The sequence below is a fragment of the Lycorma delicatula genome, chromosome 2 (genome assembly GCF_047948215.1).
Source record: "Lycorma delicatula isolate Av1 chromosome 2, ASM4794821v1, whole genome shotgun sequence".
NCBI classification, from domain to species: domain Eukaryota; kingdom Metazoa; phylum Arthropoda; class Insecta; order Hemiptera; family Fulgoridae; genus Lycorma; species Lycorma delicatula.
Window position 1 is genome coordinate 7,701,363 of NC_134456.1, and position 60,948 is coordinate 7,762,310.

Below are 60,948 nucleotides of genomic sequence, written 5' to 3' on the forward strand. Positions count from 1 at the left end.
ACGGTTCACAAACATTATATATAGAACATCAATGTTGTAAATGTACAAGAACTGAGATGACTGTTTGCATCAATGGTCAGGATAACATGAAAATTACTATGTTCATTAATAGCAATGGCAAATGACAACTTATTCATTCACAGTTAAGAGCAGATAATACCTTGATGATAAATAAAATCTTTCAAACCATATAAACAGACTAAATATTTATTTTGTATATCTATTTACAGATTCTAATTTAAGTTATCTGAAAAAAACTTACTAATGGACCACTAAAGGAACATCAACTACAAAAGAAAATTGAGAATCTTTTACTTTGCGAGCATATGGAAGGACTATTTTCATATCTGAGGGTTCAACAATAAACTGATTTAGTATCTGTAGTGAAAATATATTACACCACTTTAAATTAAATAAAACTAGAATTTGTTTAACTGGGCATTAATGTAAGAGATCATGAAAAGTAATAATTAGTTTAAGCTGAGTTTACAAAAAGTTAGAGCGTTAAAAAATTTCCTCCCTGAATAAAATCAATGTACCTAGCAAAATTAACACCAGTATCTTTGAAAAGTAAATTATTCTAGATTTGTGGTTCAGGGGTTATTAGTATTTAACCCCCCCCCCACAAAAAAATATGTGAGCTATCTAAATACTGAATAACAGAATTTGCATATTCATCCATAATAAATTTCAAAATTTTCAAAAAACAGTTTCCACAAATCATAAATAAATGTTTTAATTATAGAATTCAAGAACTGAAGATGTAGGATCCTATGAAAATTGATTCTTGGAATTAATATAGTAAGTTTAACCTTATTTATTGTATTTTGGTGATTTATATTTTATTTAATATTAAATTTTATTAGCACAGTGTGGTAAATACACACGTGAGCGTGCGCGTGCATGCACACACAGATGTCCATACATAGAATACATAAAAATAAATAATAATAAATAAATAAAAAACTGGTTTTCATAAAAAAATATTTTGTTATACATGGAAACTTATGAGATACCTGTATGCACTAGTCAGTTAGGATTCACTTTGTTTGCCCTTCCCTTCTAGTTGGCCAACTTTGTTCATTATTCTCAACCCCAAAGAAGCTGGGGCCTCAATGTATGTATGGCTTTAATGTATGTATGAAAACATGAATGTGCTCTACAAATTTTAAAGCAATCAGTCTGTTGGTTCTCGCACTACACTGTTGCAAACGATTAGAACTGCCAAAAACTTTTGCACCTATATATTAGGTAAATATATATAAACTAAAACTAAATACATTTGTCTACAAACATTAAAGACATATACTTTGTGATCCAAAAACTTCAAATTACCCTCATCAGGTACTTTTTCTATCAACCTTTGCTTGATCACTCATAAAAAACTTGCTATGGAAAATTTTTCAAGAGATAGAAGTTTTTTATGTTTAGCCTCTAGAACCATCGTAAAGTATTCAGAGGATGGCGTGTATGAATGTAAATGAAGTATAATTGTACAGTCTCAGGTTGACCATTCCTGAGATGTGTGGTTAATTGAAACCCAACCACCAAAGAATACCAGTATCCATAAAAAACTGCCTCTACTAGGATTTGAACCTTAAAAATTTCAACTCAAAATCAGCTGTTATGCAATGACAAGTTTACCACTAGACCAACCAGTGGGTTTCTTAAACGCATTTCGTAAGTTACCCGTTGCATCTAAAATGTAAAAATCTTAATTTTTTTTATAGCCCTTACTCATCAGTGTTTGTTGAAAATAAGAAATGCACATTCATTCTGCTGTTCCAAAACATGTTAGACTATTCACACCAACCTGTTTACTTTCAACTGGTATTATAATTTAAATCCAAAAAAAATATCACTGCCTAAATTTCAGTCAGCAGTGACACCAATTGTTACTTATTTTAAAATTTGCTCATGTATATGTGACCTCCTTTTCTAAATAAATTAATGAAAGGTAATCATATTTTAGAAAAGTGGCAAAATAATAAATTAGTATATTCTTATAAAAAAAGTAATGAAAATACAAAATAGTATAAGTGCATAAGTGAACACTTATAGCTAGTGTCCCGTTGTGGCGTATTCCTGCTAGCCTATTAAAGAGTTAGCACCGAAAGGACTTCAGTGGACGGTCTGAAGGGGAATTACGTCGGGAGGACAGGCTTTATAAGCCTAGCCTTCCGCGGTCGGCCCATGAAATGGGTTCGATAACGCTGGTTTAACAACGGATTGGAATGCAATTAAATCCGTCTTAAATTCACTAAAATAATAATAGACAAAACTTGAAAAATTAGATCCGAGATTAAAAAATAACCTTTTAAAAACAAGCCCGATTAGAATGATCCAGCAGCAAGGGACTCTGTCCAGGTTCTGCGATAAAGTAGGGAGTAATAGACTCCTGCCAACTTTGCATTCCATTCCATTCCATAAGTGAATAAATCCACTGGGGTGGTCTAGTGGTGAACGTGTCTTCCCAAATCATTTGATTTGGAAGTCGAGAGTTCCAGCGTTCAAGTCCTAGTAAGGTCAGTTATTTTTACACAGATTTGAATACTAGATCGTGGATATTGGTGTTCTTTTGTGGTTGTGTTTCAATTAACACACATCTCAGGAATGGTCGAACTGAAACAAGGCTACACAAGGCTACACTTCATTTACACTCATACATATCATCCTCTGAAGTATTATCTGAACGGTAATTACCAGAGGCTAAACAGAAAATATAAGTGAATTATACATTATTAGTAGAGACTAGTAATCAAAGCAGTTAGCGTGACTTAAAAATTATTTAAAAATAAATAAACAAGACGAATAATAACAGTCCCTTAATTAACAAATTAAAGAAATACAAAAGTAAGATAAAAAGTTGGGAAGAGTCTCAAATTCTAACTAATCACTTATGTACTAAATAACAGCACTAGTGTTGTAAATCTTAATAAATTATAATTTATTAACTTACACCAGCAATTTTCTCCCAATGTGATGGCAAAATAAATTTTATTTCAACAACCTCATTGATTATTCTGTCTATACCATCCAATCTAACTAATATCTGTAAAAGATAAAAATTTTTTTGGGTTCTGAAAACAAGTAAATCTTGGTTTACATTGTCATAAAAACAATACAATTGCGAAAGTGAAGCAAATATATTACTTTTTTTTTGTCTTCAGTCATTTGACTGGTTTGATGCAGCTCTCCAAGATTCCCTATCTAGTGCTAGTCGATTCATTTCAGTATACCCTCTACATCCTATATCCCTAACAATTTGTTTTACATATTCCAAACGTGGCCTGCCAACACAATTTTTTCCTTCTACCTGTCCTTCCAATATTAAAGCAACTATTCCAGGATGCCTTAGTATGTGGCCTATAAGTCTGTTTCTTCTTTTAACTATATTTTTCCAAATGCTTCTTTCTTCATCTATTTGCCGCAATACCTCTTCATTTGTCACTTTATCCACCCGTCTGATTTTTAACATTCTCCTATAGCACCGCATTTCAAAACCTTCTAATCTTTTCTTCTCAGATACTCCGATTGTCCAAGTTTCACTTCCATATAAAGCGACACTCCAAACATATACTTTCAAAAGTATATATTTAGTTTCAAGTATATATTACTTGAAACTGAAATTATGCTGCTCTATTCATGGTCAGCGAGACTGATGACTAATCAGTCTTTGTTAATGAATTGTTAAAATGATGTAGTGGTTAGCATGCTAGCTCCTAAATCATTTAATCTTGAGTTCAATTATAGACATGAGTGTGGTATTTTTTCACCTATAATTTCATCTTTGAAATTAAAATACATGCAAAGCATGTTCAAGGTCATGTAGTATAAAAAATGTGTACATTTAAATATAATTAAAACAATTTTAGATTAATTTCAATTTCAAGTGGATTGTGATATTTAGTTAATCATTTAGTAAGTACTAATCAACATCAATACTCCCAACATACTTCAACATAAAAATACATGAACTATAGGAATATAAAACACAAACAGTTGGAAAATGGAGTTGCAAATAAACTTGTGGAAAAAGTAAGAGAAACATAGCTACCACTACCACACGGCAGCCACACTTCACTTATATACACAAAGTATTCTTTGATCACTGGTGCTATGGGTGTGGTAACAGTTAATTCTCTGAAGTAAATTTACCCTCAGAATAAATAGAAAATATTGAAAAGTAAATTAGTTATACTATACAATGTACATTTGTAAAAAATACAAATACAGTTATTTTCCCAGTAAATATGCCCAGAAAACATACAAATGACTTCAACAAAGTTATTAAAATCTGATAATTGTTATAATATTTATAACAAAAGATAAAAAGTTTTTCTATTACATAGTTATATCATATAATCTACTCGATAGAAAAAAACTCAATTTTACAACACTAAAAAACATGATATTCTCTACATTATTCTTATTCATTACAATTTATTTGATGATAACCAATAGAAATTATGGTAAATTGTTTTCCCACTAGTGTTATTTCAAAGTTCCATAATTTCATCTACAGATTTTATAAAAAAATCTAATGTTTAGGTATATTTCATAACTTTTTACCTTTTGTCAAAGGATAAAAAAAAAATCTTTTCTGATGGTCGGTTCAATATTACAGCCATTAAAAAAAGGTGCCACCAACTCTTGCTGAAGACAGGATTTTTTTTCACTGAATTGTATATTTTATCAACATTATAAAAGTTTTATACATTACATAGTTTCACGATTTAAATTAACAATTTGCTGGTAAAATAGCTCTTCAGGTAAGAATTTTCAATTAAACTATTGAAAATCTTGGTCATTTGTTTATTTAAAGAGCACTGTTGCTTCAATTAAGTGTGCAATACATTACAAAAAGCTTAGCTTGTCTGAACAATTGCTACATCATGCAGAATTTGTCATGCGACTATTTGTTAGATCTTCATGACAGATACAGCGGATTAGAAATGATAACACCAGTGTCCTGGCACGGTTATGTGGTTATGCACATACAGAGTGAGCAACTTAATACTATACTTAACACTAGAGAATAAACACAAATGAGATATGTAACATTTTATGAATGAAATGAATATGTAAATTTAATTAAATTCTGTATTTATATTAGAAATATTTTACATATTTACAATATATTAAAAAAAGATGTTTGAAGTGAACATCCTATGCAACAATGCACTTATGTGATTTAGTGACCAAATTGATAATCACCTGATGCAAAATGATGTTGACAATGCTGTCAGTTTCTTTCTGAATTTTCACCTTCAGTTCATTGATAGTTTGGGCATTTGATTCATAAACTTCATCCTTCAAAGAGCCCAAAGGAAAGAATTGCAACTAACCATATCTCTTCTTTTTTTTTCCTGTTTAGCCTCCGGTAACTACCGTTTAGATAATTCTTCAGAGGATGAATGAGGATGATATGTATGAGTGTAAATGAATTGTAGTCTTTTACATTCTCAGTTCGACCGTTCCTGAGATGTCTGGTTAATTGAAACCCAACCACCAAAGAACACCGGTATCCACGATCCAGTATTCAAATCCGTGTAAAAATAACTGGCTTTTTACTAGGACTTGAACGCTGTAATTCTCGACTTTCCAAATCAGATGGTATATTCACGCAGTATATGAACATTTTATACTACTGAACAAAGTAGAAAAATCACAGTCCACACACTACGACAGCTTGATGCGTACTGAGTGTAGAAATGTTTTGATGCCAAGATGGCATGAAACACTAGGCACAAACGTAAGTTACTTTCTGGACTACCATATATATATATATATTAAATAAATTAACTCAATCCACCCAAGTACAGAAATAAGAAAACTCTTACTTAATTTTTTATTTATTATTTTTCTTTTCTTAATAATTTTATGATAGTACTTTTACAGGATCCTGCATCTAAATTTCTAAATCAGTATTAACATCAGAAATAGAGTGTTTATTATTTATAAGGTGATCCGAAAGGATTTTATCTATAATTTTGGAAATAATATAAGATAGAGCAGATATAAGATCAAGAAGCGACCTTTGATTGATTTTACATCTGCTTCATCTTATATTATTCCAAAATTATAGATAAAATACTTAGGATAAAAATGAATTTACATTACAGTTACAACATAAAAAATGGGTACAAATTTGTAAATAAATTAAAAAACTTAACAATTGGCAGGAACACTAGGGTGGCGAGTTATGATATATAAGTAACATTTATCCTAGTGTACTTTTTGATAAAACAATTCATATAAAAAAAATTAAATTAATAAATAATCCTGAAGACCCTGAATTTATTGATAACAGCATCACTATTATGAGGAACATATGTCAACAAAATTACTTTGAATTTAATAACAAATTTTTATAAACAGGAAAATACCTTATCTATGGGATTTCCTTTATTTGCTATTATGTCAGAGATGTACTTACAATATTTTGAGATTAAAGTTGCCTATGGCATTATTCACACTCATAAGGTTTTATTATGGACTTGTTATGTTGATGTTTTTGTCATTTAGATCCGGTTATAAATAATGAACACCTCATAATTTTGAATAAACTTAATTCATATTATTATAATTAAAAATTTACTTGAAGGTATAAACAAAACAATCAATTTTCTAGATGTTTGTATTGAAATTAACAAATATAATCCAACTGAAGTTTCAAAATACAGGAATCCTATAGCCAATAAAACCTCAATTTATACAAAATCAAATTATCCTTGTTCTCATAAAATTTACATATATACAAATATGATTAATAGAGCTTTCTATTATACGCAAAATAATAAAGGGAAATTAAACAAAGAAATAAATACTATAAAACAAACTGCAATTCAAAGTGGATGCAGTGCTTTGTTAATCGATAATATATATAAAAAACAAATATAAAAACTTAATAATACTATAATTTTGAAACCGATACATAACACAGAAGGTTGATAATGTTTACTTAAAATATTCATACACCAATAGTATTGTTGAAAATATAATCAAAGTTTATGACAAGGATAAATTTAAACCTGCATAAAAAACTAACAACAATAAGCTAACAATATTATTATTGTGGTATTTAAAAAAACAATAATAATACTGATTTATACAATTTATGTGGGGTTTATAAGACAAAATGGTAGTGATTGTGAGGATATTTATATTGGTAAAACCAATAGTGTTTAAAACCAGATTTTATGAACATTGTAGGTATTATAAAAATAAAAAATTGGGCTTTCCTAATATGGCAGATCACCTTATAAATAATAAACACTATTTCTTCTGATGTTAATACCGATTTAAGAATATTTGAAATTAAAAAAGGAAATATAAATAAAAATTTAGATATTTTGGAAAAACATTTTGTTTATATAAATATAAGCAAAGATTCAACTTGATCAACCTACATACAGATTATTAAAAGAGATATATTCATAAAAGCTGCAGTAGATAGCAGCACTTTCATAGATAATACATGAAATTTTCATGTATTCAAATAGCACAGTATTCATATTTGGCTAGCCACGTACAGGTTATTATATGCTTTTATTTTATTTTATTTTACTTAATGACTTCATATGTCTTTGCAAATGTATATGTAATTTTAATCTTTTGTGTTTAATATGTAATGGTATACACATTTTATATACGACTGATGTTGCAAGATATGAAAGTATCATCGTAAAATTATAAAGAAAATAAGGTAAGTTTTCTTATTTCTGAATTCGGGTGGATTGAGTTGATTTATATTATATATTTAGATTATTAGTGCAGAGGTGATGTGGGTCTTGAAAGGATTGATTTTAGAAAAATAATATATATATATGCTGACTTCCATGAGAGTGTCTCTGCCTTTCATCTGGAGGTCCTGGGTTCAAATTCCGGTCAGGCATGGCATTTACAAAATTGTCATTTCATTTCATCCACTAGCAATACCTAATAGTTATCTTGGAGGCTAAAAAAAGGTGAATCGTGAAGTTCTCCCTATATTTTCATAATCTATACTTCTTATGAAAATAATGGAAAAAGTTGACATAAACATATATCCTAATATGTTTTGTTTGTGAGTTACAGCTAGTGAAAGATTTTAGCTACCCTGGTTAAATGAAGTGCTTTTGTGGTTGCCAACAGAAAATACATGCTTGGCCTCCCCAGCATTTTTATTGCAGAGTTGTTTGCTATTAAGGTCTTAAATATAATTAGGCCAACACTTCGATATGTACTTGTTTGCTCAAATTCTATGAATGCGTTACAGGTGATTAGTGATGTGTACTCCAGACACCCTGTAGTCTATGAGATTCATTGTCTTATTTCACAAATGAATAGATGTAATACAAATGTGAGCTTCTGCTGGATTCCGAATCATATTGGAATTTCAGGCAATGAGTGCCCTGGTAATGTGGCAAAAGAGGCTTGTTTCCGGTCTCCTTTGACCAATTGCATTGTTTCTAACGATCTTGTCTGTACTCTGAAGAGGGTGGTTCATGATGAATGACAGAGTGAATGGGATGCTACTATTAACAATAAACTTGATTGAATTAAGAACATTTTATCACCTTGGAGCTCCTCATGCAGAAATAACAGTCAAGAAGAAGTTACTTGTCATTTGCGAACAGGGCACACTAGGTCGATCATGGGTAACTGATGACACAAACAGATGCACCCCTTTGTACTTGCTGCAGCTAACAGTGCACCACAACCTTGTGGAGTGTATGTGTTATGCGACATTACGTTGCAAGTTTAAACTAGGGAGTAACATGCAAACTATCCTAGGGGATAATTAAATTATGTTATACTTTATGATTTCATAGGGCCATTCATTTATATTCAAATATTTGAAATTACTGTGGTGTGTTTCAGCCATTTATGTCATTTTTTGTAAAGTAGATGGTAATTTTATTATTTTAATTGAGATGTATAATGTGATATATCTTTGTGATTTTATTTTGCATTAGCGTACATTACAGGCTTTTTCTTTTTAGATGTATTTTTATCATGTCTGGGTGATAACACGAAAGTGTTTTTTGCCTAGGAAAAAAATGTAAGTCATACTAAAATTTTTAGGATGTTAATTGAGGGGCAGAATTAGTCACTTTTTATAGTTTTTGACCTGAAAAATCGAATAAAATAAGCCCCAGAACTGTGTCTGCAGTAGATTTTGAGAAATCTGGGGTGAAAACTAATAAACTGGGGTAAAAACTTCAGTTTTTTATATTTGACATACAATAACTTTGTTAAATGGGTAATAAACAAAAACCAAATTCTTTTTGGTAATGAGAAAAATTTGTGAAAACAAATTATGCTGTTAAAAAATTTAAATAGACTGGAAATAAAACTGCAATCATAATTACTCAGATAATTTTTTTATAAATGATAGAAATGCAATAAATTATTTGAAAAATTATTTCAAAATTGGTAATAAAATAACAGCTGATCAACAATGCACAATACAATATTGTATTTGTGTTAAAATCATTTTGTTAGGTACATTAAGAATATCAGGTACTGTGAACTGAGCTGTCATTAGCAAAGGTTTACTATGAATTTTAGTTTTAAGTAATCAGGTTGCCATTGAGGTAATGCTGTACTTACGTACAACAGAGAAATATGCTGATAAGGTATTAATTTTGGGTGTGTGTAATAATGGTAATGCTACAGCTGCTGCAGTAATGTATGAAATACATTAAATTCCAAATCGCATGATTCCAGATCCCAAAATAATTAATTAAATTTTTCGCAATCTTCGGGAAACAGTTCACTACCTCATATTCATACCAACTACAAACAATCTGTCCAACATAATACTGTTATGAGAAATCATTACTGATATAGTCCAGGCATCAGTACATGATGTCTGGAGGATACTTAAAACAAGTTTTATCTTTATCAAAAAACACTCAGGAGTTGGTCTGCTTTGCTTGGAGTTCTGCAGCTGGTGGAATACAAATTGTCAATTCTACAATTGTTTTTTTCTTTACAAACGAGACAAATTTCACTTGAAATGGCATCAACAACTTTCACATGCAGAAGTAAATTCTTATGAAATGACAGAAAGAAGGTTTCAACACTGATTTAGCATCAGTGTATGGTTTGGTCTTCTTCGCAATCAGCTGTTTGGACCGTTCATTTTACCTAGCCACTTAAATGCTTAGGTCTGCTTGCACTTTCTTCAAGAATTGCCACAGCTGCTTGAAGATTCCAGAACAATGGTGCGTCTCCCCACTTCTCTTGCACTGTTTCCACTCACTTAAATCATCATTTCCCTGAGAAATGGATGGTTGTGGAGGTCCACATTCCTGGACACCATGATCATCTGATCTAAAACCTTTAGATTTTTGCATGTGAAATGAATGGAAAATATTGTAAACAAAACTAATAAAATACATTCTCATGGGAAATTAATTAATTGCCTGCATTGTGGATGTGGCTGAGCAACTTAAGGACAACCCTGAAGAACTAAAAAGAGCAACAGAAGCGTGACAAGAAATGTGTTGAAAATAGCGGGCTCATTTTTTAACTTTTATTATAAACTGGTACATACAATGCACTTTGGTCTAGTGTACAGTTTCTAAATAAAATTTGAATTTTTCTAACTTTTCTTTGTTTTATTCAACCTATCTTGCACAATTTTGTCCAGAATTAAATTCTATATAAGTTTTGTATTTATTATCCATTTAACAAAGTTATTGTATGTTAAAACATAAAAAAAACAGGGTATTTTTACCTAATTTATTGGTTTTCACCCCAGATTTCTCAAAAAATAGTGCAGAGACAGTTCTGGAACCTATTTAATTCAATTTTTCAGGTCAAAAACCATAAGAAATCATTAATTGTCTCTTAATTAATATCCTAAAAATTTCAGTACAATCTCATTTCACTGTGGTAGTTGAAATCCGAGTGAAATCTTTCACTAGCCGTAACTCATAAATGGAGCATTTTAGGACTATGTTTACATGAACCCATTATTTTCACAAGTACAATAGGTTATGAAAGTCCCGGAAGGACTTTGTGGTTCACCACTATATACATTTGTTTATAAAAATAGTTTCAAGAATTCAGGAAATGATCCCCCAAATTAAACTAAATTCAATTAATTCTAATTCAACTAATTCCCCAAATTAAATTAATTCTAAGTCAACATAAATCGCAAATGTTTAGTTTACCAGCTATCCACCATTTTGTATTTTTAACATAAATTTATTTTTCAGGAATGGTTAATTGTATGGAGCTGAAATTTCATATGCTGCTAGGGTACCTAGAAATTTAATTGCATAAAAACAGAACACCATGTAAACCTTTTAATTATTATCTTTATTCAGTGCAATAGCCATCATAAAGATTCAACGCTATAACATCAAACACTCATTGTGGTGAAAAATCAAGCCCTATATATTTCAATGTGTCGATACGGAACAATTTAAGGATGGCCGAACAGTTTGGAGGAAGCATTTTGAATTATAATAGCTGAGATGCTTCGCGACATTTTGAGGATAATGTGGAGATGCATAGCTCTTATGTTCAGCATGATGATATCCTAGCGTAGATCCAGTGAATAAGTAATTCATAACTACAAATGTACAAAAATATTCAAAATATATATGAAGTTCATTTGCACGTTTGTCTAGCAGTATGGGGACTTCTCAGACATACTCTACAGTATGCCGTTACTAATCTTGCAGCTGTAATCAGAAAGATATTTTCTGAATATATTTACAAGAAGTCCTTTTGTCCATAAAAATCACAAATTTCCAGACAGAAGAATTTAACAAGGGTCTGGATTTTCACAATGAAATACTTTGAGGTTTCCTCAGCAGTAAAAACCATATGCTGAAAAAAATATGTACTGTTTGTTTAAAATAATTTATTTTTAATGATGTATTTAGTACATTTATAATATTTATTTTTTTATTAACAATATATATAACTCATTATCTAGTTGGTATTCACATTATTAATCATATTTTGACACACTTAAAATTATATTTTACATAATAAAGAATTTTATTTATAATCATAAGCTAATAAAATAATTTATTACTTTTCGTAAATGTATAACTAACGGGCAGGAATTGCAATTATTAAAGGTACACAGAGATAAATTAGATTGGTAAGTAAACGGGTACGCATAGTTATTGTAAGTACATCAAATATATAGTTAAAAAAATTTTGAAAACTACAATGCAGTTATAAAATAAAAATTATTATAAAATTATGGTTAACAATTTTCATAAAATCATTTAAATGCTTTAAAGTAAATGCATTATTATTTTCTTAATTTATATATTTTAAAATTTTATAATTGTAACAACAAAATAAATTATAACTGTTAAATACTGCTCAGGTTTTTCTGTAAGTTTTAAACTTTTTTCTATTCTTTAACGAGGTATAAATGTGAAATTAGTAAAATTAGTTAATTCATATTACAGTCAGCATTATATTTGATAATTTCTTAATGGTTTCAAGCCAACTAAGTGAAGAAAAATTATTTTTTGTGAACGTTAATAATTGATAAAAAACTGAAAACTTGAAAAAAGAAAACTACATAATCCTTCACATTTCATTGAATTATAGAAATTTATATCAACTATGATTATAAAATGGTAGAAAATCCTCTATATAATTGTATATTTCACTTTTTAGTAGTGTAGTACAAACAGCTACGTATTTGTAAAGTTAATTTTTTTAGCAGTACATAAGTTCCTCCGGTCTTAGTAACAAAAAGACTAATAATATGAAATTATAAAACAGCAGAATGCAAAACTAATTTCATGTAACAATTACAAGAGTAATTTATAACTGATTTTGGGAAAGCTTATAAAAAAATGTATAAATAAATTTAATTATTTAATTCATAACTAAATTATAATTTACTCTTTAAATAGTATACTTTATTTTCAATTTAAATTAATAGATAATTTATTTGGTTTTTAGAAATTTGTAATATTTCAATCGATTTTAAAATTTTCTAAGCCCATGGATCAAGTTACAAATTCATTAATATTAAAGTCGCTGCTAAATATTTTTGAATGGACCCTGCAGTACGGTTTGCTGTTGATTAGAATTGGACTGTGGCTAAAGAAAAATTTTTAATTTTTTTCTCGCTTAATGTAAAAATGATGTAGAAAAATAATGTAGAAATACATGTTCATTGCCTGTAATTAATTCAGTAAAAAAATTTACAAGAAAAATCATGAAGCACATATACCTTTCAAAGTTTTTCTAAATTGTTAATATTTCTTTGCTTTTATTATGTTTTAAAAATAAATAATGCATTATCCTGTCTGCTATGAAAAACACAAAAATCACAGGTCACTAAGAATATACATCCGTTCCATCGTAAAAGTTATGTAAAACTCAGTTCATAAAGTGAATCTTAATTTATTAACATTATTTATCTATTCTAACAAACCAAAATAATATTCTTTATTTACTATTTCTATATCTTCCTCTTGTATACAAAGATATTTTTAACATTTTTTTTCAAATCGATTTTGATTTGTCTTTTTTTATGTTTTTCTATGCGATTCTACAAAACAACATTTTTTAATATGACAAAAGTTAAAACATTCCATATAAAAAAAATATGGATATTTAATTTACTTGCAATATATTTGAATCTGTGCAAAATTGAGGAGCGCTATACTAATTTTACAAAAAATAAATAAATTAATAACTTAATTCCTTACTAAATATTATTATAATTCATTCTTAAATAATATAAAATTTCATTTTAAATTAAAATAAAGTTTAATCTATTTGGTTTTTAGAAATTTGTTATAAGATTTTCCTGTAACTAATTATAGGGAAATTGTAAAAACTGGAGGTTTATTTAGCGTTATTAGTAACGTACTTCAGTACAAAACAGTATAAGTAGACTAATCGATGAAAACACATGTCTATCAAAAATCATCTCTTTTCACGTAATGTCCATTAAAAGGAAATTTCAATCTATCTGAGCTGTATTTGAACCTGAAATAAAACAACAGCGTAACTAGTGTTAACAATGTAATAAATATTTTGAAAAAAATTTTAGACAAAAAGAAACTGAAAGTAGAAACAATTTATAAATACAGAATAAAGTGATTATAATGGGTAGATGAGGCTGCAAGGAAAAAGATAATGTAAATAAATAAGAAAGTAAATACAACTTATTTATGACAATCTAGCATCTACTATTATGATATTTATTATGTTTTCTTGATCGGGTAAATAGTATTAGTTTTAATTTTATACATGGGAATATCTCATTACGTAAGCTAAGTGCTTGTGTTTGGGAATAAGTTGTGGAAATCTTACTTAATCTTATGGTAAACATGACCCAAAACTTTTAATTGGAGTAAGTCATTAAAAAGACATTTATTGGTTTTTTTTTCGAAAGTAAAACTTCACAATGACAATATTATTTTATATTTCTGGGTTAATAGGCTACTCTTTTTTGTAGTAATGGCAAAGAAATTGTAAGTTTTTTAAGTCATATAACACAATTCAATCTCCATCCATTCCAAATACAAGATTTGTTTAAGTGAACAATTGTTGTTGTATGTTTCTTGTAAAATAAACAATCCAGAATAATATTTTGTAGCTTATCAAAAATTCCAAGCATAACCAGGATCTTCTGAATGAAAAGCTGAGATGGAATGCTACACCGGGAAGGTAAAACAATTTACAGTTTCTTTGCCAGTTGTGAGAACCTTCTTTTGGCATTATTTATGATTTCTTATTTAATAAACCCTATTAGTTCATTATTAAGTCGATGTATTTGTTTTTTCCATCTGCATTTGTAAAACGAGTAAAAAATGATAAAATTAATCTTATAATATATTTAAATGTAAATTTGTCAAAATATGCAGGGCTGATTAGTTTCAGTTTTTAGAATTTTTTTTTGTTCTAGTTTGTCTTTGTATGAATTAGCTTTTGTAATTTTTTTTAACAGGTATGGGTACTGGGAGCATTTATTTTTTAAGGACTGCCACTCCTCAAACTTTGAAATGTATATCTTAGTACATGAAGGTAAATAAATTTGTATCAAGTGACGTTAATTATCTATGACTAGCATTAAGGTAGTTAAGTTACTTTAGTAACTAACTAAATATATATATATATGTTTTTTTTTTTTTAATTTTTATTTTATTTATTTATATTAATAACTTTGTGAATGCTATCAAAATTTAGGTATTTGCAGTTAGAAAATAAGTAATTTATTCATTTTAATTTGAAATGTAGAGATTCCATACTAAACTATTTAGTATAGAAGAAGCTATTTATGATAAAACTAGTTTTTAATATAAATTATTAATATCATGAAGAAGTGCATTTAAACTTTAATTTTATTCATGAAGATAAGTAACTCATAAAATAAATAAGAAAAAATAGCAAGATGTTCTGTAAACAAAAGCATCATCAATGTTAATATTGAATATGTCACTTTTATGAGTCATATTCAACTGGATCATGTGATTCGATAAGTCATGTCACTCGCTATTTATTTTCATGTTAAGTTTCAGTATATATAATTTTTTCAAAAGCAATTATCTTGGGGAAAAATTGAGTTTATTTAGCCTGTTGTTTTATCTATGCATGGTCTTTTAAAATTAATAAATTAATGTAATAAAAAAATACATCATTTCACGAGTAATTCCTGTTAACTTTTACATACTTATTTTTTTATTCATTTTAATTATTTAATATTGCAATAGTTGATGTTAAAATTTTCAAAAATTAAAGATAATTGTTTTCCCTTAGAAGAGAATTTAAATTAGATTTTTATATTTTATTTTAGTATTTTCACATCAAATTATAAAAAATTTATTTTTATAAAAATTTAATTAATTGTGCAACAAAGAAATTCCTCCAGGTCATGGGACATAGCAATGGGGTAATATAATCTTAAAAAGGGCTCTTTTTAAGACTTCAAAAAGTTGAAATTTAATCAAAATAATTTTTTTTAAAAACAAAATAGGAAAAAAAGATTTTTTTCAGCGTTAACATTTAGTATGCTGGACAAAACTCATCATCAAAATTGTACTCGTCAGACTGGATATTCATAAACTTTGAAAAAATCTCATTCTTTTTTTAAATAAGCATTAATCACACTTCCAACACAAAGGTATACATTTTATAACCAGTTAATATTTATCCCTAGTTTTCAAAGCTCTAAATCATGTAGAAATGTTTTTTAATACATTATCCATTGAATAACGAAAAAAATCCTTGAATTTTAATATCATATAATTGTAATAGTATATTTTTTCAACATTTTCCCAGAACCAATAATTAATTAGTGATTAATTTATATATTTATTAGTGCTTTTTTATTAAAATGAATTATTACAGTTCATACACTTTATATAATACACACAATGTATATATAATAATAATAATAATATTATATCTTATAACAGTATTTATTAATATTCTAAGACGATTATACTTATTATTGTAAGTTGCATTTTTTTTTATTAACAATTGACACAACATGAAGTATTATTTTATAATTTATAACATTATTCGTCTTCATCAACATAATCAATTTATTTATTAGGCAATTAGCATAAATATTAATTTTAAACATAATATATTATGCATATTATAATTATATAAAGAGTACAAGGAAATAACAAAGGGAGGTACAGGGCATACAGGTAAGTAGAATATGGGATATGAAATGCAAACAGTAAACACTATTAAGTTTATCTTCTAATAAAATTATATTATACACACATAGATATATATTATCTGTGAATTTAAAAAAAAATTATTTGAACATTTATACAATTGTTTTTAGAACGGTATATAACAATGGATATTGATATATATTTTATTATAAATATTGATATATATTAACAGCAAAGCCTGGTAATATTGTCATCCTATGATTAATAAAGTGATCAACAAAACGGTGAGATTTTATTTTATTTCTAAAAAAAGTCAAAGTTTAGTGATTTGAAGATGTGCACAACACTTGAAGATCAGTTTATACTTTTTATCAAGTATTTTTTAACATTTTCTTTCATTATGTGTAAGCAGTGCGACTATGAAGTGACTGAGCTAAATAAAACCACATATCAACAGTTAGCAAGACCGATTAATATACAGGTAAAAAATATGTCCCAGGACAGTGAATTTACTTCAATAGAATAATTTAAAAATAATTAAGAGTAAATCTACAGTTTACTCTAAGAGGCAGTAAGGGCAAATTGATGAATAGAAAAAGTAAAAAATTACAGATATGGTGATAGAAGACTGAAGAGTACAACTCAGATAAAAGGATAGCGATGGCAAAGGAAGCCTCCAGTAATCCAGAGGAAATTACTACGTAGTAAAAGTATGAACTTAAGAGTTCAGCAAGAGTTTAGCCAAATGCTATGTATGGAAGCGAAGCATGTTTTGCTTCCGAGAGAGAAACTGGATTAAGGCTATTTGAGATGTGGATATGGAGAAAGGAAGAAGAACAGATAAAGTAAGGAATGAGGAAATAATGAACAGGATTAAAGAAGAAAGGGAACTTATGCAGGAAGTACACAAAAGAAAAGAAAACCGGTTAGGAAATGTGGTTAGAGGAAGTGGAATCTTGACAACTGTTCAGAAAGGTCAGTAAAAGGAGGAAGAAGAGAATGATGTTTTAAGTTTTTTATATTTTTATTTTGGTTTAATTTATTTTTATTTTTTCAGTTCTATGTGATTTTTAAGATTTTATTCTTCAGGTTTTTTTTTAAATCGGTTTTTTAGTTTTTGTTATTTTAGTTATCTACTCAAAGAAAAAATAAAAATAAAAAAAATCAAACAACAAACAGGGAATGAATGACGATAGCAGTGGTGTAAGAAACCAGTCACCAGGCAGGACATAATATGATAAAATCTATCATAAATTTTTTGAATCTAGAAGAAACTTGGATAATCAACAAGCTTTGTATAGTACAAGTGATGGGGTACACTGTAGGCTTATTCTTCTTGCACTTCTTATATTTTTCACTGTAGGCTTATTTGGTGATATAAGCATAATTATCACCACCTAAAGGGCTCATATAAGAGGCCTGCAATTAATTAAAGTTCATTATTTTGGGTAATTGTACTTAAAAAAAATGAGATTTGACTATAAAATCAGGATGACTGCATTACACAGATTTTCTGAGAATACACACCTATACATATATAATATAAAAATTTCACATACATATAATTTTAAATTGTAATTTTATGTAATAAAACACCAGAAAATATTTTTATAAAAAATTATTTTTATCATTAAATTCATTTTATAAGCACACACATATAAATGTAAATATTTTATTTTAAATATTACATATTATATAAATTATTAATTATATTACAAAATATAAATGACACTAATTAATTATTTTATTACATTCAATAAAATAAAAAAAAAAGGCCAGTAAATATTTATTGCCAATATTTATTATAATAACTGGGTTTTAAAGTATCCTTTATTATAGCCATAAATAATTTATTTTCCCTTGTAAGTCTTTTCAGATTTACTTAGCATGTACTGTATTACGGTCATTCACGGCCATACTTATAATTTAAAAAATCCTAGGCTCAGAACTGAAGAGGAACAAATATAAAAAAAATTTATGAAATAATTCTCAGTTTATTAAAATTATTTTAAGAAAAAATCCTCTTACTGGGGATATAAATATAAACTTGACTTTGATTTGCAATATGAATTACAATAAAACTTTCTACTGTTCTTTACCTTTTCATTTACCAAAAATCTATACTTTCTTTTTGGAATAAACTACCATATAAATTTTTCTGATCTGGTGACTTTTTCAGTATATAAAATTTAAAAATTAAATTTGGCAATTCACAAATGAAATTAATCTATAATAGATCTAAATAGAACCATTGCAAATTCTATGTTGTTTTTTGCTAAAGCTTTTAAGTTTAAATAGGAAAGAAAAGATATAATTGTCACTTTGGTGGATGACTTCAAATTCAACTAAATATTTTATTCAGATGCCATATTTTATATTCTTCTGTATACTGTATACGTACTATCAGTTATTAGGCTTAAATCATATCTATATATAGATGAAGGATTCTTTCAAGGAAATGTATAATTTAATAAACAACTGTACAATTAATGCATTACTTGAATGCGGCCTACTAATAGCCTTCTTCTCTTTATGGCTTATGTATCCTTTCGTAAACATTCCATCCGCTTATTACGGTATTCAACCTTGCAGTCAGAATATAGATATTTGATTTTTTAGTTTTATCATTGTTCTGTAACTAATCTAAGCTGAACAGACCTTTAACCTTCATTAAAATTTCACATGTTTCCTGAATCTAGCTTTAATTTTAGAGCAATCATTATCTTATAAAATTAATTTTTGTGAATTTTTTTTAATATGTTACCAAGCATTCAACTAATAAAGCGATGCCATCCCAAGCGGTTGTAGTGAGATACTTGTTTCAGTATTAAGTTACTCCGATAGAATCTATGAATGCATACCATATTTAAATCTGCATAATGTAATTTTTTATATTCTGACAGAAATCCTGAAATTATAGTTTTTATAAAAATAATTTAAATCGTGCAGTCGTTTTTGAGATTCAAATTTAATTTTTTTATAAAACTAAAACAGCATAACATATTATCATAATTTTCATACCTTACACTAATATTAGCACTAAAATTGCATTTTATTTATATTTTTATTCAATAGAAAAATAAAATCACTTTTTGCCTAAATTTGTTTTTTCATAAATTATCATATTTCAGAGTAAGTATTTTAAAAAGCATAAGAAAAATATAATACATAAAATTATTACAATACAATATTTAAATATAATATCAAAATATTTTTGTATAAAAACCTTGTTATAAAATAATATTAATAACAAATTAAAAAGAAAAAAAATGTATTACTATTATTTGTATTTTTATTACATAACTCTCATTATTAACAATTAATCTTTAAAGTAATATCTTGAAATTTATTAAGTACCTTTAAAATTATAGACTAAATAAAACAATTTCATGACAAAAGTTGTTTATTTATTTAATTATTAATGTTTATTAAAATATAAAACTACAAAAAGTAGATGTCTATTTAAAAAAAAAGATTAAATATTCACCAATTTGAAAATTAATAATACATTTTATTTCTCTCTCAGAATTAAGTAATTTTACTTTAAAATATTACATATTTACTATTAAGGTAGAAATATACAAAAGACAATTATTATCTTGACTGAATGCAAATTTTATGGGATGGAGAAGGGCTGTATTTTTTAGGCCAATTTTCTAATTCATAATAGAAAATTCTAAGTTCATTAAGTTATCTGCTGAAATAAATAATGGAACAGAGATTAATGTGCAGAAACATACTGCACTTAATATACAGAAAAAGCTTCATTTCAAGTGAGAGCCCTGAAATAATACACTTTCTCTTTAAACTTTATTTCTCATACTTTTTTTATTATTTTAAATGGATGTTAAGTTTTCTCTTTTTTATATTAGTTATCTGATATTCATTAAATACCTTAGCGAATAGGAGCATTTAGGTGGTTAAATTAACTATTTATTTTCATTTCCATTTAAATATATATGCCAGACACCTTATTTTTTGACATAATGTATTTCTTTTATTATTTCAACTACTAATATCAATGAAAATACTATTTTTCATATGCGATATCAATAATGAACATTTTCACAGGCTATAATGCTTACTCACAAATAGAGAATTATATTTTTACTGTATGAACATTAAAATCCAATGAAATTAAATGTGCAAAGAGGTCTGTCTATTTACCACTACTAATAATAAAAAAAATATATATATATAATGAATTCAAGCAATTTTAAATAACACAATTTAAAACAAAATAAAAAGTGAAATTAAAATTAAAAAATGGGAATATATTTATAACTTTGATACACTGAATTAAAATCATTAAAACTGTACAAGTGTATAAATTGCAGGATACTGGTAAATGCATGATATCAATTCAGTTTATTATTATTATAATTTACAATTATTTATTGTTCACCTAATATATATATTATAACACTAATAATAAATACCATTTTATTATATATATATATATATAATTCATTTACATGTATATGTTCAAAAACACTTATTTTACATCTATATGTCTTAACCACTGTTAATAAAAATTTTAACAAACATTTATTTAACAACTTACATTAAAATTAATACAAAAAAAGGAAATAAAAAAAAATTATAAACAAGTAATAGTATTATTACATTATTCTACTGTTACAGAAAAACTCAAGAAATTTTACATATTATTCATTAGTGCCAAATTTTGTGACAGTAAATTTTGTTCAAATATTAATATAGTATGACTGAAATTTACTACACAGAGACAAACATGCAAACAACAAAGATAAACTATCAACTTAATGGATAATTACTCTTTGTATAATAATAATACTAATAATGATTTTGATATTTCAAAACATAAATAACAGATAAATATACGGTTACAAACTATTCAGAGTCCATTGCAAACAACCAACTAGTGTGACAACCTGCCGCTCGAAGTCACTTGCAATGGACTCTGTCCCATAGCATGTTTGCATCGTGATCAAACGCACTACTGTGTATATACTCGTGTGACCTTACAGCTGCTTGTAGTCCCTTCCAGTGGACAAGCAGCCTAAGAGATAGAGAGGCTTTCCTTCCACAAATTTCTGGATTTAAATTCCATTTATGTTTGGATTTTTCATGTATTAAAAAAAAAGTCATCCATCATTAAGTAGCTGAAAATAATCATCATCTCACGTTTGCGGAAGAAATTAAATTGAGTTTGAATGAATGTTTTTGAGTATGTCAAAAATATAAGTTTTTGACACCTAATTTTTTAGGTTTTATGCCCAAATGGTTTTTTTCTTTTACTGGTACCTTAGTGTCATAAATATGAATGATTGAGTGTATGTGAATACATATTAACAAGGATACATAAATTCAAAAATTTAATTTAATTAAATGGAATTGAAATTATGAAGTACAGTTATTAAAATCTCATTTTACATCTTGCTCGTTTTTGTTATATTAATGTCATTTATGTAGTATAATTTATTTTTAGTTAGAATCAGTTTTTTTTTTTATAATATTCATCACGTATTTTTCTTATTGCATGTTAAAATACCACAGTCCTTTTTATAAACCCATTTTCAGGTCTGCTACCTATTGTTTTTTTTCTCTTTATTATTATTAACAGTTATTTTTTTCTTTATTTATTTTTTTATTTAAAATATTTATTTATTTATTTTTCTGACCCGACCACCCTTATGATCCCCAGAAGAAGAATGGGAGAAAGAATTGGAGGCTGAGCTACAAGATTATGAGGTTGTTGCTGACGATAATAATTCAGGAAGCGGTGCCAGAGTACATCGCAGTAACAAGTCTAAACATGTTGAAGATATACCCGATGTCGAAGATGATCTTAAATAATAAATTAAAATAAAGGAAAAGACTTACTTATTTTATTATTATTATCGATATACTAGTGCGTTATTGTTATTAATATTATATATATATATATATATATATATATATATATATATAGTTAATTTAGTTATGTACATTAATTATTATTTTTTATTGATATTTTTATCGAAAGAATCACTTACACAAACATACACAATTGCATCTATACAGTAACAAACTGATTGTGGAATATTTCTTTATTGCCCTTTTTGATTTTAAGTTTGAGGTGAGTATAGGTAATTAATGACAAGTCCATTATTAAAAATGTTAATCTTGTTTGTTCTATTTTTTGTTGTCATTTAAATCAATAAATATGAATAAAGCGGTTACTTTTAAGTTTTATAAATAAAGCATTGTTAATTATTTGGTGATTCTTTAATATTATTTATTTGATTGTAATTCTATTTTTTTGTTTGTAGTAAGTTATACAGCAGTTTAGTTTATAGATTATATTATTGTTATTATAATTTATTTATATATGTAGTACTTATGTAGAAGACTGATGCTGCACCATGTTTTTCTTTTAATATTAAATATTATTAATTATATGAAAGTCTTTTTTTTTCTCTGTGGTGTTAGAGAGAGAGAGGGGGGGTTATGTAAGCAAGGAGTCCGGAGTAATATTCCCTCATCTCATGGAGTGAACAGCTGTCATACTCTTAAACATTACAGTGTTCATGCACAGATCCAATGATATAAGGAGGACAAGTAAATTTTGCATTAAAGGAGAATCCTGAAGCGCCTGGCTGATATTATAAGGTCAATTCACTGATCAAAACAAAACTATTCTATTAAAATTTATAAATCCATTTACATAGTGTTTTTGCTGTATATTTATATACTCTGATAAAGCCAATAATGGTTAGGAACAGAGGAGGTGGTGTAGCAACCGAACATGTCACAAGGCGGTTGTTCTTCTCCCTCGGGGGGGAACTGTAAATATACATCTGTATATTTACATGTTCTTGCTGGAGTTTTATAATATCTTTGTTTTATCCTAGACGTTCTGTGTTCAAAACCTTATCTGCCTTATTTTTTTTTTTTAATACATAACGTGTATCATAAGTAGAGTAACTAATTACGTGTAAATCTATAGTTACATAGAAAGCAACCTTTAGAAAACATTGTTTCCTAGATACGTTCACAAGTGTTTTATTCCCACTATATTTCAAGGAAAAAGTAAATTAGTCATAAGATAATAGAAAATTTTAATAGGATTTTTACCTACAAAGTTGTAAGGTAAAAGCCACTTATCTTCCAGAAGTACACGCTTTATAAAGCAGGATTGAACCTATCTGATCATATCCATTGACATTTAAAGAAATCAAAAGTATTTCAAAATATAAAGGGTGGGTGCAGTATGTTACTTTTTAGCTGTGTTAACTGTCTAACAAACATATTACTTTATTCTAGAAATAAACAGTATAAATTAGGTTTACGTTTCCTCGAGGATATCTCCACTTCTGCTCTGTGCAATGTAGACATCTACTGAAGAAAATACAACATTCAGTGCAGTTCACGACTAGTTTATTATCAGTGATATAAAACGTTATATCATGATCTCTTAATTTCTTGTAAATATGCTGTATTTCTTTTTGTTCGTGTGAATTTTTCTTAATCTTAACTTTTGCTTTTAAATTCAAAATAAATTATTCATATTTAATTGATATATACAAATGCATAGACATATTCAGTACCAATAAATAAAATTGTACTGTAATGTTTATTACTATATATTATATATATATATATATATATATATATATAAAATAAAAGAAATATACCATTAGCGAACTGTAGATTTAGTTCTCGAATTGCATTGAAATTTTATTCAGTTATGATTCCTTACCCTTTCTTTTTGGTTATGAAAAAATATATATTTTCATTTTCACATGGAAAGGTTCAACCTTTTTATCTGTGCATTTATTTTAAACAAAATTTTTATATCTTTTATTTGATATTATTATTCTTCATATAAATTTAATTAGTGTGATCTTTTCCAGTTTGAATATTTATCAAACTGGAATTCCAAGTATGCTCAATATTATGTGCTGAACTCGCTATGAAAATTAGTTTCAAATATTTGTAGTAGTTTGTAGTGTGAAGTTCTGTTTTTATATATGACACACAAATTGTTGTACATTGTAGTAAAATAAACTGTTACTAATTTTAAAATGTCTAAAACTGATCTTTTGTCCTCAGAATATGATAAAAATATTTTTTAACAATAATATAAATATAAACTTTAAAAACCAAAAAATAATGTCCCTCACCTATACAGTATTGGTAATTTTGTTTTTGTTCATAAATAAAGTAGTATCATTAGGTGGCATGTGAATTGGACCACATCCATAATTTAAAACAGGCATATAATTGTAGAATGCATCGAAGATGTTAAGTAGTCATAAGCAGCAAATGAATTATGATCAAACTGTTATTCTGAAGTTTATTAATTCATTCCCTTAACTGCTTGAGGAATAGACAATGAAAAATGACTACTTTTGTTGGCAATTTGTTATATTTTATCAGTTATTCTTATCGGCTAAAAAGCTAGTAGGTTTACAATACTAATAAAATCTTATAAGTTGATTTTGACAAATAATATAATGCTCTCACTCTCTGATACCAGAAAATTTACAAAAAAAAATGATTTTTTTCATTAATATCTAAAAAAAAACATACTTACAGTTGTTCAAGAAGCGTGTATCTTCCCCAAGAAATGTGTTCCCTCTTTGGAAACCATACTATTTTATGTATTTAAAAGAATCCATTATCAATATTTAAAACAAATATAATAATTGATATAACGCCTGTTTTTTAAATATAAACTGTTTTTTAATTTTTGTCTTTTTATAAAATTATTATTAGCGAAGTAAGTAATTTGATGTTTTTTTTTTTTTTTTTTTTTTTGTAGGATGTTGTTAAATAGTAAATAAATACATAACCAGGTTGAATGTTTTTTTTTTGTTTTTTTTTTTTTCATATTATATGCTTTATTTGAAATATTATATTTTTAAAAGCAGTTAAACAGAATCAATGTAAATGTGTTTGTTTATAATTATATTTGTGTTTGTAAATGTGCATAACAGTCACAAAATTTAGACTAGCTAAATTCATATCAAATGTTTCTTATCATTGATAAAACCAAATATATAAAGTTTTCTACAAATGCTACTGGCCAGTATGAATATTAGATAACAGTTAGATCAGAATTTACACATCTTGTGAGGTGGTTCATGATACTATAAGTAATTGCAGTTCTGAATTAATAATAAAAGCTACAACAGTAAAATATCTGGATGCCATGTCTGAAATAGCAAACTCGTGTCAAATTTTTAAGTAACAAAAAAGACACTTATTTTATCAGTTTTGAACAATAAAATCAGATCTTTTTGTATCATTAAATCAATGTACTACGTATAAATGGGGTAAAACACAGAAGCCCCTTTGTGAGTGTGGTGAAAATCAAACTGTCAGACACATCACAGAAGTTTGCCTTAGGACAGCGTATAAAGGGAATCCTGAAGATTTCCTGATGGCGACTCCAGAATCAGTAGCATATATTAGTTTGTTAAATCTTTGTTTGTAATTTTGACTGTAATTAGTGTTATGTTTTAGTGCCATATGCTAAATAAATAAATGTACTATGCATATGCTCATTCTTTGCTAAATTATTCCATAGAAATTTGGAATGGGGCATTTGATACTCGCTAAATAAACTTTTTACTATACAAAAATATATTCTTAAAGCAGGCTTGGTTAAGTGTAATCAATAGTCTAGCAAGTAAATTTTTAAGGAAATGGGTGTCCTAATAATAAGACTAACTTATGTAAAGAATTTAACTAACTATATTAATCTAAACAAAAAAGAAATTTTATACAAAAATTTAACATATTATTTATGATGTGATGTGTATTTCAATGTTTTGAGGGTTTACATGATTACATGTAGGAGACCAGTTTCATTGTGCATGTCACAAACTAGTACACCAGATACAAATTGAATTTACATTTTTGAGGTTAAGTAACTTTAAACTTAGGAAAATAACTGAATAGATATTGGATAAAATTTATTTCAAAATAAATTTTGTAAATTTGTCTTGATAGCGCTGCAGTTATTCAATCTATATCTATTTTGAACTCATGATTTTATTGTTGTGTGAAAATTTTTATGTTGTCTAAATTTACAATCAATATTATGTTTAATTTACAATTGTTTTACTGTGAGTGGTAACTATAAAATGATTGTAATTATATTCACTCAATAGCACCATCACTAGCATTCAAGTTCTCTTCTGCTAGTGATCCCTAATTGAAATTATTATACTTGCATAATTCAGTTTGTAAAGCGATTGATATGTATACTTTAAATATATTTATGTACTACCACTGTAAATATATTATTTTGAGGGAGTAAATATTGACTGATCGATTCATTCATTGAAATAAAAAGAATACTGCAAAAGGATTTAAATACAAAGTGTAGCCTGCGCTATACTTGGACTTCGCTAATTTTTCTTAGTATTGCAAATTGTTAAGATAAAATAAATGGATATTTACGACCTGTAGAATAGTTAATATGTTCAGAGGAAAACTTAAAATGATACTTAAAAATGATTTTTCAGTAAATAAATAACTGAAAATAAATAAATAAATAAAAATATTAAAAAAGTTAACCGCATACAAACCATTTTTAGCTGATCTTGATTGAGCATCATCAGTTATTCCAAGTTTCTTCATATTCTGTTCAACTTCTAATAAATCTTGTTTACTTGCTGTAAAAGTATCAGAAATAAATTCATGTAAAGGGCTATCAGGCACTTTACCATCACTAATATTAGTTACACTGCTATTAACGATATCATTACTGATAATATTAGATGTACCAGATGTTTTATTAGAGGTCGATTCAGAATGACTAGTGCCAGTCGCTTCTGTACTTGATCTGGAAGCAGCCGCATTCAAATTTTCCTTATTCTGTACTGATGCTTGGGTCACTACAAAACACATACACAAGACGTACATACATGAAAAATCAGTACCGAGCAAGCAGTGCATAAAATAAAAACACTAAAGAAAAAGTAACAAATAAAAGTAATAAATTAAAATATGAACCGATGAGAATAAATGATAAAATCTAATAAACAAATATAACCTAAAAAATGTACCAGGTCATGCAAAATTACAATACAAAATATATTACATTTTCTAAATCTGATTACATACTATATGATGAAAGACTATAAATGTGGTATCTAAAATGTATCAAAATTAGAGATAAGAACTAACATTTTGCTCCACCCATAAAACAACAGTTATGCTGAGTATTATGACACAATAATAAGGAAGTTTTTTTGATGCTGCTTTTTATCTGAAGGTAATATTTCACTGAAAATGCCCACTTAAAATGTGGAATGTGTAACAAAAACGTGTATCTGGCTATTCATTTTTTTGCCTCTACATTTCAAAATGAACAAAAAAAGTTCTATAAAAAAATGGTAATTTCCCCTTCGTTTTTCTTCTGCCATCCATTTTGTGTTTGCTAAAAAAAAATTTTATCTAAAGATTGGATTGAGGAATCATTTTAATATTTATCTAATTTTCAATCTTTATTTTCATCATGGCCACTATGCTCTTTTCTGACTCTACCTTGAAATGTCTCTTTTCCATTCTGACCTTGGTTTATTCTTTCTCTTTCTGTCTCTTTTTAGTCATAACCAAACCATTTGTATTATTTTTCTTCTATTTCTTTCATAATGGTCATCTTTCTGCTGTATCTAATTCATTAATTTCTGGATCTACCACTTTTTGTCCATCCCATCTCTTCTTTGGACAAAAATATGTAAACATTTGTACAGGGTAGATATGTTTAAGCAACTTTCTCTAATTAATAAATAAAAAATTATCATCTATTTTGTAATCATATTTACTAATTCTAAAATGGTGGTGATGTCAATTTTTTAATCTTCAATATCTTGATAATCATAGCTTTATAAAAGTATGTTTTATTAGCAAACATGATAAGCCTTTCATTGTATTGAGAATAAAATCTGATCTTGATATAAGTATTTCTGTAGAAAAACACAAAATAGGGGACAGAAGGAAAACAAAAGGGAAATTGTCATTTTCATTTTATTTGAACATGTAGTCAAAAATGAATATTTTTTTGTTTAGATACATACAAACTCTGTACATAGCTGGGTGTCATCTTCCTATTGATATCATTTCAAATGAGGGGTGAATTTCTTTATAAACTGCTGAGCCATCTAAGGATGTGATACCGTAATGATTACTTTGGCTGAACTGCAATATCTTATCTCAACTCTCAGGCTGGCAAAGGTACAAGAAGTAGGATGATACTTGTATTACTGTTTTCAGTTTGTTCAGAAATTATTTTTTGTTAAAAAAAAAACAACACTAGTTATACAAAAATTAAAAATCAATCTAAGATCAGTAATTATCATGAACTACATGATGAGATGTTTGTATCAAATATTATGAAACATACTTCTTCAATCTTTAAAAATAGCTTACTTAAATGAAGTTGAAGTTAGATTTGAGAAAACTTATTTGAATTCAACCATCATATGGTGCTAGTCCCACAGAAGGAGAAATGAAATGGCAATCAGAACCTGTGGCACGTTTATGTACCCCAGCCAAGTACATGCTGTGTTGGATGTGTAGAAGAGTCTCCAAGGTCTCAAAATGAGACCATGCTATAGAGGAGTAAACCCTGATAGAAAATCCCCCAAAAGACATCGGGGAAACCAGTGGAGTATTGTCAACAGTCAACATGGCATGAGTCATTGTAAAATCATCAGCTGGAAGTAAAAAACAGCCCCCAATCGGATTTCCAGATGGGGCTGCACAGACTCCTTGACAAATGAAAGCTGCAGTAACAATAGGAACGTAAAATTAGCCACATGGAACATTCACAGTCTTCCAAGCTGGTAAACTGCATAACACTGATGTAGAGAGGAAGCAATTATATAACAGACATTCTTGGACTTAGTGAGGGCGTTGGCTGCGGAAGTGTGAAGCTGGACAAAGCAGTGATTTTCTATTCCGGTTTGAATGATCCTAGTCACAGAGTGGGTGCTCCTGTTTTGATGGTTGAACACATTGGCAATGGGGTTTCGGATTACGTTCTGTTTTTGGAAAGAATCAAGTTAACTAATTTGACTTCTGAATATTATTCAAGTTTATGCACTTACTGCAGACAAGGATGGCAAGGAAATCGAGTGGTTCTATGAACAGATTGCAACATTATTAAAACTCACTAAGAGGTGAAATCACCATAGTCTTGGGTGGGCGATTGGAATGCAAAATTCAGTAGAGGTCAGCATGAAGAAATATGTTAAATGTGAGCAGACATATCCTAGCGCTGATGTGAATTCTGATTACAACCTAGTTGTTATTATGTTAAAATCACATTTTCCACAGATGGGCAAATCACCATCACCACAACTGATCAATGATCGCAAGCTACTAGAATCAGATATTCATATGCATGCTACGAAAGAAATGAAAGATTTAATGGTGGAATTGCAATCTGTAGCAGACCCAAATGTCATCTGGGAAAAGTAGAAGGAAGGGCAGTCTAGAATTCAGAATGAGGCACCTTGCCTTGCAGTGTAGTAGAAGGAATGCATAGATGACCACTGAAATATTAGAATTTACGAGTGATAAAGAATGACGAAAGGTAATGGAAATGAGTGCATGAGACTGGGCAGAATTATTTGCAGAAAGATCCATAAGATGAATAGCTGAAGATGAAGTGTCAAAAAATCAAAGAGGTGTAGACTAAACACGATTTTTTCAATGTCCATAAGAAAATGAAAGTATTCACTGGTTTGTACTGTAAAGTGGTACTAAATAACTTGAAAGACAAACATGATAATATGATACTAGAGGAGAATGACAAAAATGCTAAATGGAAAAAAATACATCAAAGAATTATTTGGTGATGCAAGGCCTGCACAGCGTATGCTGGATAATGTCAATTCTGGTCAAGAAGAAAGTCTAGATGAAGATGAAATGAAAGAAGACATGATATAAGCAATTAAAAATATGAAAAATAGTAAAGCTGTCGGACCTGAAAAAATGCACGGCACACTATTAAAACTACTGAAGGACGATCAATTGTCTATTGTGTTTTGGCCAGTTTTTCAACTCATATTATGCTCAGGGGAAATTCCAACACATTGGCTGAAATCAATGCTTATTGCATTGCCAAAAAAGAATAATGCTGTGGAGTGTGGTGACTATAGAACCATTCATCACACCTTTTTATGAAAAAAAAGTGAACCATTATCTATAAGATGCAGAATACAAAAGACAACTTTTCACACAAAATTAATAGGGTTTGTATTTACCGTCAATCTTTATGTATTCAAAAAGTAACCTCCACTCAAATGCAAATATGTTCTATCCGTATAAGTATGTTAGTTGAGATTGAAAATAAAAACGAATGTGAAAAGTCATCTTCTATTGGTGTTTTAGAATTTCTAAAAATAATGGTGTGTTAAAATCAGGACTTCATGGTGGTCGTGATAATGGAGCTGGTGACACTGGAATACCGCAGCCAATCCAACATCCTGGAACACGTGGACTGATTTAGCAACATGTGCAGGTATTCCATCCTGCTGCAACTGTACTTGTTCCATGAGATCCTTCTCTTGAAGTTGTGGTATTAATCGTGCCTTCAACATCTTAAGTTTGTGCATTCATTGGCCCATCAAAAAAATATGAACCAAGCAAATGACGAGTTGTCATTCCAGCTCATCATGACATGCGGTGGATTTCTTTCCATCTCTGTTGCATAATAGGATTTTCTTTCGCCCAAAATAACACATTTCTGGCATATGAACTGCAATAAATTGCAAATTTATCTGTAAAAAGCACCTTTCCACGGTGCACTGCAGCAGGGAATTTTTCTAATAAAGCTCAACAGGATGCAGCACGACGTTCCATGTTTGCAGTCTGACAGTCCAGTGATGAACATTGGACGAAATGGCCTAACTTTCAAGTCCTTTTTCATATGATCTTGCGTTGTTGTCTGTGGTATATGAAGTTTAGCTGACCGTTTACAAGTTGATTTCATTAGGAATTGTTCAATGGAAACTGCAACAGCAATGCGTGTTTCCAACTGCATTAACTTTTATCCACTCTGTGGTCTATCTTTAACACTGCCTATTTCAAATGCACATTTACCCAAGCCAACATTGTTGTTTTGTGATGGCGGCTTATTACCGAAACATATCGCTAATTAGCTTCATTGTTTGATTCATATGTTGTTCATGACCCTCTTACACTTATCATTAACTACTCCTCGATGCTGTAACTACTCATGTCAACCATTTTTGCACAACTGTCTTTTGCTCAGAGTGTGTGACGTAAAAAACTGTTGCCAACTGATCCCAATGAAAATACCATATGTTCTAAACAAATCTCCTAACTCATACTTTTCATTAACTTTAAGGGTACGGTGACTTCCTGACCACCTGTACATAGTTATAAATAAAGTTTTTTTTTAAATACCTCATACCATGAAAACTCCTATGTTACCATGGGATATAGGAAATTTTTACTAATGATTCTAAAATTTTAACTATTTTTTTTTTTTTAAATAACTATATTTTATTTATAATTGTGAATTTTACAAAAAATTGGTCTGCTGATGATTGAGTTAAAGCTCTGAAATCACTATAGATAGATGAGTGTTCGTACCTTTTATTCAGTGACGGCTTGCATATAGGCACTTAGGAACTGCAGCACTCCTATTTCCACTAGATATTAATTCCTTTTTTCTTTAATTCTTTTTATGTACTTGTACAATATATAATCCCTGAGCTTAATGTTAGTAGCCATTTCACAACTTATGAAAAAGATACAAAAATCTTTGTATGAAACTGTGCTTTTCACAGTTCCAGCAGTGTGGTGTTTGGTTGTTCTGCATGTGCACACATAGGAAGTTGCACACAAGGCTATAAGGGAGAGAGAGCACTGTCGCTCCCGCAGTGCTGACCCTTGCATGCTGGTGGAAGGTATTTTTTTTTCTGCATCTGTTGTGCTTAAAACCATGTACCTTATTCTTGAATGTGATATAGTGTAGAATTAAATTATTATCCTGCTTCTAGTTACTCTAATCGATTCTTTTTTTTATAGAAAACTTTAACATTTTATAGATGTTTGTTTCCTCTTAGAAAATTATGAAACAAAAGCTAAAAATTTTCTGGAGCAACATCGCCACTAATTTTAGCTATGAGCTGCCACTGCTTTTATTGTACCTAGTGGATTTAAGTATTTATTTTTTAATAATTATTTGATAAGAGGTATGTAATGTTTGAAAAAGTAAAAATATAATACAATATTATTTTTATAGCCTCCGCAAAATACAGAATTAGAGAACACTCCTACCTTTACTTTTTTATGTTCATCAAAACGTTTTCAAGCCAAAGCCCATCTTCGATGATATTTCTTATTTTAATAAATTCTTCTTTGTTTACATTTACGCATTAATTTTAGCTTTTTACATTTTATTTTGTAAAAATTGCTTGTTAATAAAATTTAAAACATTTAAAAAATTTCAAAACAATTGTTCTGAAATTTTTAAAATGTAAAAAGCTAAAATTAATGTCTAAATGAAAACAAAGAAGAATTTATTAAAATAAAAAATATCATCGAAGAAGGGCTTGGGCCTGAAAATGTTTTGATGAATTTAAAAAAATAGTTCTGTAATTCTGTACTTTGTGGAGGTTGAAAAAATATTATATTATATATAGTTATGTACAGAGAAAAAGAAATGGACTATAAAATATTTAATGTAAATAAATTAATGTATATAAAAACATATTTGTCTATGTATATATATATATATAGACAAATATGTTTAAGACAAGAATGTTTTAAATTATGTACCAACAGAGGTATTTAGTGACGTGTGGCTGGCAGCATTGTGTTCCGCATGACCTCCCCTGTAACTACATGTTCTTGGATTGTTGATATCGCATTTAGTTTTCATGTTATTGTTATTATTATTAGAGTGCAACATGTTTAAATGTTAGTAGTGATTTTTGTAATGTGCGTTTTTCAGGAGGAACTATACAACGTAAAATTTTGCGTGAAACTGGACAAAACTCACAGAAACCCTTTAAGTTTTGAAAGAAGCTTACAGAGATGATGCTCTGGGTCATATGCAATGCTACGAATGATTTTCGTAATTTAAAACTGGTTGTCAGTCAATTGAAGATAACCCTCGACCAAGAAGATCTTCAACTGATGATACATGTTCAAGAAATTAATGGTCTCTTGTGTACAAATTGCCGATTGACTGTCAGAGAACTTCAGAAAGGGTTAGCATCTCAATTGGATCATGCCATGACATTTTGACTGAAAAATTGAACATGCATAGAGTTACAAAAGTTTGTTCCTTGTTTGATGACCTAACAGCAGAAAGAACATTGAGTGAACAAATGCTGGCAACTCCTTGAACAAGCCGATGATGAAACATTCATGCAAAGGATCGTAATGGGAGACGAAAGCTGGGGTTACGGCTATGACATTGAGACAAAAGTTCAATCATCAATAAATTGCACGTTAGAAAAATCACTATTAACACTTAAACATATTGCACCCAAATAACAATAACATGAACACTAAACGAGATATCAACAATCCAAAAACAGGTGGTTACAGAGGAGATTATGTAGAAGACATTACTGTCAACTAAATGTTACTAAATTAAATATCTTTGTTGGTGCGTAAATAAAAAAGATTGGTCTATTTTTAAACAAACCTCGTGTTTATATATATATATATATACACACACACACACACACACACATACAAACACGCACAAAACTGTAAATTTTTATAAAAGATTTTATTTTATTTTTCAGGGCCTTGTAATAGCTGGTCTTGGTGACATTCAACGTCCAGCTGAAAAATTGAGTGTTTCACAGTCATCTGCATTAGCTGCAACTGGTGTTGTATGGTCAAGATACTCTCTTGTCATTATACCAAAGAACTGGAGTTTGTTCAGTGTGAATGTTTTTGTTGCTATTACTAATTTTTATCAACTTACAAGAGCCGTAAGGTAATAATTACTAATTAAGACAAATTTTATGTAAAATTAATTTTAGATTTTAGTCCATATATTTTTGGAAAACAATTGTGGATTTTTTTAGGTATGCAAGTATGAATCTTCTTTTATTGCTTTTAGTAGATATAAGTTGCAGTCGATTCCACCTTTTAATACATTTTCTCAAAACGTGCGACTATTAGGCTGTTCTTTTGAACAGAGTGAAGCAAATGGAACTATTTTAAGTGCTACTGTTTTCTCCTGTTCATTATTTTGCTACATCTGTATAAACGTTCTTAAAAAAAATTCATAAAATAAAAATGTAGTTCTAAATTATTTTGGGAGAAATATTATCATCATGGTTTGTACAGTGTCAGTAAAATAATGGTGAAGTTGCAGCCAGTTACAGTTTTGGAACAAGCATGACTTGAATTGTATGCCAAAGTAAAGAGAAATGACAAAGTTTTCGATTCGTAAACAAGTTCTATACCAGCACATATGTGCTTTGTTACAAGCTCAGTAGCTGTATGCAGCTTGTTAGTCACCATGATTACGATTCAGAATATTTGGTGTGTTTTGTGATTTGTTAAGTTTAAGTTAGCTACACTTAGATATAAACAATATTTTCATAGCCTGAAAAAAATCAGCGCATAAGTGTTCTGTAGAGTTGAGTGTTCCAAAAACAACTATTCACTTACATTTAAAAAACAACTATGTTTAATTGATTATAAAATTCAGATGTTATGAAAGGTTATCCAAAGGACAAAAATTTAAACGATTTGAATTTTCTACTGACAGGATAGGTTTTATCATGATAGGGAATTTTTAAACGAGTTTTTATTTTCAGAAATTAAGCTACATTTCATGATGAGTACATCAACAAAACTTTATTTTGTTCTACATTATAAAACCCCCTCTCTGATCTCTGAATGTCTTTAGGTATAACTCTTAAACCTTCCCTTTTAGTCTAAGGTAGGCGTCTCCAAACTACAGCCTGTGAGCACCACCAATCCAGCCCATCGACATGCCCAATAACCGGCTACAGTTTATTTTGATTACATTGTAAAATTATTTAAAAAGTATGTAAATCATACAAAATAATCAGATGTTTTTATTTAACGACCGATTAAGAAATACAATAACTAACATACATAATGAAATTGAATATTTTAAGTAATTAATGATATGAAATTTATCTCCAAAACAACAGTAAGTGACGTACATAGGTAATTCCCATAATGAAATTAAACATTACAATTATGATTATTGAGATTTAAGTAGCTGTAACTTTCCACTGACAATTGTTTGCAGTTGTGGAGTTTATTCATGGAAATTGTCAACGGTGACTTCAAATGATAATCGGTTAATTTGGGTCTATAAATATTTTTTATATATTTCATTTTGGAGAATATTTTTTCACGTATATGAGTAGTGCCGAAAGCAGAAAAAAAGACACGAGCAAATTTATGCACCTGATCAAACTGTGTGAGTGGAAGACGCTTATAAAATTCCAGCAATGATGATTTAAATATTTTTCTTTAAAAATATCGCTGCACTGCAAATCAGTCATTTCCAATTGAAGTTCTGAAAAATCTTAGTACTGTTTAAATTAAGTTTTAATTTTTTTTTGACTCTTGGGTCACTTCAAATGGATTGACCAAGTTGCTGCTTTTGGTTCAGCATTTACTTTCTTAAACAACAATTACTGAGATTTCAACTTGCATTTCAAAGATTCATATTTTTCTAACCGTAGGCTTCCTGTAAATCTGGAGTAATTCTGAGAATGTTTAGTCTCATAATGACATTTTATATTGTATTCTTTGAGAACTGATATTGTTTTTTTGCAAATTATACACATTGCCTTATTACTTGACTCGATCACAAATATTGATATCCCCATTGCTCTTTAAATGTTCTGCACTCACTCTCTATCTTTCGTTTCTTTTCCATATTTATGCAAATCCACACAAAAGAGACGTAACTTCAAATCAAAATAATGCCAATTAATACTATTAAATTACACTTTTAATTAATTAATTAAATTAAACTCCCACAATTAAACACACTGTATTTTCACTGAAAAACCATAGTCACAAAACACACTAGTCGCACTACGTATAACTTTTCAGATCGCTGCACTACTGTAGTTTTTCGACATCCTGCACTTATTTCTCTACTCCACAAAATTTCACTACTATACATTTAACATGGCCGTAAGTAGTCGTAACAATACGTAATGCACAGCACACTCATTGGCTACCTCTGCCGCAATGAAATGTCCTTGCTCATAAGTACCAATTGAAATTATGAACGGAGTGGAGTCCACCCTCGGTCCCTGTGCCATAGATATCTCACTCGCCACCTAGTCCTGAAATGAAAATTTGCACGTATTTCTAAACTATGGTAGGATGGTATCATGAGCTAGTTAGCTCTAGGCTCTCAAGGTTCCAAGGTTGTGGACGAGTCAGTATGGCCCTTAGGCTAGAATATTTTGAGACCCCTGGTCTAAGGACTAGAATGACCACCTCTCTTGTACCTCTATACTGTTCCTGAGATTGAACTGGCCTCAACTAATACACCTTCACATGATTTATAAGCACATTAAAGTGATTGTGTAATAGTTCTCATCTGTATTTGCTCCTGTTTTTTATTTTGCTATTGCATTCTTATTAAAATCTATAAATTCCAGTTTTACTTCTTCATATACCAACAGGTAATTCAGATGTATTTCATCAATTCCTATGATATAATTCTTGCTTAATTCTTTAAAACTATTTTCATACTGTATATCATGATAGTATTTTTAAACGTATCCTGCAACAAAAATAACTACTTTAATGAGAGCTGAAATAGCATTAAGCAGATAGTTCTCATGTTGAAATTGATCATAGATTGTTTTATTATAATAATTTTTGTTTTTATTATAATAATTTTAATTCTGAAGTGTTACTTCTTGTATTAAAACCTCTAAAGAAAGTTATAGAACATTTCAATTATAATAATGAAAAAAAGCAAGGTACCCTTTTGTATAATTTCTGCATTTTGTGGAGATTTTCTTCAGTAAATTTTAATACTTAATAACAATAACAGTAGGAACAACTTTCATTTCGGTATGAAATATACAGAATTCATAATGTTTTACAGATGTAACCTTCAGAGAAAAACATTTGCTTAGTGATTAGTATTGTGTTGAAAAATACTTAGATAAAACTATTTATTTATTTTTTTATAAAATTAATATAATTTTTTATTACAGATATCAGAGGTCATTAAAAATTAAAGAAGAAAACAAATTATGAAATGTAATACTTATTAGTTATTAATAAATACAAAAAAATAAATAAAATTTGCGATGCAAAAAGTTTAAAAAAATTTTGTGGGCAGAAGTTATTTTGTTGAAAGGTGTAGTGCAGTAGTGTAATTAAAATAATTTAAGTCAACCACAGAATGCTGTATAACTTATTTATTTTATTACTATTTGTTTTATATTTTATGGTTAATGCATTATGTTATGGATGGATAGATACATTTTATCTAAAATATTGTAATATTAAATAAATATTTTTATCTATATAATTGTTTTTTTTCAATTCCATTTTATTAATTTGATTTAAATTTTGTCTAATGCTTAATAAAATAGTTTTTCCTCTCGCTCTCTGTCTGTCTGTCTGTCTGTCCCTCTCTCACTTTGTGTGTGTGTGCAATCACACACACACAGATATATATATAATTTTTATAAAGTCAATACTTACAAGACCCATATTCCTCTGTACCAATATATTGTATTTTTTATAATCAAAAACCAATTTGAACAACCCAAGTACAAAATTACAAAGTAAACAAAATGACATTTACCTTATTTTTCTTTTCCTTATTCCAATAGCACTTTTGTGGGATCCTGCAACATCAGTTGTATTTATATATTATATAAAATTACATATCAAAACATAACAATTTTTTTAGAAAAAATTAAAATTGAAATTACTATCATATATAGAAAACATGAAGTCAATAGAATAATTACAAGATTTATACCATGTAACCTGACCAGCCAATGTTACCTTATGTAGTCTTAGGTTACATGGTATGAATCTTATAATTATTTTATTTTTAAAGTTAATTTTAAATTTTTATTCTTAATTAATGTCATATTTAAATGTATGTAATATTTATTTTATTGACTTAATGTTTTCTGTATATGATAATAATTTTAATTTTCATTTTTTCTAAAAAAATTGTTGTTTTGATCATAATTTTATATAATTTATATACAACTGATATGCAGGATCCTGTGAAAGAGCTATTGAAATAAAGAAAAGAAAAATAAGGTAAGTGTCATTTAATTTACTTTGTAATTCTGTACTTGACTTGTTCAAGTTGGTTTTTGATTATAAAAAATACAATATATATATCCTTTTTTTATCTTCCAAGGCAGTTTTTGGTTATTATTTATGAGAAATTATTGTCAGTGGATTACATGCTTGTAGAAATAGGAACTTGTACTATACTACCACTATTTTGGCAGGTGGTAGATATTATATATATACGAGGGCTGTCCAGAAAGTAACTTATGTTTTGAAAAGCACAAGCTTTTCAATTCCTTCTCTGTAGAAATCTGCCGCCTTAGATTTTTGGCACCCACCTTGCACGTAACTTGTGATAACCAAGCTTCCCTGATACAATTTCATGCAAGTCTGGGGGAAATGCAGCAAGAGTTCTGTAACTGTAATGCGGCGATTTTCACAAATTTTATCGTTGATTTTCATCGTCAGTTCATGAGTCACAAGGCTAGGCCGACCACTGTAGTAGTATAAAATTGTTTACTGGTTTATGTTATTTATTATAACCTGCACACACTGACATAAACCTGTTTAAATACTACTGACATTGTTTAACAAACCAATGAAATTACTGTTACTGTATTTTTTTGGCTCACGTTTAATATATTAATGTTTGTGATTACTGATGGTAATATAATTTTATAAACCAAACATATAAGGTGAATACATTTTCCAAACTGTAAACTTAAGTATGCAAGTACAGGGATGAAAGGTTTTGTGTAAAAGATGTTAAAAAAATATTTTATTCAAATTCACAATTATACATTATATTAATCACTTCTGGAAAGGATAAGTATGCTAATTCATTGATAATAAAAATAACTATTCTAATTTACCTAGAATGATGGAGAAAAGTCATGGAAAAACCTTGATCAGAATATTATCACAAAATACAAATTTTTTTGTAAAAAGTGGGTAAAATTTTTATTAATCTGTAAAACTAATAAATGTATGAAATAATTTTTAAGTAAATATGTGAAGATAAAAAGTAAAAGCAGTACAAAATGAAATCTAGGAGGAATTAATTAGTTCAGTCTGTACTACTTGCAAGTTAATAATAATAAAATAAGGATACAGAAAATTCAGTTTTTTGTAGTATTATTTAAAACACACCAAAAAAATAAAGTTAATTTTGTAAAAGAAGATTCTTTAATTTAGTTTTAAATGATTCTGCGAAAGATCATTTTGATGGGTAAGTAATTTAATAAAGATTAAAAGTGAAGCACCTAACAGGTTGAAGCAATGTGCTGCATAAAAATAATTTTGTAATCTGGTTTGACACAAATGTTTTTGTGGCAAAGAAGCATTTTCATAAAATTTGTAATTAAAATATAATTATGTGAGAAAATTAAAATTTGCTAAATTCAGTCTTCCTGATTCTTAGGTGCCTCAGAGTGATTAGAAATCCAGTATTTTGTATTCCAAAAACTGTCACATTTTTAACGAGTCCCAAGATATATTTTGGATGGGAATGTATGTAGATAATAAATATCTTATAATTATATCTTAGCACTTCATTTAAGATTTTGTTACAAATAAAAAGTCCTAGCAGAATTTATCATGTTAAAACATGCAACAAAATTTCATATTATTGTAAATGAAATAACTGCTATTATTATAAGTATGCCATAAATGCTGTATGTATATATATATATATATATATATATATTATAACTGCCAGCTTAGAATTTTCTAATCTTTTCAGATATAGTTTCAGTATTATGATACATAAAGAATGATAAAATATTTTAAGAATAACCCTTCTAAAAAAGATAAATCTGAAAAAGTGTTTCATAGAATTGTTATAGAGAAATGAAATTTCAACTGTTTGTTTACAAACTTTTAATGGTATACTAATTTCAACTGCTGTTAAGGTACGGTTAACCAGCTTCTCTAATACCATAGTAGTAGAAATTATAAACACATTAAAATAGTATAAATAAAAAATTATATATAAAACAGCTGTTTTTTTGTTATTTAGAATTGTAAATTTTAGATCTTGTTAAAACTTTTAAGTTACAGTAGAAATTTTTATTTTATTTTTGTGTAATTAATCCTGGCTTCATTTGTATTTTACAGAAATTATGTGATATAGTGTGTGATTTGGTTCTAGAAGAACCAAACATTATGCCCGTATCAACACCTGTAACTGTATGTGGTGATATTCATGGACAAGTTTGTTTATTTATTTTTTTAATAAATTGCATTACTTCATTTTAAAAACCACTTTGTTTTAGTAGAAACTTAAAAATTTATTTGTTTACTTATGTCTTGTCAGTTGGAGATGTCTTCCAAATAGTCATCTTGTGGCTTTTTTTAATTAAAAAAAAGGGTTCTTTTCCATTATTTTCTCCTCAACCTTCTAAACTCATTTCCATGAAAAATATAAACTAGCATATAAGCAAAACAATCATATAAGACATTTAAGAAACCATAATAATAATTATTAATTAACAGTTTATGTGGTATCATATAAAATAATATGCAGCGACTGATAAAATTTATATTGAGAAAACGTAACAGATCATTTAGAGCAAGATTTGCAGAACATTTTAGTTATTATAAAAACAATAAAGTTGGATTCTCTAATGTTGCTGACCATCTAATGATAAATAAACATTCCATTACTGACTTAAAAACTAATTTGAAAATGATTACAATAATAAAAAACTGAACATTTCAGAAAAATATTTACAAATACAAACGAAAATTCAGCTTGATCAATCTGCAGACAGAGTTTGATAATGATTCTCTTATCAAAGCTGCTAAAAAATAGCAGCACTTTTGTCGATGTCAGATAAAATTTATATTATATTTATGCAGTGCTGTATTTAGTGGCTGGCCATAAACATGTGTAATAAATTAAAGAATTTTTAATTTTTAAAAAATTTTAATTTTTGACTGCGTACAACAATATTTTAATGTGTGATTTTGATATTTTTACAAAATTTTAAAAGTAAAGAATTTTTAATTTTAACCAACTGATGAGGAATTCCTCAAAAGTACTATTGGTGTATAAATGAAAAAAGAAAAATAAATGAGGTAATAAATTTTATTTGATTCTGTACTGTTGTGGATTGTGCTGAATTTTGTTTTTCCTTTTAATCATTTGGTACAGAGGAAGATATGGACAATAAAAGAATGATTTTACGAAAATATTACAGTACATAAACTAAATAAATAAAAGCCTGTTATTTATTAAAAAAAATTAAATTTGATCAGAATATAAAACAAGAATATTTAGTATTGTATAGCATATATAATTTAATGTTCAAATTAAGTTGGTACTGCCATGCAAGATGTCAAATTATGCAGGTTTCAACATGTCTGTATTATCAGTGTCTCTGGTCATTCACTACTTAAAGTATGCAGTTGCCCATTAAATTGCAGAATGAAAGTTGGCTTGCCTTTTAAAATTTTTTGAGCAGCTAGTTGGAGTTTTTTGAAATCTAACCGATTCATTTTCAGAAAATTACAAAATGAACTTCCATCTTAGAGCAATCTCATTTCATTCTCATAAAATTTTATATTATATAAAATTCTTTGATTAAATTAATCCCGTAGATTTCACAGTTGCTTAAACACGTTTTTCTTTCAAATTTTTCTTAAGTCTGAACTTATAACAATATTAAATAGCAGAGACTGTACTAGCTGTGAGTGGTTCTATAGTAAGTACAGGACTGTTAGAAATATTACTGTCAGTGTAAACATGAAATATTAGTATTATGTGCAAGCAAGCAAGTTGCTTTAAATGATGTCCAAACTGTGGGATTTACATTGCTGGTGATTGTAGTCCAGTCTGTTCATAGCTTTATAAATTTACATAGTTTGCTTTTATTACCTACTTTTCAAACCTTTTTCTTTTTGATGTCATATATATATTAAGATTGAGACCTGTTATTTATAATTTTGATTTATTTTATTTTATTATTACTATAATACTTATTTTTGTTCTAGTTTTATGATTTAGAAGAATTGTTCAGGAGTGGAGGCCAAGTATCTGATACGAATTACATACTTATGGGAGATTTTGTTGATCGTGGTTATTATAGTCTCAAAACTTTTACAAGGTTATTAACTTTAAAAGCCCGATGGCCTGATAGAATTACACTACTTAGAGGAAATCATGAATCTAGACAAATTACTCAAGTTTATGGTTTTTATGGTGAGTCGATAGTATTTCCTATTTTATTTACCTGAAGGTAAATTATTTACAAATATAAGTCATTTTCTAAATATTTGGAAATATCACCTTTTCTGAACTATGTGGTTCCTTTTTCAGTAGTGTTGCAGATGATTGTTTATAGTTTAATACAAAGTGAGCAACTTGAAACACCTGCTATAGTCTAAACAATGTCATGTCATATAACATTAAAATTATGTAACAATAAAACGTAAATTAAATTAAATTTTGTATTTACATTAGCAAAAGTTAACATATTTACCATATTTTTAGAAGAAATGTACAAAGTGAGCACCCTGTGCAGCATCTTTGTGCTCGAGTGATCATACCTAGCACTTTTTGCAAAATGCTTTCTTGTTGAATGTATGCCTTCAGTTCATTGATAATGTAGTGATTTTATTTGTAAACTTTATCCTTTAAGTAACTCCAAAAAAAAGAGAAACCTGGGGAAATGGGAAACCACCACTTTTTGCTGACAGTTCATTCTTCTGTCGGTCAGAATTGTACAGTACACTACTGTAATGACAGTCCGATCAAAAAATATTAGTCCCCCCATTATACAATTACCAAAAACAGCACATCATATACCAATTTTCTTGTCATGAGGCGGACATTCAAACAACTGTGAGAATTTTCAGTCATCCAATACCTGATGCTGTGCAAAGCTGTACATATCCAGATAAATGAAACATGCCTTGTCTGAGATAAAATATAGCTTTGGCTCTATCTGTCTCTCAACATTGTTTTTGAGAAGCCTGTCACAATAATTAAAATGTTTCAACTCCTCTGTTCTCTCAAGTTGTTGGACAATACGGTTTCAAATTTAAATCATGAAAAATTTTGAAACTGGTATTCTATACCACTCTGTTGGTATAAAATTTAGCATTCAGAGATTTTTCTGCTGAATATTTGAAGTGTTTCTTGAAAGGATCCACAACGTGTATAAGCTCGTAAGCTTATACACATTGCGCTTAAGTTTATATATTGTTAAGCTTATATATCAATCTACTGCTCGATTGAATAAGGCATTTTAGAAAATGCAACTACAAAGAATGAAACTATACAGCACTGAAGGATGAACAGTTTACAATTGACAACAGCAGATGAGAGTAGTAGCATACACAACCAGTAATGACGCTAGTAGTAGCATCATTTAAGGTAAGACTCAAATAGCTGCAATTTAATCTGAATTCTTCGGTTTTAAGTTGACAAGTGCTGTACTCCTTCTGTCTTGATGATCCTACATTTGATGAAATCTGCAAAGATATAAATGGGCTTTAAAATACTTCAGTTAAAAAAAAAACTGATAAAATAAATAAACCTAATGGATCCATCATTTCCCTGAGAAATGGATCAGTCGTGGAGGTCCACCTTTCTGGCCACCAAGAATACCTTTAGATTTTTCCAACTGGGACGCGTGAAAAATATTGTATATAAGACAAAAATACATTCTCATGAGAAATTAATTGTTTGCATTACGGATGCTGCTGAGAAACTTAAGGATAGCCCTGAAGTACTATAAAGAGCTACAAAAGCAGTACAGATGGGAAGTTATGAAACTAGTGGGCTTGGTTTTGAATATTTATTATAAACTGGTAGGTACAATTTACTGTATTGTTTCTCAACTGAATTCTAATTTTTCTAAACTTTCTTTGGTTTATTCGACTTATCTTGCACAATTATGTTCAGAATTATATTCTCTAAAAGTCTTATTTAAAGGTTTTACATGTTTATTACCCATTTAACAAAGTTATTGTAGATCAAACATAATAATGGGTTTTTTAATCTAAATTATTGATTTTCATCCCAGATTTCTTAAAAACTACTGCAGATACTGTTTTGGTAGCTATTTTATTCAATTTTAAAGGTAAAAAACCCACAGAAATCACTAATTTTGCCCCTTAATTATTGTCCTATAAATTTTCAGTACCACCTCTTTCACCGGGGTTGCAGAACCCGAGCGAAATCTTTAATTAACCGTTAGTTACAAACGAAGCATTTTAGCCTTTTTTTAATAAAATGTTGTTTTTTTCATTTCAGAAGCAGAATAGGTTATGCAAATCACGGAAAAAACTTTGATATATACAATCTATATAACGTGATCTCAATTTCTAATTTTTTTTTTCTGTAGTCTCCGTGAATCACCGATGGTATTACTTCTGAAATAATATCAATACAAACTAATACAAATCATACTAATAGGCTCTGAAAGTTGTAACTCGCGACTACGAAATCAGCTGATTTGCACGTCCACCACTACCAACCCGGTTGGTATAATCTCAATTTAAAGAAAAAAAATTACATAAATAGTTGTATTTAAAGTTCTGTTACTTTTTAAGTTAACTTTTTAAAAACATATAAATTTTATACACAATAGCGATTCTACTAAAATAATGAAATAAATATCATAGATAGACAAGATGGGTATAGTTTAAAACGCGAAAACTGCCGTCTAAAATATATTGTTATGACCAACCGTTCTGTTTCTATTAGAGCTAAACAACATAATAATAGTATAAAGAAAGGCTGTTTCGATAAATCTAATTATGCTAAACACATTTTATAAAATAAACATAATTACAGCCCGGATAATTTCATTTAAATATTAGATTTTCCAACAATTTTTATAAAACCAGGAATCTCAAAAAAAAAAATTTATATAAATCGTGATTTTCTATTTAAATTAATCATTTTCAAGTTGTCTAACTCAATTAAATTCTGTACTGCCAAGAAGACCTGTTGTGTTAATATATAATTTCTTATTTACGTTTTAAGTTTTAGATTACAAAACAATCTCTCTACTGTGGATAGTCAAATGATCCAAAGCGTTTGGGATTTAATATAAACTGTTGGTAAGGTAGATTTTTGTAACAGATTATTTAACCTAACTTCCTACTTTATAAATAAATGGTTTTTCTGATCGGAACAGTATAAAATTTGTAAAACGAAATAGATGTATTTAAAGTTCATATTAATTATTTAATCAAACACATGAAATCACGTTAAGGTAAATAAATTAATTATGAATTTAGTGAAAAATTTTTAAAGCTGCAATTGTGAAAGTTTCTATCCATTTTTGTAATTATCTTTAGAAATGATTACAGCGGTATCATCTGTGAAAAGAGTTGTAATGAAGATCAAGATTTTGCGCAGATCATTAATAAACAATAAAGAAAGCAAAAAATTTTCCCCGAGGCGCACCAGCATACTCTACAGCTTGAAGCGAGGACCTAAATTTACACGTGTATTCTTGGCAAATGATAAAATTTCTACTACTTGTATACAATTTGTGAAGTACGGCTTGAAAAGCAAGTTTCGTTTCAGATACTGATTGATACCACAGCTACTAAGTTGTTTTATCGGTATAACTAAATGTTTTAGAAATATTCTAGAAAATAGAAAATGAAATTTTTTATCTTAAAGAATTTAAAACATTTTCCAGAAACTGGGAAATGGCGACGTCTTGTTAGACGCGTTTGCTAATATAAAAATTAAATTACCTTATAAATATAATAGTACACTTGCTGTTAAGCTGTCCTGTCAGTACACTGCACAGTAATATCTATCCAGAATAAACATAGTAATATAAGTATACACTTTCTTTTAATTATCATGGATTTGAGTATGATATTTTAAGTACGTTATAATACACATCTTACTCTGATCAAGTAGCATTTGGATAGGTAATGCAGAACACTGTAAGAACAGATTCTGTGTATGAAAAACAGAGTAAAAGTCCATTTATTACAATCAACTGCTCTATCTATCAATCAATTTTTTCTCTTCTTTTTTTTGTTTTTTTAAAATTTATTTCTCATTAGTAAGTTCTGAGGTATCTTGATAATATGTGATGTACTTGTTACATTTGATGAACTAGTAGATCTATGACAAATACAGCTTCATTTTGTAGTAAATTTAAAAATAAATAAGCTCTAAAAAGAGATAGAATAAGTACAGTGAAAATTATAAAGTGTAAAATGGGATTATAGTTTGCGATAGTATTATAATTTACATATAAATTTATAGTAACAATATTTTAAAAATAACAACCACTATATCCCCATTTTTTTGGTTTTGTTCACAAAAGATATTTATAGGTATGAAAAATAATAAATTTATAAGATTAGGGATTTAATGTAGTACTAAGAACAAAGTAATGCTGTATTATAACAGAATGATCTCAAAGACAAATGTTACATTTGAAGGTGTAACAAATCATGAAAGTGTATTTTCTAAATATTGCTGAGAATAGATTGGCAGTGACATGTCGATGGTAGGCTACATCAACAGCTGCTGTAAGGCGAGTTTATTTTTTTTTAGAAATTATGGTATAATAACAGAATCTTTCCCACCACTGTACCTCTCCTGAACAACATTACAAAATGCCAAATGTTTGGTTTAAAATTTAATTTTTCTTTACTAGTTAATAAGTAAACTGTGATGATTACGTTAATTTTCAAATCATTATTACCTCTTCATCTCATATGTTCTATTAAAATTATATTTTTGGGCTTAACTGTTAAAAATTCTTTAATGACAGAATGACATCATTTATTAAAATATAATTTTAAATTAAGGCAGGTACAGAAATTTTTAGTGGATAACAATGTAAATTATTTACTACCATAATTTACAGGTTACAAATAAAATTCATGCCTGAAAGTGAATTAATGATTTAAAGGTGTTTTCATTTGACGAGCTTTATTCTCTTAACACTTATTCAAAAAAAAATAAGTGATTTTTTAGTTTTAGTTTGAAAATTATAATATTCCAGCAAATTTTGTAAATTCTGTTAAAGAATATCGGTGGTTATAAATATAATTTCCCAACAGTGAAAGTGTAAATGTCACTCTTATCCCAAAAAACTTAAAAATTTTCCCTTTAAAATTAAGCAGATCGTTTGTTTCTCTCTTTGGTAGATACATTGAAACCCGCCAGGATATGCTTCATCTCTTATATGAACTAATCTAAAAGACTTGGAACTTTCGATGTTATCTAAATTAATCGCTTCATTACTAATATTGTATTGATCTTCAAGACAAATTATTTTTCATATATTGTAATTTAATTACATTCATAAGCTTCAATATAGAGCAAAACCTTTAAATATTATAATAAAATAAACAAAGATTTATAGAATCAAGAAGCGATGAGTTAATCTCAAGTTTTCGTAATCCTTTTAAATGTTTCCTCTGAACTTAAAAAACCTGTGGAATATTTGTTTTTCTTAAGAGCCCATCTAATCTTTTGTTACAACTGTCTTTCCAGACACTTAATGTACATTGATGTTACCACTTTTCTACATAAACTTTTTAAAGGTTTTTACTTTTTGCATTGCACATTTTATATATTATAATAATTAAATTAAAAACTCACCGATTTGCTGTTTCTTCACCAATCTAATTTAGTGAAAATGAAGATTCTATTTCTGATTAAATTCTGGGATAAAAGTCCTCCATATCAGTACTCCTTCTGACATTGCTGAAAAAGAAAACTTACCTGTTTAGTTATTATTGAAATAATTAACAAACAAATCTACAAGTTGTACTAGTATAATTATTTGTTTAATGACATACAGTTCACATGTAAGTCAATCCACAAATAAATTATATAAAATTTATCTTTATGCTTTCTGTTATGAAGAAATTCGGTGAATTAAATTATAAGAAATGTAAATTAATTCATCAAGATATCAAAGTCTAGTATGTTGTGCTTTCAGTATAATAATTTTCCTGGGAAATAAGTTTCATAAGCAGACAGATATCACTCTGTTAAGGGGAAATAAAGAAAGTAGCTATTGCCTCAGTCTAAGAGATAAATCCAGAATTATATCAAGGACAAAGCTCAAAAATGTAATTGATATTCACGGAATCTATTTGAGGAAAAGGGGTTCCAATCGACTCAAGAAGTCTAATTCACAATAATAATAATAATAATTAATATTTGTATGTCTCTGAAGGTATCACAACTTAACAGATAACCTGACATGACACATATCTATTCCCAAAAAAACGCTGAGCCAGTCTTAATAAAAACTCAACATCACGAGTTAGGCTTGCTGAGGAAAATTGATATTTCAATTGTTTTTCTGATGCTGTTGCCTCAAAATTATTGCATACCAGAACAATGTTGACTAAACTGTAGCTGATATTCAGCCCTGAAATTGATCCTTTTACTCTGTTCATCACATTGAATGGTTATATTGTGTCATAATAAATGTAAAGAAATCAACTTTATATGGTATCACTTGTATCTTGTGTGACTTGTATAACACAGAAGTCACAGATCAGGAATTTATAATGTAATTACTTGTTCAACCACTTCTTCATTCTGTTTAGTGCTGGTAAAGCAGCAATTGATGAAAGACATGATGATATCGCTGTTTCCAACTTGTAATTCTGTGTTTTGTAATTCATTTTTTGTGAGCAAGCGTACAGTGAAACTAAAATCTGTAGATGATAATCTCATGTTTATACTAATATTACGAGCGACATAGTCATGATGCCAGAAAATCAGAGAGAAGTGAGCCATACAGATTCAGATTATATTATTGAACTGAAAAACGATTGTCACAACATTTTGGGAACAAAAGAATCTACTAGCAGAATTGATGGAGCTTGGGACTGCAGCCATATCAGTCTTATTATGAACTGAAGTATGTTAGACAACTCAAACTGTGCAGGCTGCTCTCAATGGCTGTTATTCTTCTGAATGAAAATGCATAACCTTACACTTTAAGCCACTCAAAGGCTTTAGTTGTTGGTTCACGATGGAGATTTTTATTGTTACTCCTATTGTTTGGATACTGCTTGAATACCTTCTCTTTATTAAGATAGATTTGTCTGTTAATCGGTATAATGAAACTAATAAGGGGCTCAGAAATGGATGGGTGGTGGATTTTAAAAATCATTTCTACAAAAGTTGGTATTTTGGTGCAAGTGCCCGAGAGTGGAAATCGACTAGAGGAAACTCTAGTGCAGATATGTTTTTAAGATACAGCGATACAAATAACAAAATATTTAGACACTGTTTTTTTTTCTTACCAGAATTCATGTAAAAGCCATATTTGTCTATACATTGTGGAGAATGCACTTTTCACAATAGCTTTAGATTTTTACTAATGTAAAACTTGCCAGTTTTTGTCCATTTGTCCTAACATTGCATAAGTAGATCTGAACAATTTTTTGTAATTAAGAAATTAAATCTGATTGAAGTTTAGATATTTATTTTAGAACATGATAGAGGCACCACAGCTATTACGGTAATTTTTTTTTATTTCTACTTACCTAGGAAGAAATTGTAGTTTGAAAAAAGTCAATAAAATAATTATGACATTTATATATGTCATTTGCGATAAACAAAGTATTGAATGCGAGAAGATATGAGACACAAGTCCCACAAAACAGCACTGCCGTTCTCAAGAAAAAAGCATTTCATGCCGGGCTTAATAAGGAAAACGAGGGCTGAAGCAATTACCCATTGTCTTCTACCCAGAGTAGGCCAAGCCCACTAAAACACAGGAAATCTTTCACCTGTTCAAGCTACATCTTCACTCTGTTCAACACTGGGACTGGTCGCGTATGTAAATCAATATTCTTAATGAAAGCGAAAGCAATTGTTATCTCTTGCATCTGTTGTGCTTATTTGCATCTACGCATTATGATTGCGACAGATTATGTAATTAAACCACTTAAGATACAACTTCTGCTAGGTCACAGAGAATGAATCGCTAAACATTCCTCACAGATGGGAACAGTAGCATCGATTACTCTTTTACCAGCATTAAATCGAATGAAGTGAATGAACATGTAATTAGATTATGCGTAGCCGATTGTGTTAGCACATTATATACTTAGCTTCTACTTACTAACAATGTAATTAATTCTTATGATCTAATATCACTGCAGATGTAAAATAGTTAATTACAATTATTTGTTTTAAATAATTAAATGTTTTATAAAATTTAAATAAAACATTGTTTGAATTTAAACATATTGTCAAATGTTGAAATAACACTGTCGATGCAAAATTTGTATCTAACATGTTACACAACTTTCCTCACTGTAATCTGGTCCCACCGATGGCTGTTGTTGATTTTTATTTAGAGAAACTGATAAAACATCATACAAGCGAGAAAACATATGTCAGCTTATTTTAAAAATTTAATTCCAATGATTTAATAGTTTAAAAACTGTATTGAATGTATTTCAATTCATCTGTATTTGAATAACGAAAACTTAGCTGATTTAAACAAATTATAAATGAATACACATAAATAATATTTTTTTTTAAATATTGGTATGACACTGATTATGCATTTATTGGTAAATAAATCGTATGTATCTAAAAATGCAATGTATTACACAAAATTTTGTAAGTTTTTAATTCAGCACCCAATATTTGTTAAAATCATCATGCCCAATTCTAGATGTGTTTTTTTATATTTTGCTGCGTTTTAAAAATTCTATTAGACATTTACAATACTTACTTTTTATTCAATCCAGATTTGAAACTACAGTTTATAGTCACTTTAACTAAAATTTTCTTTATCTTCAATAATCATTTTCCGCTTTCAATATTACATTTGAGAATCAGTAACCATTTTTTTTTGTCACAGCTTTCATGAATTTAAACGTACTCCCGGTACAGCACCTACAACTCAAAATCACTTGGCAAAAAGATTAGTAATGCACTTAATATGAACTGTTAATTTTTTTTTTTTTTTTTTTTTTTTTTTTTTTTTTTTTTTTTTGTTTTGCGTAGGAGGAGGAAAAGCTCTACCAGCCACCGTCTGCGCCCGCAACAGACGGTAGTGTCGGGCTCTCACCGACTAAAAACCTCCCCCTTAGGGAGGAGAACCCTATTAGGGATTGGGATCGCGGACGCGACTTAACTAATAATAAAATAATATCTACGTTGTACCTGAAAAAAAAATACACAGCATATACAAAATTTAAATCTATTTTCATAAAACTTAATTTACACTGCTTATCTAAGTAATTTTAATGTAAAATTTACATTGAACCTGAAACAGAAACATACACAAAAATAGATATAAAAATTCCCTACAGGAAAGTTCCTATCAGGGGACCCTAGTGGGACTAGGCATTGGGATCGCAGACGCGACTTAACTAATAATAATATCTACGTTGTACCTGAAAAAACATACACAGCATATACAAAATTTAAATCTATTTTCATAAAACTTAATTTACACTGCTTATCTAAGTAATTTTAATATAAAATTTATGTTGAACCTGAAACAGAAACATACACAAAAGTAGACATAAAAAATTTCCTACAGGAAAGTTCCTATCAGGGGACCCTACTGGGACTAGGGACCTACCGCGATTTTATCAGAATATTATATTATCAACTTAAAAACTACACAACTTATTTTTAACATGCAAATTTATAATATTAAACAATAATAACAAAAGTAAGTACCTTTAGTAGAAAATTATCCTACAATAAAAGGGAGTACCACAATGTAAGGAGGGCCACTTACATGGCAGCTCTCCCTTAGAATATTAAATGAACCGTTGAGTTACCTGAAACAAAAGAAAATAAGACAGATTCAATTAACGGTTGTGAAATTAATATAGTTTTGTTTTAGTTATTAAATTCATTTCATTTATGATATCATTGAACTTTTTCTAACAAAAATATTTATTAGGAATCATTAGGTGGTCTGTAAATATTTAACCTGACGTAGAACTATTTATATAGACATTTTTTACAGAAATAGAGTCGCTGGCTAGGTAGGTACATAAGAAAAGCTATACCCTCCTCCAGACTAGATAGATACCAAGAACACTGAATTTTTTACGTCCCCCACATCATTAGATATCCAGCAAGATATCATTGAAAAACACCCTTTTAGCAGATCAAGGTGGAAGAAAATAAAGGAAAAAAGTGGAGGTTAGAAAGGAGTAATCCACAGAAGATTGCTAAACAAGACAACTCGCTCAAAAAAATTCTAAGCCCCTTTTAAGGCAGCAAGGATTCATTCCTCTCATACAAGATCAGAGTGCTTTACCAAGAATAGAAGCAAAAAATTATTTTGAAGTAAGGTTCACTGATATAGATGGTAACAGATCTATATTGCATCCAGGAATGTGTGTTATGTGAACTTACTTGGCCGAGCTAAAATTTTCAGCTAAGAATAATTGTAACAAAAATCGATACAGGATATCTGTATACCACCTGATGCTTTTACTAATTTTTATAATTCTTTTTTTTAAAATCATACTTAATATTTTTATAGAATGAAATGCATCATTTATTTTCTTATTATTTTTTACAATTTTATATAGGTTTCCACTTGCTTTGATTGCTCTGGTATTTAAAATTCTTGAAATATTTATGTACAATCTACTTTTTAAGTATATTCTACAAATTTTGACAAAGAGGTGCAAGCATGGTTTCATTAAATTTTCAAACTGTCTGGCAAGAGATTCATTGCCAAAGCAAGCAAAACAATAAAGGACCAAACAAAATTTACATGTCAAAAAAGAAAAAACTTGTGAAACCACTTCTAAATTTTCACACAGTATATCTTCTATTAAAATAATACATTAAATGAAGATATTGCTTTGTTTCATCTATCAAAACCCATCTCTATCTGTAAACATACACAAAATTCATTTTTATTATCATTAAAAGTTTGGGGGTATCTAAGTGAAAAGATGACTATCACTACAATAATTTGATTCTTATTTAATTTATTTTACACGATGAAATCAAACAAAATCATTTGCCTTTCATGGCTATTCTTTACATTATAAAAGAATAATTGAGTTAAATTTTAAGTACATGTTGCATTGAAATATAAGCCAAGAAATGCACATAATAATATTATGAAGTTTCATTGCTGTAAGTAACAAAATTAATAAAAATTTGTATATATGAAATATAAACCACCTAAACATAGTAATTAGATTATTTATACTTACCTTATTTATTTCCAATAACCGGTTTGTGCAGTATCTTGCACCTTCAGTTGCTATTAAATTCTATCTTATTCTTTATAATTTATTTTTATTATTTTTGTGTAAATTATGAATTTTTTCACAAGTGCATTTATGTTCATTTTTTTGTCTTCGGTCATTTGACTAGTTTAATGCAGCTCTCAAAGATTCCCTATCTAGTGCTAGTCGTTTCATTTCGGTATACGTTGTACCTATTTATGTTCATAATATCATTTAAAATTTCACAATAGATAACATTATAATTTATCATAAAAAAAGAGATATCATTAAAAAGAATAAGTTTTAATGTAATAAAAATAGAATTTAATACATACTGGAGATGCAGGGTACTGCAAAAAACAGTCGGTGGAAATTAATATGGCAAGTTTAACTTATCTAATTTCTGTGTTTTGATGGTTTATATTTCAAATAAAATATTTATCAGAGACAAATTAGGCATTGACCAGATACTGGCATTTCTTGATATGTAACGCAATTAAGTTTCTTTTCTTTATTATACTGTTGTTTCCTTTATTGCATTTATTTTGTAATTTGCTACACAAAATTTCTTTGTTTTCGCATGACATTTAATGCCAGATCTACCTAAAATTTTTAAAAAATTTAGAAATAAAAGTAACTGCAGTATCAAAAGAGAAAGTTACCTATCAATGATGTAAACTGGAGTCTAAACTAATGGCCCTGACCCTCTCTTTTTCTGTTTAGCCTCTGGAACCACCATGAGGTATTACTTCAGAGGATGGTATGTATGAATGCAAATTAAGTGTAGTTTTGTTCAGTCTCACGTCGACCATTCCTGAAGTGTGTGGTTAATCGAAACAACCCTACCATGAAAGAAAACTAATATCCACAATCTAGTATTCAAATCCATTTAAACGTCTTTACTAGGATTTGTACCTTAGAACTCTTGACTTGCAATTATGAGTTAACCACTAGACTATAGTCTTAATAAATACTAGTATTATCATGAAATTATATGATGTAGTAAAGAATTAGTAGTACCTTAATATTTTACCATTTGGCAACACAGCTTTACATTTATCGCCACAGCTAATCCAAAGATCAAATCCATCGAGCAGCTGAAAGGATCGGTCGATCTGGTAGTCTGAAGAAATAGGATGCAGGATGAAGTGAAGAGTTGATGAGATGTGGAATGTAATCTGGTAATCTGTACTATTTCTAGTCTCATTTTTATATTTATAGTTTGTAAATTTGTGTAGCGAGGAAGATAATGTTAATTTCACACTTTGATCTTGATCGCACTTCAATTTCACACTTTATTTACACCAATCACTTATTTCCCCCACAATTTCAAAAATATGTAAAAAAGATAAAATAATTACACACTAAAAACCAGGGTCAGTTCCATGTCTTTTTAATATGCAAGGCAAATATATTACATATAAAAATTATTAAATTTTGAAGTAATTTGGATTTCTGTGTTATGCTAGATGGATTTTTTCACATTCTACTTAGGATTTTACCACAAAAAATGGTTAATTTTGCAAGTAAGTAAAAAATTAGCGAATAAAATGAAATAATTTATTATGGCACCTCTAAAATCAGCTGACCCTGGTTTGAAAAAATTAAACTACCATGCAAGCATGCATCTTCTTTGAAGCAGGTGGCTGAACGCTGATTGGGGAAAGCAAAGGGGTATTCAAAATTTAAAATATTTCAAATAAAAGAAAAAAATAAAATTTTTAAAACTGTAGATAGATATAAAAATGCTCTAACCTTCAATTAAACACCTACCAAAAAAATTTAAGAAAAATCTTATGTAAAATAATAAATATCAAATAAAAAAAAAAAATTTTTTAAAATAAACATATTATATCCTACATGAAACAGATTTAAAAGCTGAATTTAATTAAGAAATTGTCTCTATATATTTACTTATTTTTTTAATTTCATGAACTTATTTAAATGATTAATTTTGTCAATCAAATGAATAAAATTTAAATAATTTATAAGAAAGGGAATTTAAAAACTCACTCATTAATATTTCAAATAAAATTTTATAAAGCAATTTAAACTACACAAAGGAATTTTTATGTGATTAAATTTAAAATTAAAATATAAATTTAAATTATAAAATTTAATTTTTTATGAATTTAAATTGATTTATAAGGAGGACTTCAGCCACTGGTAGCGAAGTGATGAGCTGAAAAGACAAAGAAACATAATAAACATACAATAATTATAAATATTATGAAAAAAATATTTCTAACATTAATATATCTATATATCACTCCCCCCCCACCATATATAGACACATTTATATACACAGCAACCCCCAACCGGAACCCGATCAACAATATCGGGTTGATGAAATACGGTCGCGACGCGGTTGACGCGGTACGAATGCTTTATGTACCAAGCAAACGCGAAAACTAATCATTGCATACAACATAGATATTTACAATTTCAATATGTAATCAAGAACTATATTAAAAATAATTGTGCATAATGTTTGGTACCTAATAAGCTAAGATATGAATAATACACCCTGATCTGTGTAAGAGCACATAGAATTTACTATCCGTTAAGGAAAAAGTTGTAATATACTGTGAACTGTGTCACAGCAATTTGCGTTTTGTGAAGCAAAAATCTAAAATAATACACCCTGAACTGTTTCAGAGCATATCAGATTTGCTGTGTTGATAAAAAATCTAAAATAATACACCCTGAACTGTTTCAGAGCATATCAGACTTGCTATATGTTGAGCAAAAGTCTAAAATAATACACCCTGAACTGTTTCAGAGCATATCAGACTTGCTATGTGCTGATAAAAAATCTAAAATAATACACCCTGAACTGTTTCAGAGCATATCAGATTTGCTAAATGTTGAGCAAAAGTCTAAAATAATACACCCTGAACTGTTTCAGAGCATATCAGATTTGCTGTGTTGATAAAAATCTAAAACAATACACCCTGAACTGTTTCAGAGCATATAAGATTTGCTATATGTTGAGCAAAAGTCTAAAATAATACACCCTGAACTGTTTCAGAGCATATCAGATTTGCTGTGTTGATAAAAAATCTAAAATGATACACCTTGAACTGTGTCAGAGAATATAAAATTTTCTGTCTGTATAATACAGTCTAATCTATGTGTTTTTACAGTTACATTATTTGAAGCTGTATTTTCAAAAATGAAACCGAATTAGAAGATTGAACTAGAGAAATATTAATCAGAAGATGTTTGTTTTATAATTTTAATAGAAAAATGTTATGGATTTGAAGAAACATAACTTAAGGGATTTTTCTATTTTTTCAATATTAAAAATAGAAGATTTTTCAAAGAAATCAGTTACTCAGAGAGTATTTAATAATAATGAATTTACGTGTATTTTACATATTTCTTTTTTTCCCTTTTGTACTTGGCAGGTGTATGCATTACTATCCAGACCTCTTAATTACCCCTTTTAAGATTCTCTTAAGATTGCATTTTCACAGCATAATATGGCCAATCCTGGCTGGAATTAAAAAAAGTCTATAATTTATATTATTGAAAAAAAGGTAAGTTGCTAATGATAGCAAATGGAATCAAGTTGTGATTGATGACAATGCAAGTGAAAAGGGGGTATCATATAATGCAAATACTAAATGTAATATTGAAGCTACCTTTATCTGTCGGATGAAAGAAAAAAATTAAATTTTATTATTCAGTAATCCATAAGGAGGTCTTTTTTCATCAAAAATATGAAATATAATTACAAAGAAATTCTATATGTGAACAGTGGGAGGTGCAGAATGATTAATAGCAGGCGACAGGTACCGATTAATTTACAAATTCTAATCTCGTATAAGAAAGAGAATGTGCTCAATTTCAGTGTTACATGGTTTTGGAAAATGGTTTATAAAAAATATACATTTATAGAAATAAACTAATAATTTCAGTGGATAACCACCAGGCAGCATATGGCATATACTACTCTAGAAGACTAAAACCAGGGGGTTTATATATATAGTTTGCTCATACGAAAGGTTTAATATAGTGTATTTTTAGGTTGTGATTCCTGATGGATATACTGTAATAGTTCCTTGATGGTTTTCTGCAGAAGTCCAGTATACTTTCAAATACTGTTTGATGGTGTCAAAAATAGATTTATGAAATGTTAGATGGTTAGGGTGAAAAGTTTTTTTAAATTAATGCCAAAAAACTGATGTGTTGTATTCTTAAATTTGTTTACATATAGATAATCAAAGGGACATTTTAGAATTAATTTTTTTGTTAAATATGGGTATTTATTTAAGAAGTTACTTAGGATAATTATAAAATAAAAGCAAATCCACAAAGAAAATAAGATGCGAGGCTATTTTACACAAACAGATCAAATACGATTGAAAAAAGCCAATACTATGAATTAGTAAATCACAAATTTCTCCTTATTTAAAAATAATAAATTTAAACAAAACTGGAGAAATTGTATAAACAGCCTTTAAGTGGTTTATGTACCCTATTCCTTAAAATCAATTATATTATAATTTAACCTCTTTGAAGACACAGTTATAATTTAATAATTGATAATCGATTTATATTACATTTAAATTTAGATATTCAACTCAAATGCAGCAGAATGAATGATATACATAAAATACCCATAAACTAAAATTAAATTAGTGTGATTAATGTTAGTAAGTTATTCAATGTTAGTAAAACAATTTTTTATGATAAAACAGTTATATTTCTAAGCTACATAAAAAGAACCTGCAATTACAAGCCACATGAAATTACTAGCAACATAACAAGTACATGCAATTACAAGCTACCTAATTATTTTATGTATATTATTAAAATTACTGTATTTGAGCCAACAAAACCGTGTAAACATAATTTGTATACAAAATATACATAGTAAAAACATTTATCTCTCTCCAAAGAGGTTAAATTTAAATATTTAATTAAAAGGTTAGGAAACTAATGCTTATTAATATTTTTGAAAAAATTGTATTGTTTGCATTACATTAAAAAAACAGAGAATTCACATAAAGAACAAGATTATAGTGTACTACTTGTTATTATGAAAATAAATGGAACCTTTACAGTACATGGTCATTTCACTATTTTCTTAAAGGTATGAATATAAACTGGGATTGTATTTTTCTTCCTGTATGAAGTTTTACAAACGGCTATATATAATTAAATAAATTCAGTAAAGTAATTGTAACTGAAAAGAAAAAGCAGAGTAAAAAATTGTAAATGATTTCAATGAAAAAATTATTTGAAATAATTGGCTAACTTTTTGATATGAATGTAGTGACAAAGGAGATATATGACATCAGTATCTTAACCACCAAAGTACCAAACCTAACAAAGTTAAGAATTACATAAAAAATATATTAAAGCGTAGACTAAAATTCATTTAGAAGAAAAATGAGTAATTAAAAAAATGATGTCCTTATTTTTTTTTCTACCTAGTCATCTGTATAATCAGAATAAATAAAAAAATTGCACCTGCTTGAAAATAATTAAAAAATACGATAAAACCTTTTTGATTGTATTACAGTATTCAGAAATTTGTGTGCTGGTTGGCAATTCACTACAAATGATAATGGATCAAATGAAAATGGATTAGAATAAGTATTACTTGGATTTGAATATTCTGTTTTTATTTATTAGTGAGCTGAAAAAAATTAAAATAAATTTAGCTTAAACAGGTTTGGTTGATTACGCAATAAAACAGCTTTACAAAAGATTTCTTTTTCAGGTTACAATCGAGAGACCCAGGAATGAATGCAGTTAACTACAACTGACGTCCAGGAAAAATTTAGAAATATGGGAAACAAAAATAAATTTTAAATTATCTTTAATCAAGATAAAAGATAATTTCTTATTATTATAAACTCTTGATAAATAAAGGAAGAATACCTCTGCAATAATGGGAAATATTTGTACAAGTGATAATTGGCTTTTATTTCTAGAATTTTCTAGAGAATTACAGAAAAAAGAAATTGAACAACATAGATGTGAAAATGTGAGGATGTCCAATAAGATTTGGTTCAATGATTTTGTATGAAAGAAAATTAAGATTGTTCAAGTGGGGAAATAACACAATTATTATGATCTGAAAAAACTAAAAAAGAATAAGAGTATTTTAAATATGATACATAACTGCACATTACTGTTTTTTAATTCAAACTACAATCTTATCTTAATACAGTTTCTAAAAAATATTTCCTAATAATTAAAGTGTTCGATACATCAAACAATAAAATTTGATAGTTCCTGCAAGATATTCATCGTACTAAGGTATTGTACTTCTTTTCAGTAGACATTAAAGGTAGCCAAGCGCAAGAAAAAACATGCCTATTCAGTACATATAAATTACACTTAATTATTTATACAAGTAATGTATCCAGATGTAATATAAAAATTAGGCAATTTCTATAAAATTATTGAAAATATTCATACATTTTATTGAATAAAATTCATTTTAGTTCTTACACAAAATTCATCGGTAATTAATTTTATAAAAATTTTGCCATGTTGATGAATCCATTTCAAAAAAAGATTACATCACCCCTCTTTTTTTTTGAATAAAACAAATTTTGTAAAATGGAAGATTATTATTTATCTAGAATAGATTTTAAATTTTTAAAAAAAATTTCATAAAAAAAGAAAATCTTTTTTCGTAAAAAAGATCATCATTTAAACAGTTTAAATGATGATCTTGCATCGATGTAGCACGTTGCTACAGTAGCAACGTGCTTTAAAAAATCTACGTTAAATTTGAATTTTCATTAAACTGTAATTAAGAAAAAAAAGTTTAATTTAAAACCGATATATTAAAAAAAAATAAAACTATGTTGTATGCAATAAAATAAATGTCCCTCACTTTAAAATAATGTCCTAA

General features: G+C 28.3%; 3 protein-coding genes across 8 annotated transcripts; 2 read left to right on the top strand and 1 right to left on the bottom strand.

Annotated features, from left to right (window-relative positions):
• Positions 1 to 13,673: 13,673 nt before the first annotated feature.
• LOC142320456 (uncharacterized) lies at positions 13,674 to 27,850 on the bottom strand. Its single transcript, XM_075358244.1, has 3 exons — positions 27,783 to 27,850; positions 27,182 to 27,490; positions 13,674 to 13,974 (listed from the first exon to the last, which is right to left on the bottom strand). Exons 1-3 carry the CDS (start codon positions 27,796 to 27,798, stop codon positions 13,949 to 13,951), a joined length of 351 nt encoding a protein of 116 aa, XP_075214359.1. The 5' UTR covers positions 27,799 to 27,850; the 3' UTR covers positions 13,674 to 13,948.
• An 855-nt stretch (positions 27,851 to 28,705) lies between these two features.
• Positions 28,706 to 42,900, top strand: LOC142320457 (mitochondrial pyruvate carrier 2-like). Of its 3 annotated transcripts, none has more exons than XM_075358245.1 (3): positions 28,706 to 28,832; positions 34,394 to 34,590; positions 37,832 to 37,942. In XM_075358245.1, the coding sequence occupies exons 1-3, from the start codon at positions 28,779 to 28,781 to the stop codon at positions 37,872 to 37,874; spliced, it is 294 nt and encodes a 97-aa protein (XP_075214360.1). In that variant the 5' UTR covers positions 28,706 to 28,778; the 3' UTR covers positions 37,875 to 37,942. The 3 variants fall into 3 exon arrangements, with proteins under 3 accessions (XP_075214360.1, XP_075214363.1, XP_075214361.1); XM_075358248.1 differs by lacking the exon at positions 37,832 to 37,942 and adding an exon at positions 42,873 to 42,900 and having other exon boundaries at positions 28,707 to 28,832; XM_075358246.1 differs by lacking the exon at positions 37,832 to 37,942 and adding an exon at positions 40,995 to 41,131 and having other exon boundaries at positions 28,707 to 28,832.
• On the top strand, positions 42,891 to 60,595 carry LOC142320458 (serine/threonine-protein phosphatase 6 catalytic subunit-like). Of its 4 annotated transcripts, none has more exons than XM_075358249.1 (2): positions 42,891 to 43,080; positions 51,862 to 51,976. In XM_075358249.1, the coding sequence occupies exons 1-2, from the start codon at positions 42,936 to 42,938 to the stop codon at positions 51,909 to 51,911; spliced, it is 195 nt and encodes a 64-aa protein (XP_075214364.1). In that variant the 5' UTR covers positions 42,891 to 42,935; the 3' UTR covers positions 51,912 to 51,976. The 4 variants fall into 4 exon arrangements, 2 of the variants coding, with proteins under 2 accessions (XP_075214364.1, XP_075214365.1); XM_075358250.1 differs by lacking the exon at positions 51,862 to 51,976 and adding an exon at positions 59,803 to 60,558 and having other exon boundaries at positions 42,898 to 43,080; XR_012755395.1 differs by lacking the exons at positions 42,891 to 43,080; positions 51,862 to 51,976 and adding exons at positions 45,791 to 46,105; positions 59,803 to 60,595.
• Positions 60,596 to 60,948: the final 353 nt, after the last annotated feature.

Coding starts and splice junctions, on each gene's coding strand:
- LOC142320456 (XM_075358244.1), bottom strand. Junction 13,975..27,181: donor ATCAAGATCAGCTAAAAATG/GTTTGTATGCGG, acceptor GTTTTATTTCAG/GTTCAAATACAGCTCAGATA.
- LOC142320457 (XM_075358245.1), top strand. CDS start 28,779: ATGATTACTTTGGCTGAACTGCAATATCTTATCTCAACTCTCAGGCTG. Junction 28,833..34,393: donor CAACTCTCAGGCTGGCAAAG/GTACAAGAAGTA, acceptor TTTATTTTTCAG/GGCCTTGTAATAGCTGGTCT. Junction 34,591..37,831: donor CAACTTACAAGAGCCGTAAG/GTAATAATTACT, acceptor TTTTTATTACAG/ATATCAGAGGTCATTAAAAA.
- LOC142320458 (XM_075358249.1), top strand. CDS start 42,936: ATGGGAGATTTTGTTGATCGTGGTTATTATAGTCTCAAAACTTTTACA. Junction 43,081..51,861: donor TCAAGTTTATGGTTTTTATG/GTGAGTCGATAG, acceptor TGTTTTGCGTAG/GAGGAGGAAAAGCTCTACCA.